We start from the raw sequence: 62762 nt of genomic DNA on the forward strand, positions 1-62762 counted from the left end.
TGTAAAATATAGTGTGTGTGTGTGTGTGTGTGTGTGTGTGTGTGTGTGTGTGTGTATGTGTGTGTGTGTATCGCTCACAACAAAATACTATGGCTGAATGGCTTCTTTTAAAATGTTACGAAAAATATTAATTTTAATATTATTTATGTAAATATTAGTACATTATATTATTATTTCTATTTCACTTTATTTGCCTTCTTGCCCATAATGTGTATTATACAGTTTCTCTCTCTCGAAAAAAAAACTTTTTACGGACTCACGTACAATAAACGTTTGCGAAAAACGACTAAGACGTAGGTGATGGGCAGCTTAGATAAAACGCCTTAGCAACACGTGTATTTTGTATTTCATGGCAGACTAGCAGCTGCACGGTAGACATCTGTAATAATATGCACAGCGGTTTCAATTAAGACGTCCGGTCGGACTTTTGACATGACGCAATTTTCACCGGTCGTGCGGGGGCGTTATGTACAATTTACCAAAGCTGCTACTAATAACATTATTTTATGTGTACAGCATGACGCGCACTCGTAACATTAAACCACTACTATTCTACTACAAGAATGTACAAGAATGTACAAGAATATTAAAAATATCGGGTGTTTGTGATCCAAACGCATACAGCTCATGGACCGCCAAGCATTTTTCCTTCCCTGCCACCCACATTGTAATTCTGGGCAATACCATTTAGACATACTTTGTTTGACACCGTATACATTCTCGGAGTATTACACTTCTCCACGTTCATCTACATCGAATCGATGTTTTGTGTCGCACTTCAGCAGTCATTTGAATAGCTAAACTCATTTGTATCTAAATGAGCACGCGATCAGAGAAATAATTTTTTTACGCCAGATTGTACTAACTTTCGGGATCGTCACACGGTTCTCTCCCAATGGAACAGTTGCGAATGAACAAAACGTGTTAATCACCGATGAAAAACTGTAAGATTATTATATTACCAACGTTTTCATTGTTGTGCGCGCGGGCCACTTAGAAAACCAACACCTTGTGTCACTCGTGGAAGGACAAAAAAAAGTTAGAGCACCTTGATTTCCGGTTGAACACACTCGGATCTATTTCATTCCCATACGTGGTGTAATTCTATAAACCGTATACCAATCTCAACGTAATGTTCGAAAAATCGAAATAGTAAATCTTTTATCGTTTATACGATATGTTATTCAATGACGTAATGCTGGGTATTATTTCAGTCCCACACTGTTACACTGATGCGACATGCATTAATTGGCAATATTTTGTAACATAGTTTACACCATGGGCTCATAATGCGATTAACATGCGATTAATCCGCATTGCAGACATTTTCGAAATCAATTTATGGCCATAAAATATCTTGAAAAATATCGTGATAACATAAAAACAAATATTAAATATTCGAAAACGGCACAAATGTTCACCGTCGAAAATTAAAACGTTACGACATCGTGACGCGATTTACGTGAAGAAAAACGTACTACGTATTTTGTTATGTTCGTCCGACATGATCGCGAGTCGAAGAAAAGCACCGTTTACCGACAAAACGGATCAGTACACCGCACGGGAAAACAATATTTCTACTAGAAAACTTGAGCTCTGTGCAATGGGATTTTCCGACGAGAAGATATTGCGAAACAGCGTTGCGTGGCAATCTGCGAGAGGAGAACAGTGAGAAAAAAAAATTGCGCACCCCTAGAACTTCAGCGCGCGACGTCAGAAACACCTTGTATGTAGATACGCGTCCGTTAGGTACGTGATCCGTTCTAATGAATTTATCGCGGAGTCACTATTCCTATGACGGCCATTAGCATAATGATATGGTAGGTTCTTACCAAGTAGAAATATCTGCTCAGAAATTTCAATGACTGGTGAATACACAAAAATCGACAAATCGACCACTGATCAGCGATATTGGGAAAATAATAATCTGATGAATTAAAATCGCTTAAACTTAAAACTTAAAAGTATTAATGAAACTTATGATGGCTTCAGGAAAAATTAGAAGAAAATTGCATGTGTTTACTTACAACTCCGTTGTTGATGTGACAAATAATTCATACGAACTTATGTTAATTGAAAAATTAAATTTTAAAACGTCATAGCAACGAGTTATGGTTAATAGCCAATAAAAGTTATAATAAGAACCATATGAAAGTGTTTGGGATAATATTGATACCTTGTAGGTTATAAATGTGTGTAAATAGAAGTTGTTACAAAATGTCAACATAAATTATGTAATTCGCTCAGTGTAATACCCAGGAATTTTCAATGAAGGATTAGGGATGTTAAAAGTAATTAAGAGAATGAGATATGAAGCCAAAAATATTATAGGGAAACTTTAATGGTTAAGCCATTCAAATTGCTTTTAACTCATAAAATGACTATTTAAAAAATTTTTGATAAACCATTATTATTAATAAAATTTAAAAAAAAAACAATTGATTCTTATCCTTTAACCTCCCCTTCCTCTGAACACAAAACTGTCACCTCTTATATCAAATATGCGACTAAGTTTAAAATATGATTGATTTAAACTCATTTTCAAAATTAAAAAAATTTTCATCGGTTCACTTGGGCACCCCACATTCAAGCCAAAAAACTCTCATTAAACACACGTATCCGTATGCTCAAGACACTCATTTCTAATAATAAATACACAAAACTTCAAATTTATAAATCCTTAATCAAGCTTATGTGGACCTACGGCCTTCAACTTTGAAGCAATGCAAAAAAAAACTAATTTAAATAAAATTCAAACTATTCAAAATAAAAGCCTACGTAAAGTTACTGATACACCGTACATTTATAATCAAACTCTTCATTCAGATCTAAAAATCAAAACCATTAAACAAAAAGCCATAATTTACTTCAAAAAATACCATTCCAGACATTACTCACATCCTCACTCTCGTAAAAGAAAGTAGTTATAGCTATAACTAAAAATTATCCTGCGCACGCCTAAGCCCAACGTATTAATGATCGCTATGTATTAGCGATGCCCACTACGCAGATCACACTAAAACTACATCTACGTTCGAATATTCAATATTATTAAATAGAGTAAATAAAGTAAAAAAAAAGGTTTTTTTTAATCGATAAGTTATTGCATATATCATATATTTTACATAAATTAATTTTTATTTATCTAATCTTATTATTCTTGTCGATTTTATCATTTCTACTTTTATTGAATTTAATATTATTATAAATATACTATTTTAATAAATTTAATAACTTTTATGAACTATTAACTGTTTTTTATATCATAATATTTAACTATTAAATAATAATTAATTTATAATTTTTTATGTTTTTTAATTTATTAATAATGTACGTGGCCAGCAGTGGCGTAGCTATCATAGGGCAAAGCGGGGCAGTGCCCCAGGGCGCCTTGGACATTTCTGAAACTATACTTCCCTAAAATAATTGATAATGTGTCATGGTGTTTAATAATAACTTTTCAAAGTTATTATATTGGTGGTTCCAGTAACAATCAGTATTGAAGTAGAATAATAATTTACGCAATATCCTTTTGTTTTTTAAAATAAGTATTCATATTAAAAAAAAAAAAAAACAATAATATAGTCATAATATGAGGTGTACACCTTGACTTTTCATGTAAAGATAATATTAGTTAGGGTGCCTAGTTTACTTACTGCACCGGAGCCCTTTCCTGTGTAGTTACACCACTGGCGGCCAGCAAGTAATTTTCAAAGTTATAATTTGGTCCTTTCTAAAATCTTAGTGAAGTCCACTACTATAGGTATTGTACGTTACATGCATGAATAAAAATGTATTCAAAAAGTTACGCATAAAGAAATGCAACGAGTACATATTGGTAAGTTTTAGTTAAAATAACCGACCGTTTGCAATGCCCTTAGGTTAACTATTAAACTATGAAACAGCTGTTACAAAAACATCAGAAAAACGCTTGTCAACAAATGTCTCAATCGCGATTACTTCGATTTTCTTTCTCTTGGATCAAAAACGTTCAACGCTCATATTTATTCGAATCAATTTTGGGAATAGATAATGCAAAATTTATCTAGATAAAAATGAAAACTAATATATCCAAATTCATCTAAATAAAGATAATATAAAAAAAAATAATTTCAAAAAATGTTATTTTTTGGTCAATATTTCATATTCTAATATCTATGAAGACTTAATTATAATCATTATAATCAATAGGTACCTAGGTGTTTAATGTTTATTATAGTAATGAAGTGTACCATTAAGCAGTATTTATATACAATGTACAATATTTAATGACTAAAATGTTACACAAAAAAAAAAAAAAAAATGAAAATTGCTCTGTACGTATCAAGATGAATACAGAATACAAAAAAAATTATTTTAAGTTAACAATATTGTTTTCCATATAGGTAATATTAATTTGATGATTTTCATTATTCTATAAGTAGTTACGACTTTACGGGTTCCAAGAATGAAGTAATAACTATTCAGCATATGAGTTACATGTGTATACTAAAATCAAATACTTACTATATTTGGAACTTCCATGGAAAAATAAGAAATTAAGTTTAAAAATACCAAAAATATTTTCCCGACATAAAAATACAAACAAAATGTCATACCAAGAAATAATAATTACTTATTTATAATACACGAATTATGATTATGAATACAAAATCTATATGTGTAAAAAAAGTCAGGTTAGTTACAGAATTTATAATGCAAGAACGGCTGGACCGATTTTGATGATCTCTGATTTTTAGATTCGTCTCTGTACAAAAATAAAAATAATTCAAATCTTAACAAAAATACAGACAATCATCTAGATAAGTAAAAATTTTATCTTAGATAAGTAATTAGATAACTTAGCGTTATTTATCTAGATAAGATAAAAGATAACAAAAAATCTATCTAGAAAAGCCCAACATTAATTTGCATTAGCTGTAAGACTATAAGTGACGTCCCCACAAGAACAATAAAATTCAAAATTGCCATAATATAAACATTATACATCACAATAATGTGCGTATATACCATTATAAGTGTAATATTAGATTTATAATCAACTGAAATATGGGTGAGATTATTTTTTTTCTTCAAAAACATTGGTTGTTATCAATGCAAACATTATGTTTTAAAACATACATAACATTTAAATAGGTTTTTAATCGGACAATGTTGCGAGAATCATTTTAACGAATAATAATTTCTGTGTGTCGAGTATATGATTAAAATATTCGACTGATGAATCATTTATGTATCGGAAGTATATCCAGAATTACTGTACCTGTTCACGTTCACGCATAGCTGTATAATGTACGAAATTATAATGACGTAACAATAAAATTGATAACGTTTCCCAAATATTTACCTCGAAATTGTTCAACCACTAATATACTAATAAATTATCGGACATAGTTTGACAAGTTTTGTAATAATATGATATTACTAATGCATGTTACTTTGCTACAAATGAAATTCGCCTGCTCCCATGTTATAACGTATGTAATTCTGTAGCATGATTTTTCGTTTCTACGTCAATATTGATAATAATTTATTCATCCGTTCAACAGTACACTTATAAACCTACATTAGAATAACAAAGTGAAAGGGGATGCGTCATTTGTGTTGAATCCGATGTTATAATATCATTGTTTATTATACATCGACATTTCTATATATTAGACGTAAAACATATAATAATACGTACATTTAAACAATTGTTAGTGATTTAATTAGAAAAATTATATGCTACACAGTTGCGGTACTGATTATCTTAAACTCTCAAATCTCTGCCCTTATTTATTATATTAAGAATCATAGATTAATGAAATCAATAGAAAAAAATGTTTTCAGTCATAGACATAAAGTATTTATAAAATACCGCAAGACTTACAGAGAATATTTGCGTTAATCGTATCACAGCGGATAAATCAAAAGAAATCAAAGTTTTCAAAGTACAATCTGCTAACCAAAATTGAATTTTTTTTTTTTTTTTTAAATAAACACTGTATAGAAATTACTATAAATATTTTCACTATTGCCAAAAATCGGTTAAAAACGAAACGTTGTAAGACCAGTAATTACAATAAATCACTCACTTCCAAAATCTAAATAAGTAATTATTAATTTAAAAGGCTGACCTGGGCAACTCATATAAAAACAAAATGAAAATCTTTAAATCTCCGACTGCACAATCTAAGGTAACTACTCCGATCAAAAATTTCACTGGAAAACAAAATGTTAAATTACAAACAATTAACACGCTCTGCAATGACGTATGGCATTCAATTATGAGGCTCTACAAAAATCTCCAACCTAAAAATATTTCAAACGTTCCAATCAATAAACCTTCGTCTCCTCACTAATGTTCCATGGTAAGTAACTAACAGATCCCTACATCATGATCTTAACGTTCCAACGTTATCTACACTGGCGTTGTATAATTATAATAAATTTCACAAAAATGTCCTAAATCACCCTAATCCTCTAATCGCCAAGCTAGCATCTAACACTCTACCAGACAATACTCCACGTCGTCTCAAATGAAAATGGCCACGTGATCTTATAATTAATTAATTTTAAATTTATATAATATAATAATTAATTTTATTATGTAGGTTAGAAATTAAATATAGTTCATATTGGAAGTAGTGTCAATGGACTCTCCCTTCCTTCAAACCGTCCAGTCTGGTTAAAAGTTATCACAATTACTTATAGTATTTATGCTATACAGATTGTAATTTTTTTTCTATTTTAATAAAAAACAAAAAAAAAATTATTAATTAACTTCAATATCAATCGACAACCGTTGTAACAATCGTTTACCATGACCTTTTATTACTACGATAATATGTCACGTAAAAAATAATGTTATAATTATTTCGAACTAAGATAATTTATTTCCAGATAATTATTAATGTCTGATTTTCACCGAATGACCCCGGATCGCCAAGGATGTGAAAAATTGATGATTGTGACTTCACGGCGGTAGAACACATAATCGGCTGAGTTTTATTTATTTGAATTAACTGAAAATTAAGTAGACGTCAAGCGACTGCGGTGGGATGGAACGTTAAAACGTTAAACTCCTAGCCAATGTAACATATTGATGTCTCTCGGAATCACGCATCGGTTGAACTATGTAAGCCTCTTAAATAGAGTGAAATAAAAGTTATATTCTTCTAATATCTTTTGGCATTATGCATCGTTTTATTATATATTTATGTGTATGTAAATTAGTTTCTTAGAAAAACTTGAAATATATTTGTAATCAAATTATTAAATGCTATTTAAATACGAACAATTAACTATACTGTCTATTGAACTATTTATCAGTAATTTCTTTTTTTATTTTAAACTAAACAATTATCTACATAAAATGTCCTTAAATCGATTAAAATTCGATCACATCATCCCTGAGCTATGACCACAAGGTCAGTTGTGTAAATGCTATGTAGAATATACTATAATCGAGCTATTTATATAGACGTATGTGATGCAATATAACTAATTCGATTTTATCTACATATAAATGAAACGTAAAAACCAACTATCTTAAATAATCACTATCCTCATACATAATTACACTCTAATAAATAAAACCAACATAACAATTAAGAACCATTTGACATTTATTACTATGTTATTAATTCTAAGAATAGAAAATAAATTAAAATATTTTTGAATTCTTTCTAATGTTAAAATATACTTGTGCGTAAAATATCTGAAAATTATAATTATATGCAGTTTGTGTTTAAACAATTTGTAATGATTCTGTGCAAAACTAAATTAATGTAAAATTACATAATTTAAAAAAAAAAATAATACTTCATTTATGATTTTAATGCATTATAATTGATGTCAATAGCCATTTTTTAGGTCGTTGATATATGTATATAAAATTCAAATACTACTCACTACAAATCGTTTCATACAGTGGGGTAAACTGAGGATCACACAATGTCGTACTTGCAACTAATTACAGGGTTGCAAGAGTATATTTTTATGATCCTAAAATACCATGTGTACAGTTTTCAAAAAATAAAAATTTATTAAATTAAAAATTTAAAAATTATGCCCAACTGCAATATCGATAATATAACAATAAAATAATTTACATTTTAAGAACAAATGTTATTAAAAATTAGGCATAAACATAATTAATAAAATCGTGACTAAATATGAAAAAATAAAGAAAGAATTAAATTGAGAAAAATTAATAGTTTTATATAGAGATAATTTATTTTAATAGGAGGGACTACTTAAATTGGGTTCTTATAAGACATATACGAGTATAATTTAAGCAATATAAATACTTTCCGTTATTATTTATTATTATTTAAAATTTATTGATATAAAATATTTTTAAAATCGATTTGTTTATTTAAATTATTATTTTTCTTTATTTTATTCTGTACGTGTACTTTTCTAAGACTGAATCAATGTAAATTTTATTTTGAGTATTTAATATTTCTAAGTCTGTATTAATATCAAAATGTATATTATAATTATTTTCTAAGACAAAATGTTTTAAAAACAACTAAACGAAATTTGAGTTAAGGACAGTTTTTTTTTATTTGATTTCAGAAATGTGTTCTTAATATCTTATTTTAAAATTTCTTTTTATCTTATATATAGATATATATAAATATATATAATTTATTAAAAATGTCTAACTTAATTAATTAACTTAAATGTAATTGTAATACAATTTATTCCAAGTTAAAATATAATAAATTAGTGAAAAATTAGGAATGTGTGGAGGATAAAACCCCACAAATTGTTTTCCCCTACAAACTATCCACAACCCTTAAAACTTTGGCTATTTTATGCCGCAGGTTACAACTTGAAAACAATCAAACGTGTAAACTTGAAATCGGAAATAGATAATGCTCAAGATGTACAATAAGAAGAGATTTTAAAAAAAATTGTGTCTTAGCCGATTTTGCGATTATACGGATCTCGCAATCAATATGTAATTTTTTAAATGACCGACTTTGGACTTGATTTATTCTTTTCAACTACAATATCGTATTTTATTATTTTTCGACGTCACGCACGCTATCAAATTATCATGTTCAATCAGGCCGATCGCATTATATATCCACGTGAACTCGTATTCAAGTACAACAATAATAATATGGGGAATACTTGCGTTGACCGTAATTCGACTTTAATTTGACAAAAATAAATGCCAGTACAGAATGTAGAATATGAATTTATTAAAATTGTTCCATTTTCTACTTGAAACCTTTTTTGATCGATATCGTAGTTGTGTGTGTGTATATCTTCACATCGTCTTAACTTTTTAACTAACAATATTTTATTATTTTTATTGCGGTATCCCCGTGAAAGCTTAATCAACTATAGTATGAGGAACTTGAGTAAACTATAACTCCCAAATATTTCCAAAGTAGTCCTCAAACATAGGTGTTCGTATACCTTTGTGGTAGAATGGGCCAATCCAATTTCGAATTTGGGTAAAAATACATAGGAGAGCACCCTTACAAAAACATAACAAAATAATAATAATTAAATCGTGCACCACAATCGACGCGTTACAAATTCAAATAATAACTACAAATATTAATCGCGGCGGCGCAATTCAAAATATAATAAATAGCATAGTATTAATAATGAACACAACCACTCTTAGGAATAATAATTACATTACGATGAACGTATGAATATAATAGTTAAAATCAAGGCGCTGCATATCACTCAATGCGAGCGGTTATATAGTTTTATAATCTCTAGTTCGTTTGGTTTTACTCACGCGACCATGACAAAACACGTGCGACGAACGTTGAGATTCAGTGGAAATAGACGCCGGGATTCAGTAGAGTTCTTTTTTGAAGAGATGACTACAATTACTATTCAATACAGAATCAGCAAGTATTATTAAAAAATTTAACTGTGAGTGCTGAAAGATTGTATCAGTAGGCAAATTAGTGAAATGGGGATGCGACAGCATAGCTGATTAGAAACCCTTCCCTCCCAAATTTAAGCTCTAGTTACGCCTGTGGGCATAATTCAGAAAGAAGAATTCAGAAGAAAGTTTACGAGAGTATTTCTTGCTGCTAAGATTTACTATTGACACTAATCATCATTAATATGTAGTTAATTAATTAATTAAATTATAGCGATATGTTTGTAAAAAAAAATGTATTTCTAATGAATATTTAGTTTTGATTCTATTAAAAATATAACTTTATGTATTATTAAGCCTGAAATAACGCCAAAAATTCTGATATCCTCACCGCTTATCATTATACTTAATCATATGATCTAACTACTACTAATTTATACTGTCAGTGACGGATCTTCGAAACTTGACAAAAAATTCAGAGCCCTCACGTAAGTGGAAGAGTACGGAGTATGTTCATGACTTTTTTAATTTTCAAAAACTCAAGAATGCCCTTATACAAACAGCGCCTGAGGCAAATACATTTAATACCCTACCTAGATTGAGCACTGATAACTACACTACATTTAATTACTGCTAAATAATTCTTAACTAAATTAATTGATACTAATTAAAACTTATACTAATTTACTAGGTAATAATAGTTAATTTAATTTAATATGCTTATCATAAAACCTAATTCTAAGATTAAACGTCTACTTACTAAAATTAACTATGATTAACTATTGTTAAATTATTCTAATTAATATTAATTATAATTAACTACAATCAATTACTGCTAAAATATTCCAACTATAGTTAATATTATAAAATGTAATATGCTTATCATAAAACCTAATTCTAAGATTAAACGTCTACTTACTAAAATTAATTACGATTGACTATTGTTAAATAATTTTAATTAATATTAACTACAATTAACTATTTTTAAATTATTCTAATTAATATTAACTACAATTAACTATTGTTAGATTATACTAATTAATTTTAATTACAATTAACTACAGTAAACTATTGCTAAAATATTTCAACTATAGTTAATTATTATTAAATAAATCTTACACTAGTTTACTAAATTTTACTTAGCTGTCATCTATAACTTATAATTATAACCAGAGCTCGGAAATTCTAGCAAATGCATATTTTTCTTGATTCATTCTAGAACATACAAAGTAAGATACAAATATGTTTCACACTACTCGGATATCATACACAAAATTTAATTTTGCTATTTTTGGCATATTTACGGGTTTTATTGCTATTTTGCTAATTTAGGTTTTATATTGATATTTTCGGGTATATTTTTACATAATACAGGAAATAATCATATTTTGTTGATAAAAATTGTATTTACTTGGTTATATTTTTAAAAATATTTGAATTATTGAAAATAAATAGACTTCATCAAATATTATTTTATGTTTACATCGATAATTTTACGTATAATAGTGACGTCATTGTTATTCCCTTATTATATCATTGCATTAGAATATCAAATATTTCAATAATGCGAGATAGTTTCCAAGTTAAATATAATAAATAATTTAATAGTAAGTACATTTTTACAAATATATTAAAGTAATTTAACATTATTGTTAGCAGTTTATTATTCAACCCGTCCAGACAGTGTATATGAGCTCAAAAATTTGTAAAATTACATTTTGATTCTAATAAATTTATAATTTTTTCAACTCAAATGCATATTTTTTTGATTATTCGTGCTATTGATAGCGCATATTTTAAAATTTTTAAGTGTATATTTAAGAGCTAAAAAAATAACATTTTTAGTGCTACAACTTAGAACTATAACTAAAAAAAATGTTAGTATACGACCGTAATATAATTCGATCATAATTTCTTCATCATAGCTCGTCCGTCTATTTTTAATTCGTTCATCACAGGATTGTATTCAATCATCATCTGGTCTTGAAGATTAAATAGGTAGAAAAAGATTCTAAAAGGTACAAAAAAAATTCACTGACTTCAATACTTTTAAAACCTTGAACAAAATTTAAACAACATACTAGCGTATGTACCGTCTAAAACATAATAAACTAATTTCATATTGTTGATTTTACAACAATCAATTTAATTTCAGCCAGCATATATTTTACTATACTATTAATAGCCAATCTGCTATAGTCAACATCAATAATTGTAATTTTCTGTAAGCTTACACTGGTATGATTGTCCAAAATTTAATCAACAAAAAATACAAAAATACACACAACCATAAACGAAATTCAACACTGCGGTTTTTGCAATAATTTTTACCCAGTCTTATTTTTTTTTCATGCGAATATGAATAATTTAGCTATTTATAAAATATTTATATATGTTTTAATCATAATAATCATGTTTGGAATTGAATTTAAATATCGATAATACTATGATAAATGGTAGTTTGATGATTAATCTGTTAGTATATCAAGCCTTCCTGTTTTAAGACTGAATTCACCACAAAGTATGATGAACAAATAAGTCAATACAAGATAAGATACTATTATGTAATCGATTTGCTGTAATGTGGGAACAAAGGCAAATTAAAAAAAAAAAAAAAAAAGAAAAAGATAACATACAGATTTCAAGTATAAATTATTCATCGTATATATTTATATTACAATTAAAACCATTGTCAATCATCACATGGTCGAATTAACTTCACAACCACAAAATTGGGTGATATACATAATGGTATATACACATATTTCTTTATATCGAATAAAACTTCTAAAATATTTGCATATCTTCGGATTTAGAAAACAGCAAGCTTCCGATACAATATACTACTTACTACTCCAAAGTTTGATAGAATAATATAAATAAAAAAAAACGAATCATAATTACAAAATGATTACACTCAATAAATTTCACATAATTGATTTGTAGAACATAATACTGTACAACAAAATATGCATCGCAAACCGGGCGTTATTTTTAGGCAATATCGCAGCATAACTGCACATAATATACCAGGCGTGCCCAACCTTTTTCAACTTGCGGGCCACGTTCGAAATTTATATTTATATTCCTGGCCGTATATACTTCACAGTCTTTTTTTTTTTTTTTAATTTCAATAAAATATACATTAGGTATATCTATTGTACATTTTATCGGATATAATATTATATTTGTTCACTTATCGAATTTATGACTAAAACTATTTTCAAGCTTATTAGTGATGTAAAATCGTTTGAAATAAAATTACAACTTTTTAAAAACAAAATTTTAAAGCAATATTTTTACATTTTAAAACGTGGCAAAAAATTAAACAAAACTCTTTTATTCACGTTCCGACAAATCATTTTGTGAAAATGTTGAAAAAATTATCAATAGAATTTGAAAACCATTTTCAAGATTTCAAATCACATATGATTTAATTTCGGATGATTGAAAATCTATTTCTGTCTGATGAAAATTATATTCAAGAAACTGTTCAACTTGAACTTATTGATTTAAAAATAAATAATCATTTGAAAGATTTATATAAATAAATCACAGATTAAAACACAGATTTCATACATTTTTATAAGACCCTTACTGATAATTTTCCAAAAATAAAAGAATTATCAATGTGTATATTTACATTATGTAGTTCTACTTATATTGGCGAACAAACGTTTTCACACATGAATTACGCAAAATGTTCAGAAAGATCGCGATTGACTGATGAACAATTACACACTTCTTATTAAGAATTGGCGTTACATATTGAATATTGAAAGATTAGTTAAAGAAATACAAGCTCAAATTTTACACTAATTCATTTCTATTAATATTCTAAAATCCAATAAATTTTTTTTTTTTTTTTACATTAAAATTAAAAATTATAAGATATTTTGTAATTCTTAAAAGCATAATAAAATAATTAAAATAATTTTTAAATAATAATTTTTTTTTACACCTATACAAATTTTTAATTTTTATAAAATTGTCACGGGCCGGATAGTATCATATCATGTATAACGTCTTGGGCAAAACTCTATAACCGTAACCATATTTGTTTACAAATTGAATTACGTTTAGATTATACGAAAATACTTGTGCCTACTTTTTTTTCTTAGTTATTTTTTATGCTTTAAATTTTATTGTCAAAGATAGTAGACAAACCAACATTTCTCTCTAATCGCTTATTTGATGAAGTTCTTATTGACACCTAAAATATTTCTCCTTTGCTATGGAAGAGAAGTGAATAGATTTCACGTTTTTCTTAAACAAAATTTAATCATAATATATTTACGTTACAAATCAATAACTAACCGTATGCATACACTATCCTAGATGAATTAATTTAAATAACCTAACATTTTTCTGGATTGGTCCTTTATCTGAAGCAGACAAAGTAGACTGCTACACACTCATATAGGTACGTCAAATATAAAATTAGCTTTCCATTTATGACTTTTAAGACATAATAACGTCACACATTAACACTAGTAAATATTAAGTGAAGTTTAATGGCTTCGAAAAAAAATGTAATCTCCTAAAACGTCAACAAATTCAAACAGCACCACATGAATAATCACAGCTGTTCGCATCAAAATTCAGATTAGAAAAATATCGATTTTTTTTTTCAATTCATCGCAATAAAAACATCGATGTAGGGTTTCGATATATCGGACGAAAACATCAATGTTTTTAAAAAATCGATGTATTTTGCCCATCTCTACTACATAGTGCTATAGAGATTTCCACTTTCCCTACTCCCCCACAAAATTAAAATAGTATATTTACCCTGAAATGAAACAAAATTCATATTAATTATATTTAATTCAATTTCTGCATCTATCAATGATCTTGAAGTTTTAATGGTGCGTCCCTTCATGTGTAATTTTATATGCTTAATTAAATTGCATTTTTTACTAAATTGACGATTACAATATGGGCATTCGAACATATTTTAATAAATCAACTCACAAAAAAAATTAAAAATTTCAAATTGAAAAAACGTTTTGTGATTTAAAACTTTTTAACGATTATAATATTATAATAATTGATAAGAAATACGATATGATAATTGATAAGATATTTGCTCTTGTCTAAACGCTGTGTTCTGCGCATGATGTAGATTATGCGCATCATGGTTCTGATCATGAACATGCTCATAGTTCTGTCACGGTTAGGTAACCGAAGTCCCGTGATAAAATCCTCGTGGATTTCTATAATGTGATAACGATTTCCAGTGATAAAAATGTTCCTAACGTTTGAAATTGCAAATGTTGCGATTATCGAGTGTACGAATATTTGAATTTATTTATTTTTATAACGAACGCTGTAGAATAAGTAAGTTTTTAACCATACCATATAGTCAAATGTAATTTGAGTTATAATTTTACGTGACGAATAATGTCTATTTGATTTTATTAGTTGAAAAATGAAAACCAAATCGTCTGTAAAAACAAGCTCGAATCAGCGATTTGTTTTCAAATCAAGGAAAGCAGAACGTAAGGCCATGCGTCAAATGAAAAAAAAAAACAAAAGACCCTTGCAACAAGTAGCTAAAGAAGTTGATGCACAAAAAGTGGTAACAACAAAAAAAAAGTCACCTAAAACTTCCAACACAATTGATTGGCGAGTTATGGATAGGAATAAAGAAAAAGTTGAAGAAATGAAATTACAAAAACAGTTTGAAAAAAGTCGTCGTGAACAAATGATACAGGCTAATGAAGATGAAGACAAGGAAATCAAAAAATTGGCGAAACATTTAAAATTGGATAAAAGGAAAACTGTTGGGAAGTCTTTTGTTGATGATGGACTCGATTGTATCCTTTCTAATAATATTACTGTTTCATGTTTTAGTTTTTAATTTTCATTTACAATATTTTTTAATTTTTTTGAAATACAATGATCCTTAATTAAATGTAATTAGATTTATTGGATGTGTGTGATCCAGAGACTCGTCAGAACTGTGCAACTTTAAAAGAAAGTTTGATGGATATTGATTCAAATTTTGATGATGACTACAACACTGTTAATGGTTTGAAAATTAAAAAGAATAAGAAAGAACTCAAGATAAAATCAAAAAAAAAAGTTACATTTGATTGTGTTGATAAAAATGGAACTGATGAAGAAACTTTTGATTATGAACATGATGATGTATCTGATGAAGAAATGTCTGATGAGGACGTTGAAGATGAAAATGTTTCTGATGGTGAAGCTTTCGAGGAATGTGAGAATGAAGATATGTCTGATGAAGAGTGTAATGACCGTGAAGAATCTTTTGATTATGATGATAATGATGAAAAACAATCATCAGGAACAGAATATTCTGATAATGAATCAAATAATTTATTAGAAACTAATGAGAATAACAAAAAAAAATCTAAAAGTTTGAAAGAGGATATTTATGGTAGAATACGAAAACCTGATGGTACTATAGTAGTAAGTTGCTTATTTTACTATTTACGTAATATATATTGTTCTAATCAATCAATCTGTTCCAATAAAAGAAACAATCTTCAGCTTACATACCTCCACATTTAAGGAAAAAAGAAAATGAAGAATCTGAACAACTTAAACGCCTCCGACAGCAAGTCAAAGGACTCTTAAATAGATTAGCTGAAACTAATATGCATAGCATTAGTAGACAGGTAAAGTTTTTGAGTATTTTTTTTTTATTTTTTTTTTTACAACATTTGTTGATGTGATTGTTTATCCATATTTACAGATAGAAGACCTATACCAAGTTAATAGCCGAAATGATATGAATGAAACATTATACAAGTGTATAACGGATGCTATTATTCATTCAGAATGTATTACACCTTACAGAATAGTTGTAGAAAGTGGCACACTAATAACCATCTTACACACTAATGTCGGAAGTGAAATAGGTAACTATAATAATCAAATATTTGTTATTTGTTTATAAATAACTTTTACTTAAGAGATTATGTTAAATATAAAACAATCCAGTAATAAATGTGTAGTACTAATTTGTACCATCAAGTACTAAGATCTAACTTAATGATCCTAATTATTTTAATGTATAATTAAGTAACTATATAAACTCACTAATCTATGTAGAATAATTAAATACCACATTGTATATATGATTAATTTATTAACAATATATTTAAAATTATTTTTGCTCTTAACGACTAAGGAATGATTTTTTTATATTTTACCAGATTTTTTTTACTGTTAATAGGAATATTTTTTATAACTTGTGCATTGATTAGAATCATTTTTTCCAACAGCCTATTTTATACAGAATTAAATAATTTTTTTATGAAAAATGTATTTATTTATTTAATTATTTATTTATCTATTTAAAAATGCATTTTTAAATTTCATAATCACTTATTTTAAAATGATTTTTCATTTAATTATTAGTAACATTTATTATAAATACACTAATATTTATAATACATTTTAGTACTATAAAAACAAAGTATTGAATTGAAAATATTTTGATTTTATTTTAAAACTATCTGTTGAATACTATATTTTAAATAACATTAAATAAATCTTTAATAGATGTTATTAAAGTTGGCCATTTTAATATTTCACTTTTAGTTACACATTGCAAGTTATAATATATAACTTACATCATTTTTTAAAATTCTAAATGTTTTTGTCTTAAAATTTAAATTTCAAAATATTTTAAATTGGTGATGTATTTAAATGTAATGACTGTTTTTTTTTTTATTATTGTAGGTATTTTTTTTATTAAGTATCATTTTAACTGATGATAACTCAATAATTATTATATAGTTTATCATAGATAACTGAAAATACATTGTAAGACCAGGATATATGATAACCTGATTTTTTTATTGCTGGAATATTAAATTTTTTGAGTGATAAAAAGTTTATTCCAGCAATTTATATGTCTCTGTAAAATATTATTAAAATCATACTATTCATTTTTAATCTTTAAATTAGTATATTCAATGTACACAACTATTATCAAATTTATATATTTTTGTAGGTGCATTTTTTTTACAAAATTTAGCAACCAAGTTGAATTCACTTATTGAAAATAAGAATATAAGAGTTGAAGATAAAGAATCAGATAATATTATGCTGTTATTATGTTGTCTATATACATTTAAAGTAAGTACATAGATCATTTTTATAATATTGAGTATATTTTTCTTTTTATTATAATCAATAAGACAAAACTTTAAATTAATAAATGTGTTACCTGTGGATTTACTATTTAAAAAAATTGCCATTTTATGGGTTGGTAAAAACATAGATAGTTGGATAACTAAAAATAATGGAAAATCAAAAAGGGAAAATCTAGCATACGATGTTAAAGTGATATATTTTAAAAAATCTTTTGGTCAAAAATTCGTTGACTACCTGGGTCCTACTTATTTTAATTCCATGCCAAATATTATTAAGAAGAATATAATAAATAAACATAAAAATGTCAAAAAAAACTGTTAATGACTGGCTAATATTGTCAATGGGGTAGTTATACAATATGTTTTACTCTATTTTAAGTATTATTCTTTTGTTTGTATTTATATTATTTAATTACTATCTGTAAGTAATTTATCACTCTCTACTTTCAACACAAGCATTGCTTTTAGAAGGTAGATAATCTAAAAGTTTATTATGTAATTTTTATATTTATGTAATAAATAGATTCTATTTAATAAAAAAATAAATAAATAAATAAATAATTTCAAATGATTCATTATTTATTATTTTCTAAAATATTTTATATTTAGTATTAATTACTAACCATACTAAGTATTACCATTTTATTACGAATCAATGTAAATTATTAAACTCGTTTTTGTTGTATCTTTCATTGCGTTTCGATATATAAATTAATAAATATAACATGTTATAATACAATACATTAAAGTATGTACAACTCATTTTTGAAAAATAACTTGGGGCACATGTTTAATTAATACCCCTTGCTCTGAATTTATTCATACTATGTCAACAACTCTGATACTTTCAGGCTTCAACCATGATTGTAATTGCTATTATTTTTTCATAGACAAATATATAGTAGAAGTATCTAGATATTTGTAAAATTTAAATTTAATCTTGGTATTTTATCTTTTCTTTATTTTTAAATTAAATTTTGTTTTATTATGTTTAAGGTGTTTCATAACGGTTTCATTTTTGAGATTTTGGATAAATTATTAATTCAATTTCAAGAAAAGCATATTGACATAATTTTAAGTATTTTAAGAACTATCGGGTTTAATTTAAGAAAAGATAATCCTTCATTAATCAAAAAATTATTATTAGATATACAAAAAAAAAGTTCAGATTTGTATGAATCAACCATAAGGTAAAAACAAAAGAGATTTTTTTGAATAATACATTTTTTCAAAAAAACATTTGTAAATTATAATTTGTGTTATTAGTTCTAGAGTGAAATTTATGTTGGAAATTTTGTCAGCTATAAAAAATAACAATATAAATAAAATACCAACTAGTTCAGAACAATGTTACTCAACATACATTGAACATGTGCAAAAAATGATACGTACGTACTACAAATATAATAAAACGCCTGCAGAATTAGCTATATCCTATGAAGATTTACTTAATGGTTGGTATAACTTACAAAAGTTTTTTTTTTTATTTATTTCTTAACATTGTTTTAACTATAAACTATTAATAATAATATCATGTGATTTGACTAAATAATATATGTGTTTTTTTTTTATTAATTTTTAGCTGATAATAAAGGTCGTTGGTGGATTGTTGGTTCAGCGTGGAAAGGTGATGAACAGAAAAATACAAATATGGTACAAAAAAAAGACCTGTATGATAAAAAACTATTGGAAATGGCAAAAAAATATCGTATGAATACTGATACCAGGAAAAATATTTTTTGTATTCTATTTACCGCTGAAGTAAATATTATAAAAGTATTTATTTTATTTAAAGAAAATTCTAATAAAATTTTATTTGTTTATAGGATTATTTAGATGCATTCAACAAACTTGTCCGGTTGGGTTTGAAAGGCCCGCAACAAGAAGAAATAGTCAGTGTAATAATTCATTGTTTATTAGTTTATAAAGTTTATAATCCATTTTTTGCTTATATTTCACAACAACTATGTCAATCTGACAGAAAATACCAGGTATTTAATAAATAATTGTACTCTTAATTAATGATATTAATTAAAAAGTAATTAATAATTTTTAGGCTTTTTTCAAAAAATCAATCAATGTACGTTTAGAAGAAATTAGAGATTTGAAAAAAAATCAAATACCAATTCTTGCATCATTTTTAGCACAGTTGTTACGCAATAATTCACTCCCTATCACAATTTTAAAGGTAATTTATTTCTTATTTTTTTTTTTTTTTTTATATATATATAAATGTGTTCATTGTATTTTTAATTATTCATTAGAATGTTGACTGGGGAAGTTTGAATAAACTGATGGTTAGCTTTGTCCGTCAAACTTTAATCAAAGTGTTACAAGATATAAGTGAGGAAGAAACAACAAATATATTTTTAAAAGCATCAAAAAATCCAAGTTTGCAATTTTTCCGTGAAGGACTATCATTATTTTTAAGTCATTTTCTCATTAAAAATGCATCAAAAGATATTAGTGATGATAAATTGAAATTGTTAACTAATAGAGTAAAAGCAGCACAAGCTGCACTAAACCATAGTTAGAGTCAGTGTGTACGCTACATGCATCTAGAAGCCCTGATTTGGTCTAATTGGATTTCAGCATACTAATGACATTAAACATAATGTTCATTATTCACTTTATCCTCAACTTTTGTGAACGAAACATTTCATTATTTTATACTATAAAATAATAATTATAAATAATGCCTCCTAAAGATCCTGAATTAATTGCTCTTAGAAAAGAACTGGAAGATTTAATTGCTAAATGTCAGGTAATTACACATTTATATTGAGTTGTATATTTGTTGTTATGTTAATTTAAGGTTTTTTTTTTTTAGAAAATAAATGAAAATTATTTTTTTATAATCAGTTCTTTTTGATTTATTAATGTTTCCTATTTTGTTATTTATAATTTTATCTTTTTCTTTATGTGCATATAATTTTTTATAGTAAATAACTTTGTTATGAAAAAAATATCTAGAATATATTATAGAACTACTAAACTAACTTATAATAAAAATTATAAAATAAAAATATTAATTTATATGTTTAAAACAATTATTTAAGTTTAAAAATAAGGACATTTTGTGTTTTGTTTGAACTGCACTTTTAAAAATGTCCATATTTTTATTTAATTAACTTCAATTACTACTATTAATTAATATTGATATTAATTTGAAGAAAATATAAAATTGTAAAATAATATTTTTACTCAACACTTTAATAAATATCCTCTAAAACTTTATATTAATACTAAAAATAAAGCAAAATCATAGTTTTGTATTTATGTTAAAAGTACTTACTATGGTTTCATATTATATTTTAAGAAGGTTACTATTGATTTTTAAAGACAACAACGTAGACATATTTTTAGTCATATGGATTAGATGTTTATTTGTATGATTTCTAAATTGTAAGAGTAGTTTCAATTGATTTTAAAAATACATCAAATAGGTGTTCACTATTCACTTAGTATAAAACAATTAAAAATTGTTGTTTTTATTATTTTGTTACAATTGATTAACTATTTATTAATTTTGTTTTAATTATTCTTACTAATCATATTTAAGTTTTATCGTTATTATTATTTATTTTTTATTTTTCAAGACAATTCCAATTTAAATGTATCATTATAATCAAAAGATATTGTCTTAATAAAACACTACAAATAAGAAATAAACATTCTAAATTACTGATTTCTTTATAACAAAAATGAGATATGCCGGTAGTTGCTAATTTACTGAGTGAAATTACAGATAAGATAATTTTTTAATTTATGTTGGGTAAAAATAAATGTATATTGGTTTTAAATTATTAACAATATGAGGAAAATATTTTCAACACAGTAACAAAAATTGTACTAAACCATGTCTAGTATTCATGGGTCTAAACCAATATTTGACCTAATTTATACAATATAAATTATTAAAAGGCTACTTAATCATGTACCAACCAAAAAAAATTTTTAAAATATTTTTTATATTTTTGTATTTTCATTATGATTAAATTAATAAAAACTAGAAACATATAAAAGGTCAATGATCAATAAATTAAAGGACTAAATAAATGAGACAGATTGACAGAACCATAAATGAAAATTATTGGACAACCCCAACACAAAATTTAACATGATTCATTTACAAACTGTTTTATCAATGGAAATCTGTACTATTGATACTTATTTAACTACCTTAATAATTCCAGTAAGCCATTAACTTTATTTCTAATACTCAAAATCCATCTATAATAAACTGTAAGTTAACAGAAGATTGCAGGTGTAATGTAATAAAATAACTGATTTATATTAAATTATGATTTTTTTAATTCAATATTTAATTTTTTTATTTAACATCACATCACAGGGAACTGTATTCAGTCAGATTCGAGTTTGACGAAAGTGGTTGGTAAACCGGTCCCATTCCCAGGACCTCGGAGAATGAGTTGAAATTTTTGAATGTTTATTCCCATAGAAGAGCATATTTCACCTTACCATTTTTATAATGAATGGTGAAATAATTGTTCGTTTATTTATTCCTCCAATTTTATAAACTATAAAATACTTAATTGATTGATCAACAAATACATAAGCTACTTGTTAATTGACACTATATAATTTGTAGCTACATAAAATATTAATAATGGTTATTTTTCAAAGGGTACGTTATTATTCTTAAATAATCGTTATCTTTGTTTCCAAAAAATTTTATTTAGTATTACGTGCATGGTCGAAAACTTTCGAAAGCTAATTAGAACCTCTCGATATCTAACACCAGCTCTGTGCAATTTTATTTATCATTTACCTGCCCATACTGATGAATTATTAAAATTGAATCCTGATTGATCAATATATTGTTGTTTATTGAAGTCCATTGAAAAAAAAAAATGTATTGTTTTACTCAAACTACTGATTTCTTCAGTGGAATAATAAATAAAATTACAATTTTGAAATAAATTCTTCGATTCAGCATCTTGTGGCTAATATGTTTTAATAAAAATCAATTCCACTTTTTTTTTTTTTACTTTTACGAGAATAAAAATTAATTTTTCAACTTTAAATATATTTCAAGGGAACAAAAAAAAGTTCAGTTTATCGAAAATTCATTAGAACATAAATCAACAAGATTCGTTTTAACGAGATTTAAAAAAAAATTCAAAATTCAGACCGATATACATCAAATGTGTACTTATATTCAATAAATAACACATATTTACAGGGATAAATATAAATATCGTATACATATATAAGTTAAATATAGATATAGATATTAAAAATTAATACGTAGTATTGACAATTTGAGAAAAAATAGACTAAGATACTTTGGTCATGTGATGAGGCGAGAAGGAACAAAATCAGTAAGATTGGTTATGAAAACGAACGTTGAAGGAAAACGAGGAAAATGAAGACCAAAAAAGAGATGTTTCGATACGATTGAAAATGGTACGAGGGATGTTAGTGTGTGCGTAGGGGATTCAGGAAATGCAGACAAGTGGAAGTTTAAGACTATAGTGGTCGGCCTCAAATAGTTGGAAAAAAAGAAGAAATAAAAATTAGTACGTACATACATGAGCCATTATTTAATTGTGTGTTAATTTTTTTTTAAAAAAATCAGTAATTTTTTTCGTGCGTAGACGTTGCGTTTACCGGGTCAATAGCGTTTTCCAAATTTAAAATATTACAAAACACACTATCGTTGATGTCATGTCTCTGAAGATAATTTAAGATGGCGCGAAGGCCTGATTATGCTCCTTTTGGAAGTTACAATAACGTTGTAGAGTCATTTATCGACTTGATAATTATCTTATCCCATGATAATCACCGAAATTTTTGTTTTATAATTTATATTTTTCATAATAATTATACACCAGCAAACTGGTATCATAAATTATTAAAAATCAATGATTCGTAACATCAAGCTCCAAAATTATAAAAATTTGTTACATAGCGAAAGCTTTGGTCAAAAAAATTTTATTATAACTGGGGGACAAAACTACATTTAATTTTTTGTTACATCACAAGATTTCAAGGTAACGACAGTTTCATTCATTTATCGAGATTTTCGTTCTATCGAGTTGAGTTATTCGTTATCTCGAATTGAATGCACTTTTTTTTTATGTATATTGTTACGGAATCTAAATATTTTTTCATCATTAAAATCGATCAAAATAATATCTGAAGTACATTCTGAGCATATTTTAAATCTTTGATTAAAATGGTTGGAGTTCTTTATGCCATAAGTCAACAGTTTTTTTGAAATAAAGATCACATATTCTTTTGATTTTCAAACAATGAGTTTATGTGCAGAAGGTCTACTCATTTTATAAATCCTATGTATCGTCCAATAAAAATGACACTTTTTATCAATTTTTACACTGACATTTTCTGATCCTTGCATTATTACAAAAACCATTAACAAATTTAGCCTTATAACTTTTTATGACATGGGTTTGTTTTTGTTTTTATTTTTGCAAATTCAGTTTTTTTGGCCTGTTTTATCCTACTGGTAAGTCTTAATAATATAATATGTATACAAAATATTTATTTTTTTTATCATAACTTTATACTTATAAAAAAAAATATATATAAATAATTTTAATTGTGTACCTTTGATGTTAATTACCTATATATTTCTCGAGGAAATTATAAAAATGACTTAATTGTAGATCTGATTTACTTCTAAATATTTTGGAATATATTTTATGATATGTGAATTTCAACGTTACCCTGTGTAAATTGTTTTAGCAAGACCAAAAAAGCAAACAAGACAAGACCATTGAAGAAATATCTAATGAAATGGCTGACGTTCCAAGATGTAAATTGGTTACCAAAAAACTGCTCAAAGGACACATTAATAAAGTAAATTCTGTCCACTATAGCGGTGACAATAGGTAATAATTTTACTCGTAATATATATAGACGAATAATAACAATATCACCGTTTTGTTGGTCTAATGATAAAAACACACACAAAATGAAAATTACAGACACGCAGTTTCCGGTTCATTGGACGGCAAACTGATCATATGGGACACGTGGACTGGTAATAAAGTACAAGTCATACCATTGCGCTCAGCCTGGGTCATGTCTGTGGCCTTTGCACCAACCGGAAATTATGTGGGTTAGTATATAAACTCGTGTACTATAAAATTAAATATATCTGTATGAGTGTATGTGGAGAGATAACGTTGAAAAAATATACATAAATATTATTCAAAAAATATATATTATGATATTGGTATAACATTGAGTAATTGAATAAACGATCACAACGTCTAGATGTTTAGATTCTTAAAAACTATTTTTCAGAAAGCTATTTTCTAAATTTGAAAAATCAACTTTGAAAAGAAAAAACAATTTTTTGCAAAACCAAATTTCATTTACGATTTATAAATTTTAAAAACTTTTAAAGAAATCGTAATTTTGATTACAATTAAAATTTTAGAAATTTCGAAACCGTTTAGTTCAGCAACCATCATCGCGTGTAAACTGGATTTATCTTTCACTTCTCAAATGTTGGAAAAAAAATTAAAAATCACCTTAAATTATAATATAAAATAATGAATAAACAAAAAAACAAACATTTAAAAAAAAACGCAAGTCATTAACATCCGAGTTCTAAATTGGTTACTATACATACTATTTTTAAGAAAACTATTAAAACGGGAAAATGTTTTCGTTTTTATATTAACCCCGCAACTATTATTATAGCCTGCGGTGGAATGGATAATATGTGTACAGTTTACGACTTAAACAACCGCGATTCCAACGGAGCAGCGAAAATGGTTCGTGAACTTTTGGGCTACGAAGGCTTCTTGTCTTCATGTCGATTTGTCGATGATAAAACGTTAATCACTGGATCGGGAGACATGAAAATGTAATTATTTTTGAAATTATTTAGTATTGTGTGAAACATAACGATGTAACACGTAAACAGTAGTAAGTATATAAACGAATATTTTATGTTTGATAACTTATTACTTTGAAAAAACTTAGTAGCAAAAACATTAATTGTTTCGTTCTTTTACATATAGTTGCATGTGGGACTTGGAAGCCGGTAAAAAAACAAATGAAGTAGAAAGCGCTCATTGCGGAGATGTCGTCTCATTGTCTCTGGCACCAGACCAAAGTACATTCGTGACAGGCAGTGTCGACAAAACATGTAAAATATGGGATCTCAGGGAATTAAAAAGCAAACAAATGTTTTTCGGACACGAGGCCGACGTTAATTCCGTTTGCGTACGTTCTCCTACAGTTATAAATGCTATAGTATTAAAAATAATTATCTATTATAAGTTCACCTTAAGTTGAAAATCTAGTATAAACCGAATAAGATCGCTGAGTGTTGACCAAATACTTTTACTATGTATTATTTATTGTTACCTAATTAGTGTGTCAATGAAAACTGTAAAAAAATTAAATCACATGAACCCAATAAATATTCTATTTTATACCAGTTTCCGGCTTATCACTTATCAGCTTAGCAAACGGAAGTATATTCGTATATTATATTATTTTCTGACTAACTATAACCAAATCTTCATTTTTGACAGGTTCTGATATTATTGATTAATTCCGTCTCAAAAAGGTTTCACTGCACATGCTTATACTCGTATAAATAGTATCCTAGGATATCTATATGACTACATGGGGTTTAAATTACCAATGTTGACACACATTCAGTATACCTAGCAGGACCAATAAAACAAAGTCTATAATTATGTGCAGTGGCGTACATTCAATCTTTCTCTGAGGGGGGGGGCTTAATAAAAATAATCGTTATCTTTTTTTTTTCGTTGCACAGATAAATAAGATAAATAACTGCTATAAATAGATATTATTTTATACAACTTTTTTACCAATTTACAGTTTACTTTTACATTACAGTAAATTAATAGCTATTGGAATATAAAAACAGCATAGTTAACAAAAATTTTCAAACACCTATCGATATAATTGTTTAATTATCACAATATTTGTATAGTTATATATTTTAATCTCAAAGCGTAATAATGAAACTACCTATGAATATAATACATGTCATCAATAATAAAACAATTTTCTTTTTCTTTTTCTTTAGCCCTTGGGGAAGGGTTTGAACCCGGAAATCCCGTATGTATACCACTGATTGTGTGCACTATGACACATTTCTTAGTGTTGTGCAAAATGTAAAGTGCGTAAAATAGAAAATGTGTTATAAAATCTCATTAATTTGAGCTGGAAAAACATTTTCTTAAACAAAAATATAATTTTAGAATTGGCTTACACATCATTTATATGATACTTTTAAATAAATTAGCGGAAGATATAAGCTCATATTTTGAGTGCAAAGTACTTTCCAAACTATAGACATTTATTCAAAATATAGTGTGAAGTACAAACTATTAAAAATTGTATAAATTTTTCTAATGATTTAAACAATAAAATTTACGACTTTCTTTGCCGATAATTGTATGATTGATTAATTTAGTGTCATCAGCTTAATATAGTGAAAATAATAATTTAGTTACATAGTACTATACATAACTACATCAAATATGTGGGAAAAATAATATCTAAAAATAAACAAGTATGTAAATTATACATGAATCTTGGTATATATATATATATTATATATATCTAGTATTTCTCGACCTGTAGGCCTTAACACATTTGGAATAGGCTATTATATATATATATATATGTATATTGAAATTATAATCATTGTTCTAATTTTAGAAATATTTGAGTTGAAAACTTTAATTTCATACAAATAGCTTATTACAGAGCGTTTTAAAATATTTATATTTAAAGAAAAAACTAACTGTAATGTTATCATAAGTGACTAGAATTAATTAAATTATTATAGTTAATATTGCAGTGAAAATTAACTAACATTTTGTGAAGGGCATTTACCTGATAATTGATTTGATTTGATCTATTTTAAAAATAATTAAAAAAAAATTAAAAGTCAATAGTTTGTACTTGAATACTGTTACCCCCAAGCACCCCTAACTTAATTTAAATTCCTTGTCGTTGTAAATTAAAAATATCGATAACTATAGTTAATTACATTGTTTCAGATGAAATATTATACTCATTTGCTAATACCGACAGAAGATTATATTTGACACTTTAAATTTTAATATAGTAAAAAAAATTGTTAAATTTTTTCTTATAATAGTATTGTGAATATAATAATGATATAATAAAAAATATTGATTTTATGTAGGTTTATAATGTAGCACTCCAATATTTAAGCTCTATTTGCGCTACTGTGTTACAGTTCCACAACAGTGGCTATGGATTTGCAACAGCTTCGGAAGACAAATCTGCTCGTCTGTACGACATTAGATCTGATCAGCAAATCGCCATGTACAAGCCACCGAATACCACTTCGGGTTTCACATCATGCGGCTTATCATCATCCGGTAGATTTCTGTTGGCCGGTAGCGACGACAATTCAGTGCATGTTTGGGACACAATGAAAGTTCAGCACAATGGTAATTCCGCAGTATATTATTGATACTCCATATAAGTATCTATTATACTTGATCAGTGATATTTTGGGATATGCGTGCTAAAGCGTAAAATAAAATTTGACGCCAACAGAGATAAGAGTTAAGCAAAAATCGAATTTATAATATCCATAGAATCGAAAATTAAAATTATTTTTTTTTTTAAATGAAGGTAAAATATAAATTTACAATCGCTTATTACTTGTTATCGTACCTTCATAAGGTATAGGAGATTGAAGATTTCGTCCAACAGTATAAGGTAATCAAATCACACATTCACAAGTATTATAACCAGAGGTGTTCCCATTAATTTTTTTGAGACTATACTAAATCATCAAATACAAAAATATATACATTTAATACAATAAAAATATTTTTTTATGATTTATTAGAGTAAAGCCGGTTAGGAATGTGTCAATAATATGGAAAAAATTTTAAATCAGATTTTTTAAACATCCTCTTTATATTACATCGTCAATTTACACAAATATTAAAAAAATTAATAAAATACAATGGTAAAAAACATTTTCTGCCACTTATTTTGATCGTTTGATTCTTTTCGTTCCTTACCTCGTAGATCTGAAACTGCTGAACGGTGATCTTTCAACCAAATCTTCACATAAGGTCGTGGATTGAAATCTACAACTGAAGGGCCATTGATAGATATGAACATCAAATTTAGTACCTTCATGAAACTAGAAAAAGCATTTATTGAATAGAAATCAAGTACACTTTCAAATTCGGATAAACCTAATTTCCGCGATACTCTTTTAACTTCATTTTCTCCCTTGACATCATTAGTTGCTATTTTGAACACATCATCAATCACCTAAAATACTTAATTTAAATGACAATTATACTGTTTAAATAATTGTTAAATTTAAATTTTGTATTTTTATTATTTCTAATTTTTATTACCTGAAGGTATTCTAGCATTTTACTATTTTTTGAGTCATCAAATAAGTACTGCCGCATTCTGTCAACTAGATTCTACAAAAATTGCAGCCTATTGATTCCTCATAATTTTTTTATTGTAATATTGATACCTTTATGAATTCCTTTCTGAATAGCTTCTACAATTTCCTTTTCTTTTTTCCCTGGTTTCAACTTTCACACTGTATGATTTGGGTACAAGCAGTATACTTATAATTTTGTAAAAACATCTTAAGAGTTAAAATCGCAAATCGATTGAGATTTGAGAGTTTACGCAGTATAGGTACCTATAATATTGAAAAAAAATATTGAGAATATACAGCCTATATCTAATATTACCCTATGGGAACACCCCTGATCATAACTTATGAATAATTTTCCTTTTAAATTTTAAGCAAAGCAAGGAACTTATTTATTTTACAATTATGTTTTATTTTATTTTCGGTTAAACGTTTATATAAGTTATATACTTTCAGGCAGTAAACCAACGTGAAAATACTAGTAAAGAGTAGGTATTCTATTATCATCATATTTGATTAAAATAACGTAATTTTTAATTGTCTTCGATTTTTTTTTTTTACATTTTAACTAGGATAATTTCATACCAATAAAATCTAAGTATAATATATCTAAAGATATATGATCTTAATTTCACGTGAAATCAATACATATTTCGCATCGCATCTTAAAGTATTATTCGCCCTAGCTGACCGTAGGTACATGTCCTATAGAACAATTGCTAAAACATCGCTGTGTGTACATTAATTAGTTCATTCATTAATATCTTACAAAATTAAAAAATTTAAAAAAAATATAGCGCGAAAATATTTCAACACCTAATATTAGATTTTATAATCATTATAAAACGAGCGTATCATTATTTGTACAGGTACTTTGAACGGACACGAGAACAGGGTGACTTCATTGAGTGTATCGCCAAGTGGAATGTCCGTGGTCACCAGTTCTTGGGACATGAACGTACGCGTTTGGGTTTAAAATGTGAAATCTTTACAATATTTTAGTGAAATTACATGATTACCTAATACATCTATTATAATCACTAACTCGAATAGACGCAGTCATTAATACATAGGCACTATGCATGGTTGTGCCTATTTTTATTCGTTTACAATATAATTCAAATCCAATATTAAATGATACCAGGTAAAATATCGCCAAACTAATAGTATGCTTCAATGGCAATGGCCATATATTTCATCATTATTTGTCACGCTTTCCATCATCACCTCCTACTCTATGATTATTGTGGTTGCAAAAAAAAAATAATAGTTCGTTCTACCACTGTTATTTTTATTAATCATCAGTTTAGTGTATAATTAAAGTCTTGCTGCTACACAGTGTTCTTTACATTTTTACAAGTGATTTGCTGTAACAATATTATGATTTTAAGTAACGTTAGTTTTCGTTTATTTATATTCATTTTCGTCCGTGTAATTCTGTTCGGTCAGTATAATGTAATTAATTATAAATTATATTACATTTAGAATATAATTTATACAATATTATGTATTTTATTTAGTAGATTTCTAAGCCTAAATTATTCTTAAAAGTAATATTTTCGATTTGAAATATAATTAATTCCATTAATTATTTATAGGTAAATTATTTATTTTAAAATAAAACAGCGGTTATTATAAAAAAAAAAAAGTTTAATGGTATTTTTATAAAATATTGCAATAATAGTTCATAGCTAATGCAATTTTATGTTTTTTATTTTTTGTAACAAAGTGATTGAAAGTTGAAGTGATGAAACGACATTATGTTCTTCATAATGAGACGTACTTACGTAGAATCTCCGTATAAAATACATATAGGTATATATAAAGTTCAAATACTATTCAGTCATGGACGTCACTAAAGTCCAAATTTTGGGGTAGCAAAGTTTATTTTCAGAAAGTTAAAAAATGAATTTTTAAATGAATTTTTAAAGATTTAACATGATAACTGGTCAACTCTTCTTCGTAAATCTTGGTATGACGTATAGTGTTTTATTGTCCGTATTGGAATTATCACAAAATATAATTATTTTGGATACTATCACAATGTTTGTACACACTTGAATAATGAACTTCGAATATATTTTTAAAATCTATAACTTTTTTGCAGTAGCAAAAAGATACCCTTGCTACTTTACAAACATTTCTGGGGTAGCAAAGATACCTCTCGATACCCCTTAGTGACGCCTATGCACTCAGTCACTTACTCGCTCACTGAGCACTACAATACATCTCAAAAATGACCAAATATATGAACCTGATATTAAAAACAGTAATTTATCTTATTCTCTAGATGTGCATTAAAAGTTTTATGTTTAAGCAGATTTATTTTGCGTTAATTTCACGGCCAATTCGTATTATTCGGTGCAACGAATTTATAACCAAATACAATTATAACCAAAAATAATACCTTAAAGTTATTCAAAAAAATTTTTTTTAACGGTCATGGTTTTGTAGAACAATTCATTTTGTCTAACATTTTTTAAATTAATCTTTTTTAAAAAAATCTATCTGAAAATACTGAATTTTATGTTAAAATAGCCGGTATATTGATTTTCAAAGGATGTGCCTATTACCAACATCGAGAACATTTTTTTAGAAATACGATGTCTTTATCTAAAACATTTAAAGTAATCTACGCAATGAAAGATATTACAATACACTACATTTTAAAATTTAGTTCTAAAATCATTAATTTGTAAATATTGCATTGTGTTATTAATTATAAATTATTTATGAATTATAATAGGTTTTTAGGCCGTTTGTATTAGTCCGAATTCTCGTTTTTCCGATTTGTTAACGGTAAGCGTGTTTGAATTTATTTTGTTAAAGTTTGACGAAATTTAATGAAAACTCGGACAAAATATTGCTAATTATGCATATTTTTGTGTACAATTATTTGGTTTTAGATAAACAGTTAACACTTCTGCAACATAGTATTTTGTTTTTTATTCTTTAAAAATTGCAATGATAATTATAATTAACAAATCAAACTATAAATGGGACACATGTTTTGTTGGTAGCGCGTATGGTTATTTTTGGTCGGATAAAATAAAAATAACGCACCATCCGGAGTCCGATTAGGTCATAGGTCTTATGTGTATCATCTACATCCGTGAACTGTAATTCTATATTCCCTGTACTATTGTGGCCCTCACATTATTAGGAACGTTTCTGTCTTACCGGTTACAGTTGACTTTTACAATTATTGTTTTATATTTTTGTTTACAAAACTTTTAAAGTTTCAAAAACGATTAAAATATATCTTCTACTCTACCTATGTTTTATGAAAAATACATTCTCTTCACTGAATACTCTATTTTTGTCATTCAAAATGTTTGTCATGTAATATTGTCACAACAATGGTAAGAGGTGGATTTATCTTTTTTACGACTATAGGCACCAACAATTTGCCGCCCCTATATAGGCGAAGAAGTTATAGTACCCCTTCCGAAACACCTAATCTAAATATTAAATATACAAACGTATGAACATTCGTTTGAATTTTTAGACTATTTTTTTCGCTTTAATTAATTAGTCTACTTTGAAAAAATGCCATTGGATGTTCCCCAAATTTTAATAAAAACAGATTTTCATAATAACAGCATAGGATTATTAACATACATTCGAATTAGTAGTATAGTGTGGCAGTGGGGATATTTATTTTTCCCCGAAATTCTGACGATAACATATTAACAAAATGCACCCATTATTATACAATTATTTTTCGTAAATATAAAGTAAATAATTTTCCAATTTTTTTGGCATACGTTAAATGTTTTCTAATAAAACATTACAGAATTAGCCGCCCCTAAACTTTGCCGCCCTAGGCAGATGCCTACAGTGCCTAATGGGAAATCCGCCTCTGACAATGGTCTTCGACCGATGGATCGCGATAAGTTTTCTGTTTAAAATTTAAAAAATTCATATTTATATATATATTATATAATGTATGTCATATGATATTGCATAAAAATTTTTTCGAATTAACCCAAAATCGTACTACTTTATAGTATTTTAAATTTGTAGAAGATTAGAATGAATACTTTTTTCTCAAACACTCATACTTAATTAGAAAAAATCCTCAAACCAACATGTAACACATACCACTAATCATTAACTGTCGAACACATAGTGGAGGAGTGTACACAATTTACCTCAATACGCACCGACCTGAACATGCCATCCAACATAGTAAAAGTACTTAGCGAAAAACAAACTCTGAAAATAGTCACATTATTAAATATCACAAATATTTTATTAGTAAATCTTAATTTACATCTAACTTCACCTATATAATATTTCATAATATGATATAATTATATAATACATATTATGTAATATTGTAATTTTAAACAGTGCTCGACTTGTGGGGGGACGCAGGGGGACGAAGTACCCCAACTAATTTTCAGAAATTTTAGCGTCCCCCTACTATTATTACGCTATAATCATAATGCTCAGCCTGTTTTGGGGACGTTCTTTTTTTTAAAGCAAATAGAGTCCCCTTCTTTAATTTTGCCTAGTCGACCACTGATTTTAAATCTAACACCTAACACATCAAATATGTAACATCTAATAGCTAATAATATTTGCTGTTGAAGCCTCAATTTTCAAATAAAAGAAAAAAAAAATGAACAATCAAATGAAGTGATAGCTCGACTTAATTTATAAATCTCATTTACATTTCATATATCTATAAACTGCATTGTGTTAAATTGAGCTGACATGGAGGTATTTCGTGTGAAAACAATCCGGGACAAATATCGCTCTCATTTCTTCTGCGTGTCAAAAAATATACATTTTTCGGTATCATTACATGCATTTTTTTTTTTTTTTGTATAATTACTTATATTAAAAATTAAATATTTCCTACATACCTAAAAAATATAAATTTTGATTTATTCAGTTATAAAAGCACTTCTGAATGGCATGCATTAAACAATTTTAACTTTTTTATTTGGTTTTAACGGCGAACGAAATTTACATGGGTCGCGAAAAATGTTTGGTAAGAAAAGTGGGTCGCAGGTCGAAAAAGGTTGAAGACCACTAGTCTAATATGTGTCACACTATATCTATATATACGTCACTATACCTCGACACCTACAGTTTCGGTTGGGTTAGTGATTTCTATTGACCCTAATACCTCGCTTCGCAGGATGTTCACTAATTCATGATACACTGTTCAAGGCCGTGGCGTATTTACAAACAATTTTTTTTTTGGGGGGATGTCATCATAATTTTTTTTTTATAAATCAGTATTAAATGGTCAAAATTAAATTTGTATCTGTTTTATTATCTTATTTAAAAACGGAATTTCATTAATTATGAACTATATGATAAACTCTAGCTTCCTTCCTTTATTTGCCAATGTCTCAATAACTTCATCGATAGTAATATTTAAATCTGGATGAATCGATAACATGGCTTGATCATTAAGTCTTTTCTGAAACAAAATACAATCTTCATCCAACTATTTCCATAATTAGTAGACAATAATTTTCAGTGAACTACAGGCTACAGCAATAGACATTAGCCTGTGAAGTGCATGTGACTTGCACAGTCAAAAACACCAATATTATCGTATTCGAGTTTTGTAAAATGAATACAGTTTATAAATTTGAAAATGTTTTCTTTATTCGAATTTGCAAAATTAACAAACTTCATATTGATCGAAATTTAAAAATTTAAGTCCTGAAAATTATCGTGAGAGGGGGGAGGTATACGCCACTGCTTTAAGGAACTCGTAAAACTACACGAGCTTACGTGATTTTACCGATTTTGGACGACTATGAACCAATGATCGGTTGGAATTCGGAAATATCGTGTCCGTTGTAGAGAAGTCCTCGTTTAACCTAAGATTTGTCGCACACGCCGGTAGATGGCGCAGGGACTCTGTTGTTTACACACGTCGCGCATGCTCCACCGTCAGAAGATCACTTACTAATGAATGATGTTCAGTCGTCTCGTGACTTCTCGACACTCGTTAGTTGTCCGTTCAATGCTTTCCGTTATTCGCCCGTGTCGTTCATTCAATTAACGTCAATTCAAGTGTTCCGAGTCCGATGCAAATCGTTTAACAAACATGCATTCCGACTGTTGATTGAATACAGTCGTGTTTTGTAAATTTTGCATGAAAATGGTGACGAGAACCTTGACCGTTTTCCGATGCGCCGTCGGTGTCTTCTGCGCGCTTTTGGTAGCATCGTCGTGCGCCGAGAAGGACGTGAGCGTCAAAAACGATCTCAGTAAGTGCTGTTTCAATTATTAATTATCGAATTATTATCTGCACCGTTATACTTCAGTGGACTGTCGCTCTGGTTATAGATAAAACTAATAGAAAAATAAACTCTCCGTTGGTCGCGGTTAGTGACGCTAGAGTCGATGTAGATATTTACCACTAACTTGTCTATGATCTTAACGCACGTGTTCGGCGTGAAAAAATACTACATTATTATGTCACTGAGAACGTTTATAGAACACGCGTACTATGTACTCATTTCATCCTTGGACTTGAGATTAAATAGCAATATGCTTACGCATCAATTGCCAGGATTTAGATTTAAAAGAATTTTTTATTAAAAATCGGTGTATAACACACATTTCGCTCCCTCAAGATATTAACCAAAATAGAGATAATATATTTACTGTGAAACAATAAGAACAAAGAAGTATATAAAACAATGTGCAAGAATTATGTAAATTTTTGATTAAATATTTACGACAATGTATAGTAAATGTTAATCATATATATAATATATAGGCAATCAGTTGTTAAATTATAAATCCATTATACTTATGCCATTGAGGCAAAGAGCTGCATTGCTATTATTGGTTGTTCCATAGACATATAAATTGATTATAAACCTATATAAACTATAAACTTAGTTAATAAGTCTATGAGTTGATTGAGACATGTACAGTATAAATGCACATGCTTACAATGGTTTGAATGAATAAACTATAAAATAAATAGAATTTATAAATAAGTAAATTTATCATGAAAGAATTCTATTGCTTTGCAGAATTTTCTGCATTGATCCATATACTACAGTAGTATAAAAATTCACTACTTCATATAATTATACTAAACTAATAACCTATTTTTTACTTTATTTCGGCTTAAAATCATGTTTAAATACTTAATACAAATCTTCTATGGCTACACTTGTATGATTTTTCAATAAAACACATATTGATCATAAGTAGTAACATTGTAATGATAATAAGTATGTTTACAATTTTATTGCATTAATTAAACAGAGAATATAGTTAATGAATAATGACTGCTACTTGTATGGCTGTGCCCATCTGCCTACCAAATATTGCTTTATCTTATGAACATAATAATTCTGGTTTACATTACCAGTCAAACAATAATTTGCTTTTAATAATATTCTATTATTGTTGATTGTCTATCTTGTCAAAACATTCTGTTCAATTTTTGACTTGGGTTCTAATAAAATTTTAAAAAAACATAGTTCACTATAATTTGCATTTAAATTACTCATGTATACAACCTATATTAAAGTATAATAAAACTTAATTCTAAAATGTTATTTCCTATTAGAATAATAAATGTATTTTACTCTTTTTAATGGTGATATTTCTATTCTCCATAAGTATTCATTAAAAATTAATTTTTTTAATTGAAAACATTCTTCTTTAAAAAATTCTTGAATTATAAAATGTCATCATTATGATTAATATGAATAATTAATAAGAGAGTGGTTGGAAAATTTACTAAAACCTTCAAAGTAAAAAATTAGATTGACCTATTAATTTGCTAAAAATCTTAAAAACATTCTTTATTTTATAATTTAGGCTTTGTATCTAACCTTGTATAAAATTATTGAAAATATCAACATGGTACATGTGTTAATTAACATTTTATGCATATATCAAATATATTTAACCTGAGATTAAACTTATCTTAATCGATAATTTAATCTATTTATTTATATTTCTTAGAAGTGAAAAAAGTTATCTAATTTACATAATACAATGCACCAAACATTTAATATTATTGTTATAAGGCCATTTAATTAAAATATATTTATTAATTATTTTTGGTTATCTCTATTTTTAATAATTTTTCTATGTTTCCTGTTAACATTTTATCATTACTTTTTCTAGAGTCTTTCGGAAGTGTTATTTTCTATCTTTCATTACTTGTATTAGTATAATTTTTTTGATAATTTTACTTATAAATTTCTTATCTAATCATAATATTTAATTTTATATAAACTATACTATATGGTTATAAAATATTAATAAAATTATTAATATTAATGAAATATTTAATAACTATTGTCTATCAATTACATAATTCTTAGCTTCTGTGTATACTGTTTATGCTAATGGTATTCAAATTTTTTTAAACTTAGTTCACTGTACTCCTTACGGCAAATATTTTATCCAAAAATAATATATGAAAACCTTTTCTTTTTTTAAATATTGCGTTACAGTTTCCAAATTGAAAACCACTGGCTTACACAATGCATAGTACAAAATAGATTGGACACATATTTTGTACTATGGATTGTACCTGTTATGTAATTAAATAAATAATATCTGATGATTCAATTAGTACATACTTACTGTGGTATACTAATATTATTTGCAAAATTATTACTTATGAATCTAAAAAAAGTTGAAATTCAAGTAAATAGCTCTTCAAAAATGCTGGATCTTAAATATTGCTTTCATATAAGTACCTTATATTATTTATAATATGTAGGAACATTTATTTTTTCTCTGCAGTATCCATCAAAAATATTCTTTTGTATCTAATTATTTTCTTTTATGCTTAATTATAATATAATATGAATTTTAATGTATAATATCTATTTTATATGACATCAAAATAACTTTTTTTTTTTCATAAACAATAAAACAATAAATTAAAAAGCAAGTAATAATGCTGTCAAAATGTACAATTAATTCTTTAATACTGGTATAGTATTAATTAAGATCTATCAGTGTAACTAAGGATACTTAGCATACTTCAATATGTTTCTGGGCCTATCTTGAAAATTATACCAAATTCTTAAAAAATAGAATTAAATATTTGAATATTTTAAATGGTTTATGTTAAACTATTCCGGAGCTGAGACTAGTATATAATAATCTAATTATTTAATTTTAATTAGGTACATTCATGGTTTTAATTTAATAATACTGAATTTGACAAAGGTTAGGTTAATATATATGTGTATTGTGTTAACTTATTAATAACTTAATTATAATATTGATTTGTATTTGAATTTTGTAAGTACTAATTTATTGTATGAATCTTGTCATAACTAGTAATTATTAATTATATGAAATTCTTATAACTTAACCCCTATAAAATGCTGAAGTTGAAAATGAATTGTTTTTTTAATTTTTAGACTTGCTCGTGCTCACAGTTGCTTCTGAAAAAACTGATGGTTATAAAAGATTCATCGAGTCTGCTAACTTAAATGGCCTTAAAACTAAAGTAAATATTCATAAGCTATTTTGAAATTATTCTCAGTAGGTATTTAATTTATATGTTTTTTTTTTAGGTACTTGGCTTAGACAAACCATGGAAAGGAGGAAATATGAAAAGCGTTGGTGGTGGTTACAAATTGAATTTGTACCTTAATGCACTAGAACCTTACAAAAATAATGATAATTTAGCAGTATTACTCACTGATGCGTAATAAAACATTAATGGTAATATAATTTATTTTCTAATTTATTAATTATTGGATTACATTTTCAGATATGATGTAGTATTATTAGCTAATAGCAGTACAATTTTAAAAAAATTCACTGCATTTGATGCTCAAATAGTGATTTCAACTGAAAGAAGCTGTTGGCCTGACAAAAAATTAGCTGATCATTATCCTACTGTTGAATTAGATGGCTATAGATTTTTAAATTCAGGAGGTTAGTTTATTAGGTTGCTAAACAATTAATACAACAGACATTTATTATAATGTATAATTAACTGTAAAAATGATTTTAACAGGTGTCATTGGATATGCTAGCCAATTGTATAAGTTGCTTTCAGAAAAGCCAATAAAAGATCTTGATGATGATCAATTGCATTTGACAAATTTGTTCCTAAATACTGATGTCCGAAAAAAGCTTAATATCAAGTTGGATAATTATGCAAGCTTGTTTCAAAATCTATATTTGTCTGAAGGTCAGTTATAATTAAGTTTTAATTTAAGATTATGAATAATTGGTTTCATATATACTTTTCATGTTCAATAATAGTTGATTATAAATTATATTACAGTTTTTAAGTTCACATTCATGTTTAATACATAAAAAAGGAACTCTTTCATTTTCATGTTTATTTTGTTTAAAGTGAAAACGTTCATGTTCTATTACAGTAGAACTCTGATTATCCGGACTAATTAATCTCAAATATAATCCAGACAAAGAAATATCTATTTGATTGATATATGACATTAAAAGTTATACGATTGTATGAATATATTGTATGGATGTATTTATTATTTATGTGTAATATTATTTGAAATTTGTAACAATAAATAAATATTTTATTATAATATTTAATTGAAAAAGAATAAGCTATAAATACAATAATATATTTAAAAAAAAAAAAAAAAAAAAAGATGATTTGGCACATTCTTTATTTTATTTTGAAAAATTATGATATTTTTGTTTGCTTCATAGTTGGCTTTCTCCTTAGAACAGTTATGTCTCCCAATCTCCTCAACTACAACTATTAAATAATGTTAAATTTTTCTTGCCTCTCAAACCTTTAAAAGCCAAATCTAATTGCATCAAAAGTTTCAGAATAATAATATATAATATATATAAATATATAATAATCCATTTTCACCTTGTACACATTTCCATGCTTCGACTAGCATGAAGCAGCAATCCGAATTATGAGTTATTAAAAGACCAAACATTTTTTTTCTGTTCGGTTAATTGGACATCCAGTTGATTGACATTCAAATAGTTGGAGTTCTACTGTATTTTTAAAATGGTAAATAAATTTTAACGCCCTAAAAATTGTTCTAACTCATTAAAAATATAAACATTATTCACATTCTATTTAGAAAAAAAAGGATGACATTTTTGTGTTATTCACAAAATATGAATGTGCGTTCAAGAACGACATTCTTTCTAAACACTGAATTTGGTTCTATAAGTATAGAAAAGTTTTTATACAGGTTATCGAAAATTGAAGCTTTTATACCCCAAACTCTTGTCGACTTATAAAAGTTTTTAGAGGTGTAGAGTATTTATAGTTATTTGATGGTCACAGTTTCTTTACTTAGGATGGTAATCATGTCTGGTAAGTAAAACCACCAGTAGACACAACACTTTTAAACTATATTATGTTTGTGTTTTTTAATTTTTATTTTGTTATTCTTTAAAGTTGAAAAAAAGGTTATTGAATTTTAAAATATAATAAGTATAATACGTGTTTTGATTAAAAAAAGTATTCTTAAACTCCAAACATTTTTATTTGTGTTTCCAGACGATGTAAAAATGAGACTAATAAATAAATCATATGTATTAGAAAATACCCATTTTAATTCTCATCCAGCTATACTTCATGGAAATGGAATATCTAAACTATCATTAAATAGTTATACAAATTATATACCAAACCAGTGGTCTCCTGAAAGTGGATGTAGTAAATGCAAAGACAACACTATTGATCTTTCAATGCTCAAGGTTCTTTTATCTATTAATTGTTTATACGAATTAAGTAAAATTTTTAATTTGTCAATGTTTATGTTTTAGAATGAAAATTATCCAATTGTACTATTATCAATATTTATTGATAGAGCAACTCCATTCTTTGATGAGTTTTTAGAAAAAATTAAAAATATTGACTATCCAAAGAGTAGATTATTATTGTCTTTTACTACACTGGTAAATATTTCATATTATTAAGTTATAATAAATAATATTTTAATTTTTATTACTCAAAAATTTTATCTGTTGATTTTTAATTCTTAGGTGGAATATCATAAAGAAAAAGTGGATAAATTTATAACTGAAGTAGGTAATCAATACAATGCATCATTTGTATTTCATAAAACTCCTAAGGAAAACATACATGCCCGGCATTTTGTATTGCAAGTGTTTTATTTAATATTGATATATATTTTACAATATTATTAATTATTTGATTTTACAGCTCCTTGTGTACTAGCAAATCTTGTGACTATTTATTTTATATAGAGAATGAAGTACATTTAGATAATCCACAAACTTTGAAAATACTAATTGAAAACAATAAGTAAGTATTTTAATGACTAATGTGTTATAAATTGAATGATGAATAATATTTTATTTAGGAAAATTATTGCCCCAATGCTTACACGACCATTTAAAGCATGGTCTAATTTTTGGGGTGCCTTATCTAAAGACGGATTCTACGCTCGATCATTTGACTACATGGATATCGTTAATTATAATAAAACGTAAGTATTAATCAATAAGTTGTATTTTTATTTTTAAATTTTTTTTTATTTATGATTCAAATGCTATGCTGAAGTCTGTCTTGAAACTTCTTCTATCTATACTGTATTTGTTGTCAGCTGAACACTCATAAACACCTGCATCCATTTGTGTTCCTGGATCAATTTCCAGCTTAGATTTAATGCTATCATGACCAATATTCCATTCATGAACCTTAAATAAAACGAACAAGTTATAGTTCTATGATAGATGATGAGTACTCCTTAACATTTGCATTTCTATTTGTTACAAAACTTAAGCTATTCTTAAAGTCTGAAGTATTCAATTATTCCTAATACTTTTAGTATGCACTTCATGCATTATATTTTATAATATCTCAAAAATTAGTTACAATATATACCATTAATATATATATTTAGAAATATAGTTTTAAATTTTTTAACTTACATGGTGATTATAATGGTAATACAATTCAGTTCCATCTTTAAACCAAGTGATCTGAGGTCTTGGGTTTCCTCTGGCTACGCAAACAAACACTATTTTATGTCCAAGTACATATTCATAATCAAAATGTGATGCCATCAGTATTTTAGCTCCCTAAAATAATACAAATTGTTTATACTTGAGTTATTCCTAATAAAAAAAAACCATTCATTTTATTTAATTTTTTATTTATTAACATTGAAGAGTTACATCATTATGGTTGTAGTATTGATCAGATTCTGGATCTCTGTATTTGCCTGTTATTGGCAATCCGATTTGCACTCTGCTTTTTGATCTACTTCTCCCTCTACCACGTTTACCATGGACATCACTAATAATTGTAAAAAGCAATGTTATTACAAACACCCCTATTACTATATTCTTTAGCCCCATCGTACATTCAACCTAAAATCATCAAATAGTCTCATTCATAATATAATTATTATAAGATAAATATTGAGTCAATAAAAGTAAAAAATAATAAAAAATATTATTACTTTAGTCATTTTTTCTTTTGATTTTGATATGTATCCAAATTCAATGAGACTGGATGTCTCTTTTGTATGGAGTGTATTTTTTGCACAACTTTACTATGCTAAATACAATAGAAAACTAACTACGTGCACATCATATTGCCTTACTGGATGCAATTCTGACCCTATCCTGGTTTACAATCAATTAAAGGGAACTTCCTCTTAAAATTTAAATTGCTAATTCTATTAAATTCCCCTGTTGCATTTTATAATACCAATTTTGTTGAAAAAAATAAAATCAGAACAAAGAATTTTATTAATTTATATTTGTTAATATTATAGAGGTATCTGGAATGTACCTTATATAGGTAGTTGTTACCTAATGAAAGGTTCAATTTTAGAGAATAAAAATACTAGACCATCGTATAAAGAAGATAATCTGGATTATGATATGGCATTTAGCAAATCATTAAGAGAAAAGGTATTTTGGCATATTTATATAAAATGTATACCATTTCAATTAATATGTATCTAATTATTTTAGCAAGTGTTTATGTATATTGACAATCAATATAATTTTGGTCATTTGATTGATTCGGAAACTTTTGATACTACTCTTAAGAATCCTGAAGTATATCAATTACTTGAAAACAGATATGATTGGGAACTACGTTACATCCATCCAGATTACATTGAGAATTTCAATCCTGAAAAAAAACCAGCTGAGGTTACTATTTAATTGGGTTAAAACTAAATGTTTTCATGAGTTATTCTCTAAAGTTTGTTATTATTTTATTTCAATAGCCTTGTCCTGATGTATTTTGGTTCCCAATTGTAACTGAACGGTTTTGTCAAGAATTCATTGAAATTATGGAAAATTTCGGACAATGGTCCGATGGAACAAATAATGTAAGTAACTTATCAGCAAACAATATTATTGAAATAATGAAATCTGACAGGCAAATGAAATAAATTGAAGGACACGCGCCTTCGAACTGGTTATGAAGCTGTTCCTACCAGAGACATACACATGAATCAAGTTGGACTTGAGAAGCATTGGCTTGAGTTTCTTCACTCTTATGTTCAGCCTTTACAAAAGAATATCTTTATCGGTTATAATCATGACGTATGTGGGAATGAAAATCAAACAATATCAAAACAATATTACAGCATGTGTGTGTTCTCTGCTTGCCTTTAAATAATTAACTTATATCATGTGTATATATTTTTGTGACATGTAAGAATAATATATTAACAGTAGCGCATGATAACCTAAAACCGTAGGACCCCAGATTGGATACTGGATATGAAGCCGTGCCAACCAGAGATATTCATATGAAACAAGTGGGCTTACACAAAGTGTGGCTAAAGTTTTTAGAATTATTTGTTTCGCGATTACAGGAGCATGTGTATCTTGGCTATTACTCAGATGGCGTAAGCTGCTTTTTACTTTTAACTATTTTATATTAATATCATTTTATTAATTTGAATGTTTTATTGAACTTGAGCTTGCTTCAACTAATACAATAATAATTTTCAAGCATATCAACTTATTACAAAATCTGAAAAAATGATAAAATACACTCAGATAAATAAGAATATGCACAATAAAATAAGTTTTATCCTTTTATCTCGTTTGGTATCAGCTTAGTTTTAAATAAAATGTGTAGCCATCCCATGGTTTCATTTGTTTCTTTCAAAATCTGTAATATCTATTAATAAGAATACAATTAAAAATATAAATTCAAATAATAAATTATTACAGTAGAATAAATGAAGTATGAATGATTTTTTGAGCTTTATGAAATTTTGATTTATGTGTTATTTTTTGTATACATTATATTATGCTATATAACCCTTATTATTATTTAATTAAAAATTATTATTTAATCTTTGTTTTTTTGCTATGTAATAATTATTTATAGTATGTTAAGTGCTAATATTTAATTTAAATCACTATAAAAAATAAAAATAAAACATTAACATTAACATATTAATGTAATATATTTATAATCAAAAGAAATATTCATTAATTTTCCATATTCTTTTATATTCATTTTATAGCCTCCTCGTTCTTTGATGAACTTTGTTGTAAAATACAACCCATTCGGTCAGGCTTCGTTGAGGCCTCACCATGATTCTTCTACTTACACTATCAACATAGCCTTAAACTCTCCTGGAAAAGATTACCAGGTAATGTTTTAATACCACGAACATATTATCTAAAACATTTACATTAATAACTAATCAATTGTATTTTTTCTCACAGGGAGGTGGATGCCACTTTTTGAGATATAAATGTAAAGTTACAGAAATGAAAGTGGGTTGGATGCTAATGCACCCAGGCAGACTGACACATTACCATGAGGGACTTGAAGTTACCAATGGCACAAGATACATTATGATATCATTTGTTGACCCGTAAAGACCTAATCATTTTCTCACATACCTACTTAAATAATTAAAACAATATTTTCTTTATTGGACATTTTAATTTTATAGTTTAGCATGTTTTTTTTTTTTTTTTTTTACCTGATATATTAAATATTTATTTAGTCATTAGTTTGTACAAAATGTCTATGTTTTCAATATTTTTTTACAATATATTTCTGACCATTATTAAATACATAAATGCAGTTTAATATATTTACTAGGTAAATTCCTATGAATAAAAATATATTGAGTTTGACAATTAATAACTTACTATATTTATGTGAAAATTCTAACAAGTCTATTACTTTTTAACTGTTAGCCATTTGGTTATCTAAAAATGTATATAACTTTAAATATTTCAAACACTTGTATAATGGAGTTGTTGTTATGATCTTTATCAAAGATTTTAATTTTATATTTATATAAAATTTTAAAATGTGTTGATCTGAAGTGAATATAGAAATGAAATTATGTCTATTACAAATGTGTAACTCAAAACCCCAAAAAGAGTTTGAAGTTATATAAAATATAAACATATCAAAGCATCAACAATATGTTATTGTTTATTAATTTATTATTACACTATTTATACTATAATACCTATAAAACATAGTATTGAAGTTAAATATTAAAATACCATACACGTTTTCACACGACAGAGGGCACTTGTTATTTGATTTTAAAAACAAAAATATAGACTTACAAATTATTAAACCTCATGGAAGGTGTGGAGCCCTTAAAACCTACCCTTCCACGGGCACTGCCTGTCAAATGTGTGTCCACCAAAGTGGAAAAAATAGTTCAATTAACAGGTGTCTACCGTGTGCAGTAATCACACAATGTACCCACACATATGCACGTGTTGTACAAACACTAGGGGGAAACCCACAAACTACAGACTTTTTATCGCCCGATAGTCAGTGGTGACGTTAGGGACGAACTAGATAGAGCCATATATCCAATGTACATAATATAATAATTTATCATAAGCAGAATTATTTTTAAGAAGTCTTGTCATAGGGTTGTATCATGAAAAATTTTAGAATAAGTAAAATTAGCTCATATTAATTATTATTATGTATTTTTTTTCTGCTGAAATTTAATTTTCTTTGGCCCTACTTTATACCTAATTGTTTGCCCTCCTTAAAATAATATCCTGGCACCGCCACTGCCGATAGTTTGGTCGGATTGAGCCGCTAGCGCGCACACCGGATCAACTAAGCAGTCTGATTGACGGCGACTACGCGGACCAGCCAACGTCGGCCGATTGCTTTCGACAATTGTTTCAAGTCGGTACGTTTCGACACGTAACATCGCCTTACATACTTCCCCTGTCAAATCAAATCCATAGGCCGTCTAATGAATCGACATCTGAAGCAGTCGGCTAATAGTCCGCCGACCGTTAAATTTAAAAACAATCGTGAAGCCCATTCAGGGCTGTAGCAAATGTGGCGAGAGGAGCCTACGCCCCGGGCGCAAAGATAAAAAATTTACATTTCATGTTAAAAATTGTAACGGTCAATGTTCTACATTTTGTAAACAAAAACTTCAACATCTTTTATATGTATTAATTTAAGCAATTTTTTAAATTAATATCTCTAAAAATTACGATTATTTTTAATTAAAAATACACAAGGAGATTTTTAGTTTCGTCCGGGATGCAATACTTGGTTGTTACGGTATTGAAACTCGTAACGGAAGTAAACAACTGCCCCCTTTAAAAATATAATGGGGTAAGCCTCCCTAGATATTACCAGAAACGATAAAATTAATATTATTCCCGCGTTTAAAAATATAACACAGCGGATATACGTTTACGATATTAATATAATTTTTTTTTTTACTTTATAATAATACTCGCGGGACTGCTGCGAGTTTGATGTAATACAGTAGAAAACCTGCCGGAGAAAGAACTATAAATAATTATTTTATAAGGGCTGGCACACCAAACGTCTATACACGTTGTCGGTTTAAAAATAAACAAAATACTACGTGTACAGCTGAAAGTTCTTCACTCGCGCCTCGACCATTGGTTTATAATTTCATTTTTTAATTTTATTTCATACATTACCAACCGGAAGCCAATCACAATAAACCACAGAAAACTATTTTTCGTAATTTAATATTTAGGTAACCTGTTTTTAAAAGGCCAGAATCTACGACACTGTTTAATTTTCAAATCTAATTCACTACAAATTAAAAATTAAAAAAAAAGTCACTGATCGCATTATTTTAATTGTACTTGCCCAAATTCAAAGTATACGAATTTCAATACATTCAATACAATTTTTCTTATAAATAAACATTGCAAAAAAATAATGATAAAACTTTAAATAATTTCACTTACATGAATTAACCACCTGTAATTGTATGTATATTTTTATTTTTGTTTAAGGTTAATCCAGGGTTTTCTTAAATAAACGAGTAGCTATTTTAATTAGCATTAGTCTTGACTACTATTAGAGAATAAGAAATTATAAAAAAACATAAAGTAGCTGAAAATCAAAGCATTCTTACATCAAAGCAATTAGAACACGGTTAACATTAATTATGGCACTATCAATGATTAAAAAATTTCAAATATTAACAAATTAAATTAATCAAATTTTGTAATCATGATTTCATAGTTCATCAATAGTTTTGATTTAACTACTAAAGTTTTAATAGGTATTATAATTGCGAAATGTTAATAATATATTATAATTTCACAAATCCTATTTAAGGTTTAATGTAATATAATAAGTGGAGTAGTTAAGGGGGGGTCCACCCCACCAGATTGTTTTTTAATGATCTTTAATTATTATTTATTAATATTTACATATAATAGTAAAGTGATATTTTCATTTTACTATGATTAGGTGTATATTAAAAATTGAGTAACAAAATAATTTTCATTAAATAAGGGACATAATAATATTTTAAATGAAATATTATTATATAGGGCCTCGTATTAAAATATACTAATATTATAAATTGACTCTTAAACACCCCCCCTCTCCAGAAAAAAATTATACACCACTGAATATAATGTGCGATAGTAATGAATGAGTGGAATCTTTGTGTTATGTATATTCCGCTCTTTTAACCCTTGTTAAAAATAATTTATTCTGCAACCTCTAAAACTTCTAAATTTTATTTTTTAAGATACTTATTTAAAAGTTTTGTTGCTAATTGTTTTTTTATCTTCATATCTATGTTTATAATTTATATAATTTTGTATCATTGTTTTATGATAACAGTATAATACATTATACATCCTAATATTTTAATTATTATGTAAAAAAAATAGTAAAATAGTAATTTTTCAAATAAAATAATTTATTCATTAAGGACAAAAATATGGGTAACTTATTCCTATGAGTATAATGATAATTCATTTGTATTCATAATAATTATTATCTCATGCAATTGTATGTTTATATAATTAAAATTATATTTTTAAAAAAGAATACATAACGAAGCTGCCTTTAACTAATTATTGTGCATATAAATATACTTTAAGTACTACATCATACATAAAGGTATAAACATGAAAATAATTTTTAAACACAATATACATACAATATTAGGAAATATAATCTTTAAATAAAAGTTTAACTTGTAGTTTTTCATAAGAAAATTTTATTTTTTATTTTTCATTTTAGAAGACTCAACAACTTTATCATCAGTTTTTACAAAAAAAAATAGCACCAGCACAAGGCCTTTTCTAACTGAAAAATAACAGTCTAAATAGAAAAATTTAACTTAATACTCAAATATAAAATTTTTTATTTTATTTCATATTGTAAATTGTAATACTATAATTTAATTGACTCATTGTAATAAGTCAATTTTTTTTTTTTTTTATTAAAAATATTGAATTTTGCCTACATATTATCAAAGGTATTTTAAATTAAAAATAAATCCTTGAAAAGATTTATTTAGCTTTAAAGAACTCAAAATTATGACATTTTTATTTGTAAATAAAAAATGATGTACACCAATATATGGATAAAAAAAAAAAATAAGGAACTATAAATTATCGTTTAAAACCACTTGATTTAACTATCACTAAGACCATAATTTTTATTTTTATTCTTGAATAATGTAAAATGGATTTTCATAATAATTTAAAATAATTAAATTTACTAAAATACAAATGATATTTTAGAACTTACTTTTGGGGGATTTAAAATATGCCCCAGTAATATAAGCAAAACCATACTAGTTGAAAATAAAATAAGAATTCAATGTTGTATAATAGATAATAAAAATAAAATACATTATATTCTTCAACAATATTTTGAAAATTATCCAAGAAATTACAATGATTATTTTAAAATGACAAATCAATACAATACCAAGTGCTTTTGAAAAACAAACATTTTTGGTGGTGAAATAATCTCTAGTTTTTATTATTTTAAAAATATGAATATGATGATATAAATGAGATATAACTTCCATTTTGACACATTAGTTACACAAATATTTAATTTATAATAATATTTATAATATTAATTATACTTTCACTAAAAATTGTAATAAAGATTTTTTTTTTTTTTTTTTATATGTACATTGATTCAATTATTTAAAAATTATATTTTGTTATTAAATACATTTTTTTTTTCAGTTGTTGGTATTAACATGTTTTAAAAACTATATACAACTACTACAATATGTATATATACTTTAAAACAAAATGATTTAATACAACTAAACATTACTATGCATTTCTTCAATAAGATGTCAAATATTTTATTTCACCTTCACTTGGTCCATTAACATAGTACTTAATATGTATATATTTTTATAGCAATAATTTAAATAATAAGAGTAAAAGAAAAAACCAATGAATAAGAATTTTATGTTAATACATATAGGATTATAATATATTATTAAAAATTAAATACATTCAGTTGAAACTGACAGATAAAACACAGTTTTAGAAAAAAAAGATAATACATTTGGTTGGTATATAATATTAGTCATTAGAAAAGATAGAAAGAGATTTTAATTATGATCTAATATAATAAGTTATTGACAGATGTTTACCAGATTCAAAAATGCATAAAAATAATTAAAGATAATAACTTTAAGAAGAAAAAATAATAATCAAATAACCTTCAACTAATCACCTGAACCATAAACGGGCTTTTAAGCTAATTTATCTGTGCATAAAGAAAGGTTTTTATTTATGTATTCCCAAATTAATATGCGCATAAATATGAATAGGATAATATTAATCATAGATGGCAACTTAATTTAATATATATATATATATATATATATATTATTTTTTTAAAGAACTAAACAGATAGGACTATGCACAAATAATTTGCGTTCAAAATTGAAAATACAATATTTTGCTTTTTGCTTTATAAATTAATATTATGTATTTATTATCAAAATTTAAATGTTTTTTTTTTTCCAATGTAAAATTAAATTATGTAACTAAAATATATATTTTCCAGCTATAATACCCAACAAGGCAACAACTATCGCCAGACCAACCATTAAGGTTATATTGGCATTTCTGTTTTGCATATCCAAATGCTGACTACCACCAACAGAACGTTTTTGATATTGCTGGTTATTATACTCATTTTGCAACTGTAATAGTTCTTCCTATAATTTTTTAATTAAATTAAATATTAAAAAACGTTATCATTTAAAATTAAATAAAATTAAAAATAACTCACTTTCAATTTAATATTTTCTTGTCTTAGAGCGATTTCTTCTTCTCGTAATTCTTTTACTTCGGTGGCTGCTTTTTGTAATTCCGTTTCAGGATTTGCTTCAAATACAGCAGTCTGTTCAAATACAAAAATATGTAATATTTGAAAAGTTAATTTTAGAACCAAATAATACTGAACCAAATACTTACACTATCTTCATGAATATTTTTAGATTCTAATAACTGTTCGACTGAAGGCATTTCAAATGAACATTTCAATTTAGAATCCATTATTCTACTTTCGTCAATATCTCTCCACTAAAATAAAATAAAATAATTTATAAATTTAACTTTTAATTATAAACATATAACTAAAATTTAAAAGAAACATAAAATATTTTCAAATATAAAAATTAAATACAACCAATAACATCTAATTTATAATATAAATTCATACAATAGTTAAAAATAAATAATTATGACATTTAATTAACCTGAAAAGTTTTGCCATCTTCTCCATAATCAGCAACAGGATCAATGACAACTGTCTGTACTAAAAATTTGTGTTTATTTCTTTCATTGGCATCATAGTCGAATGGTTGCAATATTACTGAATTCATAACGCACACCAACAAAACACTAGTTAGTACAATTATTTTCGAGGAAACAATCATTTTAAGGTTCATTAAAATATTAGAAAATGGAAAATAAGTTTAGTAATATTCTAATCCAAATTAAGCAAACAAAATATAAAAAATTCATAAAATATTTGTCAACTTAAAATTTTGATGCAAATTAATAAAATCTTATTTAAGATATCTACCTGAAATTTCAGCTTTCTCTTTGGGAACAAGTTCACCACTATTTGGTCTGACACAATAACGTTTAGGTGCAGTAGTTTTTATTTTAAAAGCTACTTTTCTATCAATTGGATTTTTTAGTGTCATTACAGTATGAACTGGTTCAGTAAATGGACCTAGAACATACAGAAAATTGTAATAGGTAATTATGTAGCTTTTACCGAGGTTATACTTGGTAGACAAGTATGATATTTAAATACTAACTAGAGAATATGCAATTACACATGTAAGAATAGCATTTTTTTATAAAATAAAATATGGTTTCAACAATAAAAAATTCTTGTTATGGTGAATATTTTATTGTAAGTATAATTAATTGTTCATTAATATTCTAATAAATCGTACAGGTAACTAAAAAATTTCAAATTATACTTTCATGTATATTTTCATATTATTTTAAAATAAAGTGTAATTTAAAAACTATTTTTATTAACATTTAATCTGGTTAATCTTTTAAAATTTCTCAACACAACTTCGGAAAAAAAAAATATAAAACAATTTATCTATTATCAAATTAAAAAGAAAAAAACAATCTTTAATAATGAGCATGGTATTTTTTTAATTTTAAAGCCCTTATTTTACTCTTAAATATAGCCTAAGACTTAATAATAAAAATACCAAACATACTACTCAATAAACCTTAAAAGTTTAACTTCAATAAATGTACATATTTATATAGTATTATTAGTTTGTATCTCAAATTTATTATGATCTACAGTCTAAGTTAAGGAAAACCAACATTTAAAATATTTATAAAAATTATTAATTAATAAAATTAACATTATATTAGAAAATATATAAAATATTTAGTAAAACACCATTTAAATTATTATGTAATTTAAGGCATTTTAGTAACATACATATATGAATAATGAAATAATTGATTACTAAAAAAAAAATGTACACAAAGTAGGATAAGCTAAATTGTTTATTGACCTTACAACAATAACTAATACAAAAATTGGAACTTCAAAATAGTAAAGAATAAAATTATATTTAATATGTGAATGCTGTGTGTGAAGACATTACCTATACACCTATATGAACATTTCACAATAGCAAATAATTTCATTACTTATGGCAGTTAAAAAATGAAACATAATAGAATCATCAAAACACATTTTTGAAGATATTTCATCAACTGAAATATAACTGACTACCTGTACAACTATTTGACAAATATAAATCGGTATTAAAAATAACATATGCTCCGATAGGAAGGGTAATACTCCAAAAGTCTAAGGGATCTTTCAGAATGTAACAGTTACACTATGGGTTGTGTGAAACACGACAATTCTACCAATAATGGTAATAGAGGCAAATGCCGACATATTTCAAAAGCGAATAATCCGGGCACGCGGGTAATTGGAGGTGGTCGAAGTTCATCAAAAAAAAAAAAAGGCCAGCCCTTCCTTGGTCCCCCGGAAACCAGACAAAATACAGTACACTCGCATAGCGATGGTAGTAGTGATAGTTAACGCTAACCTTTGAATTTGAGCTCGTGCGGCGGATCGATGACCAACAACTGTTCGCCTTTCAACATCATAACTTCGTTAATGCAATCGGCAGTACGGAGAGCTGACCAGTAGTGGTGGATTAGCTCGCGCGAAAACGCAAACGGTGACCGTTTGACGAGTACCCTAAACAATCGTTTGACAGCGGCTGTCAATGATAGTGCGAGTTTCGCTGCTTCCACTGCTCCTACTACTACTACTGCTACTACTGCTGCTCAACTGCTACGTAGCGATAAGTAATCGGTAGGCACGGACACACACTCGCGCGCCTTGTACACACAGCGTACACGCACACCAACACGAAAACACGCACACACGCACACGCACACACTCGCACCGCAAACAGGCGCAGCAGACACAAGGGTGACGTAAGACGACGGGACGGATACCAGACGGGACCGCTGTAGTCGGTCGAACGCGGTCGTAGAGAATGGCGACGACCGTGAAAAAAACGAAACGGGCTGGTGAACGAAAAGAAAAAAAAAGTACTATACGAAATTAAAGCGCTTCGGCCGACCCGTGCGCATGAGTAGTAGCGGCGACAAAAAAATTGATAATTAAAAGAGGAAAAATAAAACACAACAAAACGATCGCCTGTTCCGAGTGGAAAACCAGCTGTTCAGCTGCAACTGTTGTTGACTGTACTACCCGCAGTAGTTGTACTATGAGGTTATGAAACGAAACATCTACTACAACCGCGGTCGCGAAAAGGTAACTACCGCACTGCTCTAGGTCCGCCTACCGGCCGCCAGTAATGGAATTGGCGCGCTCGACCCAAGGCTTAGAGATATAATCATTGATTATAGAATAATTTTAAAAAAATAAATACTAATGAAATTAATTATTTTATATTTTGTTTAAAGAATATTTGTTCTATAATCAATGACATTATTCATAAACCTTGAGCTCGACGACAGTAACAAGCCGGCACGTTAATAATGATATTATCAGTTATTATTGTTATTATTATTATTACCTATTATTGTTACATGTATACGAATAGATGTGTAAGCGTTTAGGTAATAAAATTAGTTAATATTTTATAAAGGATTAATTAATCCAAAGAAAAAGACGATTTGATACTTTTTTAAAAACTTAATCATCAAATTTGTCACTTTAGGTCCTTAAGTTATTCTAAAGTTTCGGATAGTACATTTTAAATTCATAACGCAATCAAATTGGACAATTATTGGATTAATTCTCTATATTGTAATTATAATAATAAAATATTATCCAGGTTTTTAAAACGTAACCTGTTGTTAATAATTGCGCATATTTACTGTTATAATATGATTTTATACAATAATACTCAAGAAAAGAACTTACAAAATTTATATTTTATTTATATATAATAATAATTCTTTATTACTATTTTATGAGTGTTAAATCATTTTATTTTAATGTTTAGTAATTATTGAAAAAATTCGTAATAGTATAGACTGAATTTTATTCGTTGAGTTAAAAATGTTATTTATTATATATTCCGTGGTGTGAAAATTCAGATACTTAGAAAGGTTATCTCTTAACAACGGTAGTTCGTAACATATCTTATATTCTCATTACCTCATGAAGAATCATCAGGAAAATTTAAGAATTTATTTTTTTTTTTTAAATATTATCATTAATACAAATCTAATACAAGTTTATAAAAAGTCCTTAATACCAACAAAATATTAGATTAAGTGATATTTTGGTTAAAATTATGTTGAAATCAGTTTCTCGTCTGAAGTAAACTGCAATATCAAATGTTATAATTGACACTACTGTTGATATATGGTTCAATTTTTATTCAAGTTTAACAAACATAACATTTAAGGGGATAACCCGAACCACTTTCCTCGTAAGTACCTCACTATCGTCCGTCCCCACTTGTAGCTATATTTACAAGCGTTTTTCTTCAAGACATCGGTAAACGTTGTGTAAGTTATGTTGGTAAACTTAACATGGACTTTTAATTACGTTAATTATCGATTTACAAATGTGAATTAGCTTTAGTATTAAAAAATACGATATACCATTCGTTGTTTGTCTTGGTTATTGTAGATATATTTACATAATTACGTTATTACACTCTACATCAGTACATGAATTATTAAAACCTTAATGTATAAACACATAAATGTATTAGCATTCATTAATCGATGATTGCATAATAATAATTTACATGTAGGTATCTTAAAATCCATGTACATTCAATATATATTATACGATTAATTATCTATAAATTCTTTACTTTTACAGTTTATATATAATATATTATTGTTGGATATACAGAGTGCTGGAACATATTTTTTACTTAGTATCTGTCACGCTGTCTTCTCGTTAGCTACTATAGCCATAATGTATTAGATATATAATTGTACAAAAAGATCAGTAACAATAAATAATATAGAATTCAAAAGGCAATTCCAATTGGAAATGAAGATCATGCACAACTGGTACAACTGTACACAGTAATTAAACAAATTTACTTAAATAACTTAATAACCTAATAATGATTGCGTGTGTAATTATATATTTTTATGTTAATTAAGAATAAAAAAAAACAAGAAACGTATAAATTCAAACATACAAAGCATGCTGATAAAGACGTGCTCTATCATATTTCATTGAGCTCAGTGATATATATTTATGGTTATACACAGGTGAGTTATAATATCATTGCCAATAGTTTTTAATTTTTTTTTCATAACTCAATATTCATAATTAAATAAGAAAATAAATTAAAAAACGATATCTGCTAATTTTATAAAACTTGAGATTCAAATTTTAACTAAACTGAATTAATATTTAAGAATAGAATGAAGCAGGGATTTTTTTTTTAATGATTTTTTCTGACTGCAAAAATGTATTCCCACTCCTAGATTGTAATAGGGAATTAAAGTACACACACATATTGCCCATGAATTACCAAATAAATTAGTTATTTATAGATTATTAATGCAATATTATTATTAGTAAATTATTTTTTTTTTTTTTATAAATATAAGTAAACGATATAATAATATAATTAGTGATATGTTTATTTTAAATTAAATTAAAAAAATTAACTAGGTAACTTCTTTTTTTTTATTTAAATAATTTTTGTTTTACACTTTTACTTAAAATAATAGTATGTATAGTAAAGACCAGGGCTCGGGACTTATAGCATTTAAAATCATTAAAATAAGCGCTTAAAAACATAATTATAAGCACTAAAATAAGCATTTAAAAAATTTTAAATTAAGTAAAAATATTTATTAAAAAAAAAAAAAAAAAAAAAAAAACTATAAAATTCTAACTAAAAAATCAAAAAATCAAACAAAATAAAAATAAATCTTCACTTTCAAAACTTTAAGGATTTTATGAATTTTCTAAGGGATTTTTCTGAAAAATAAAATGTAAACTGTTCTCTAAGTTCTTGATCATTCTGACGTTTGACACTCAGTTCTATTTCAAGCGTTGGAATATCTTTGTTAACTCTATAACTCTATTGCCTTGAACGGCGACAAACTACGTGACAACGTAGATAATATAAAAATTATTTTTAATTTTAACTCTATCAAAAACGACTTTGCAGGAGAAAACTATAAAAACGTAAAAAAAACTGATCAAATAATCAAAAATAATCAGAAAAGCTGGAAATAAGCATTTTTTTTAAAAATTGCTGAAAAAAGCAAAAAAAAAAAAGGCACTTTCAAATTTCATAATTGTACGTATTATACCTTGACATACACTTCTATAGCACTTTGCTACATTTTAAGTCAATCCATAAAAATAAACAAATGTTTTAACTCCCGAGCCCTGGTAAAGACTAAGTCTTAATTATTTCAGATCATTTTTAATATTAAAATATAATATGTCGGTTTAAAACTATTTTTTATATTTTTTGTTACTGTATATTATACGCATACTAGTACATACATTTTATCACACTAATTACTATAATTATAAATATTGATAATACAGATGAAGTACTTTTCATCTTATCGAGACGAGGGATTTATTGTATATCACATTTAACTTACGATTATCTTTGTTTATTTTGAAACCGGGAACTTATTATTATAATTAATAGTATTTATTTTTTTGGAACTTGGTTTGTAATTTGAACTGTATATTAGTATCTCCATAGATACAGCATAGCCGTATAGCTACTTAATATTCATAACACTGTTTATAATTTAATTAGAAACACGAGTAATAATGTTTGTAATACATACCTAATATGTACAAATATTCACAACACAGAAATTCAACAATATTCTATGAATATTAATATATTTAGTTATGTTATAGGGTTATTACCTATATATTTTATAATGTTATTATATTTATGACATTTATTACATATTAGTTATTAATAGTAAGAGGCAGAAGTGACTAATTCCTACCGTCTTTGTTGTACCGTGTGACTAATTTAGTTACCACGTAGTGCAATTGGTCATTTCACTAATATTTTATTGGACCAATTTTTATTCAACTCGTTTGTATTATTCGATCAATTTTTATTCGATTATTCACTAACTGAATGTATCTTTTTTTTTACTCATTTTGGTAATAACAAATATTGTAATTTATTTTAGCATGAACTTTATTAAAAATATAAAATATATTAAATATAAATTATTCAATAGAACTGTTTTTAACACGGTTAGATTAAGACAGTTGAATGATAACTCAGGAACTTATTTTGAGTATTAAATATTTATTTTTATAAAATCTATGTAAAGTACTAGAAGATAAATCTGCCGTCTTATCATTTCTTAGAATAACTTATTTATATATATTCATAGGCGCACATAGGGGGGTGCTCGGGGGGTGCTTAGCACCCCCTCATTTAAAATTAGCACCCCCAGTTTCCTAGAATATTTATTTCAGTATTTCATCAATAAATTGTAAATTATTGTGGTTTATTGGGTTGGACATTTTTTTTCCACTATAGACAATAATATATATATATAGTTAACGAATAAACGATTAAAACAGTATAATTGAATAATTGCACGTTTTACTGTTTCAGTATTTTGTCAAACTATTAAACTATAAACAGCGATCAAAATATTGTAGAAAATCATATTGTCTTACTTTATATTATCTACGGTTTACGGTTGGGTACGAAATTATGTTCCATTTATAACTTAGATTATTACTTGGTTTTTAGTAATATTTAACCAGTGGGCTACGCAGAATTGTATGCGAAATGACAAATATTATTACCAATCATACAAACGATATGATTCATTACTATTTACATTTTATATTCTAGTTCATATTTTTGATACATCAGGTTATTTTGAATATATCGACAGTTAATTTATCTGCAGAAATGCTGGTCTTAAAGAATAGTCTACCAGCTAACTTTGAATTTAAAGATTTGAAAAATCAATGTAATAAAAGTTTGTTTCCAAATGTTTATAAACTAGTTCAAATGGTAATGACAATTCCAATTTCTTCTTTAACGTGTGAACGCTCCTTTTCAGCTATGCGTAAATTTAAAAATTGGTTACGCACTAGTATAGGCCAAGAAAGATTTATTAAGCTATTTACGCTTAGCATTGAGAGAGATCTTACCAATAAAATAGATGGGAAAATTATATTGGAAAAATTTGCATCATCAAACAGGAAATTAATTCTTGTTTAATATATTATTAATAATAACATATTATTATAACTTATAGTATAATTATTTTTAAATATTCATTAATAAAAATTAAAAATTATGGCAACGCAGTTGATTATAGTATTAGGGGTGTGGGGGGGGAGGCAAAGCCCCCACGGACCTGTATATTTTAAATTATTCCAGCACCCCCTGAATTCACACACAATGTGGGCCTATGTATATATTATATACAGATTAAGACTAACACATAGTTGCTTCTTACTCTTTCTTACTATAGTAAGAATAAGTATATCCTACTACACGATTTGATATCTTTTGTAGTTAACTTATATTTTTATATACCTGTATAATATTTTAAAATAAATACAATCGTATTTACTAAAATTAAAAATCATTAATGGTCGTTATCGACGTCTCAATTGCTTTATTGATGATTGTATTGGTATTGGTATACACATTATAATTTATAAATATAGATACTAGGAGAAGTATTGGGAAACTAGTTCCAACTTTGCTGTCGACTCAAAACGAAAAAAATATAGGTTATGACAGAAGTCAATATTATAATATTATATAATAAAACTGATTTGCAATAAAGGTATCGGTCAAGCACATAATCAGGATTACTGTTTGGGAGGGGGGGGGTCCAAAATAAATCTATCACCAACTACCAATAATGTTGGGAAAAAAAAAGTTCAAATCATAACAAATAGAAGTACTCACATTCAGGGGCGGATTGGCAATTATTTTCGGCCCAGGAAATATGAAACAAACCGGCCCATGAACCGCAAATTGAACTATTTTACCCCTCCCCCTCCCAAAAAATGCTTCATTTTGCATCAATTTCAAAATTTGTTTAGTTTTATCCCTAAATTAGTAAAATCTACAGTAACTTTACTATAATTATAGCCATCATAGTTTTGGATAAGTCACATGATTAATCAGTTCCAACTTGAAGTTTGATTTTAATGCATCTTTAAATATATATTTATTTGTTTAATGATTTTTATTTATTTTATAAAATAATGCTTTTTTTTGGTTATTATATAATAATATAGAGCGGCCCAAACAAGGACCGGCCCATCGGAAAGATTCCCGATTTCCCGGTAGGCCAATCCGCCCCTGCTCACATCTTAAACTGCCGGTAATAATAGTTGAACTACCCGATGAATCAGCAATTAAGTTTTCTCCGATGCCTGCGTGCTCAGTTTCTGGTTCCACATTAGTGACACACTTTTTAGAAGTTGTTTATTAAATAATTGTCAAGCACACTTCTCTTCATGACAAAAAGTTTTAAAAAACAACAAAAAATAAAACTCAACTCAAAACGTACCTGTCTGCGTATAAGTGTATGTTTCTTTGTATCAAATCAATAACACTAAACATTAAAAGACATAACTGAATGTTCTTACTTCTCGGCAACTGTCTTAGTGAATAGTTCAACACAGTAGCATAGCCAGATTTTTTTTCAGGAGGAGGGGGTGATCAATTTTTACACAGTTGTGGTTTAAATAGGTCCTTCCATAAGTTTAACATCTGGATGCCAAAGTTATATTTTAGATTTTGGTTCCTATAACCCTTAACATTTGTTGATTTAATAATACTCTTGTATACTTTAAATACTTTGGATATTGTATTTTATAGTAATATAAAATAAATTATTTTACACGTATTACTTATTAAAAAAAATAAAAATAAAAATAGTAATGAATTTTTTTTAATAGTACATAACTCGAAATATAGTATAATAGACGAACAGTTTATATAATAAAATAAACACCTACTTAATAAACATGAATATAATATGATGAATAAATATAATTAGCAATACCTATTTAATTACTTTTTAACATTTTTAACTAATTTTATTATTAAATGATAAAAAATTTAAGTGAAAATTTTTACCTTTAAACCTTTCCACTGTTTACAAATGTATTAAATATTCCAGCTTCTGAAATTTTAATGTCACTATAAATAGATAATAATGCAAGTCCGACAAGTCTTGACTTTGAAGTTAAACTCATGATTTGCGACCGATGCACAATATTATATGCATTAAATACCTACTACCACAGATAGATAGATGTAAAGTGTTAATACTAAAATTTTTAAATATATTTACTTTTACTCTTTTAGCGATTTTTAAAGACCATTAATATTAGTTTCTTAATATTTCGGGGGGGGGGGGGGCTGAAGCCCCTTCAGCCCCCACCCTTGGCTACGCCACCGGTTGAACAATAATTAATACCAGTGAAAAATATAATTTTAAAACTATTTTTAGTTAGGTAGGTATACAAAGAAAATCAAAATGTTATCTTTACTTGATGCCTCCCACAGATAAATATATATATTTATTATTATCTAATTATTTATATCTGTGATGCCTTCAGACAATCAACGGGACAAACGCCGATTACGAATTATATATATAATATGATATTCCATAAATTCTTGGAATATCAATGGAATCATTGATGTTTTACGAATTAAATTGAATATAACTCATATTGTACAAATATTGTCGGTATCAAATTTTTATTAATGTAGAATAATGTAATTCTCAATTTTAATAAAGCAAACCGATCTCAAATAAATGAAAAAAATATAAAAATACGAGTGTGTACAATGTACTTCGTAATTTATTTGGTTCTAGGTCACTTTGTACGGTCAGACATTAAAAATGCGAAACGCGGACACTTTGTACTATTATATACATGAAGTATATATTATAAATATAAGATTTATACCTAAGTAGTAACTAATAATTATTTACACATTTTTACATGTGAATCGCTAACTGCAGAAACGGGACAAGTCCATTTTTATCAAATTTGATTTTATTATCATTTTTGTTAAGTACGCGTAAATACATCGTTTACTGTAGAAAGGAGTCAAATCCGACTATCCAAACGCTAAATATAGCGTTTGGAAATTTCACTTTACTGCAGAAAGAGAACATATCATGCTCAGTTTTTCATCATTCCTGAAAAATTAGGAAAAATGGACTTGTCCCGTTTCTGCAGTTAGCTATTTATGTAGTTTGATGATAGAATGATATTATTGATTATTTGTTTATTTAGATTATTATTATTATTATAATACAATCAATGTTGATGTTAATTTAAATGTGATTATGTTTGTGTAATTTTTGTTGTTGTTATCATTTTCGTGCGATGTGTAGCGGTGCGTTGCGTATCCGTAGCCATCGTCGGCGGTGGTGATAAGCCTCCGTGTGCGACCGGCCGGGTACGTAATCGCGCTGTTATCGTCGCGCGTAAATGCCCGTTATTTCCACGTTTTCAAAGGTTTTCGGTTATGTTTTTGTAAAAGTAAAAGTCATGTTCTCAGTGCCACAAAGTTTCATAAGTTCTCGTGTTTTTTTGGTTTAGTGTGGTGGCACTGAGACATTTATCTTCATTTTGTGGTGTCCGGCGGCCCTAGCCTTCGTGGAAAATGTCGCTGGCACCGTCTCGCTCTCTTTTCGTGTTCGTCGTGGTGTGCACACCAATTCTTTCTGCTGCTGTTTCGGGCGTTGGTCTACAGCCATCTTCTTCAAACCACGTTTTTCTGTGTTTTTGTTTTGTATAGTGTCGGCTGTTTGGTAAGTGTCGTTCAGCGCAATTTTTATTGCCTTCATTAATTGTCCCATATTCTAGGGTGGTCACTTGCCAACAGCCATTGTGCAAAACGTGGTTTCATCGTGTTTGTTCTTTGTCAGCGCTGTAGACTTCGTTGGTGATTGTGAGTATTGGTCGACCATATTTGTTTCGTTTACTTGTGTAAAGGCCGACGGGCCTAACCGTCGTAGGCAAATTATTATTATAGTATTGTTATTATTTAGTGTGAGCCGTGTGGGCCACATATTTTGAATTATTTATATATTTATTGTA

At 26.9% G+C, this 62762-nt stretch overlaps 5 protein-coding genes across 7 annotated transcripts; 3 read left to right on the top strand and 2 right to left on the bottom strand.

Moving 5' to 3' along the window:
- Positions 1-15058: 15058 nt before the first annotated feature.
- Positions 15059-20650, top strand: LOC112686406 (nucleolar MIF4G domain-containing protein 1). The gene is made up of 12 exons (XM_025558655.1): positions 15059-15187; positions 15272-15666; positions 15774-16285; positions 16354-16494; positions 16572-16737; positions 17838-17962; positions 18976-19169; positions 19246-19433; positions 19562-19740; positions 19806-19970; positions 20036-20167; positions 20244-20650. The coding sequence occupies exons 2-12, from the start codon at positions 15279-15281 to the stop codon at positions 20511-20513; spliced, it is 2460 nt and encodes an 819-aa protein (XP_025414440.1). The 5' UTR covers positions 15059-15187; positions 15272-15278; the 3' UTR covers positions 20514-20650.
- Positions 20651-20657: 7 nt separating this feature from the next.
- LOC112686407 (guanine nucleotide-binding protein subunit beta-2) lies at positions 20658-30858 on the top strand. The gene is made up of 7 exons (XM_025558656.1): positions 20658-20743; positions 24712-24857; positions 24954-25087; positions 25678-25843; positions 26001-26205; positions 28232-28448; positions 30286-30858. Exons 1-7 carry the CDS (start codon positions 20675-20677, stop codon positions 30390-30392), a joined length of 1044 nt encoding a protein of 347 aa, XP_025414441.1. The 5' UTR covers positions 20658-20674; the 3' UTR covers positions 30393-30858.
- A 4497-nt stretch (positions 30859-35355) lies between these two features.
- Positions 35356-45442, top strand: LOC112686403 (procollagen-lysine,2-oxoglutarate 5-dioxygenase 1). 3 transcript variants are annotated; one of them, XM_025558650.1, is made up of 16 exons: positions 35357-35658; positions 38803-38891; positions 38959-39092; positions 39159-39325; positions 39408-39584; positions 40902-41101; positions 41171-41302; positions 41390-41508; positions 41571-41672; positions 41731-41856; positions 43153-43291; positions 43355-43537; positions 43615-43719; positions 44095-44244; positions 44875-45003; positions 45080-45442. In XM_025558650.1, the coding sequence occupies exons 1-16, from the start codon at positions 35544-35546 to the stop codon at positions 45233-45235; spliced, it is 2223 nt and encodes a 740-aa protein (XP_025414435.1). In that variant the 5' UTR covers positions 35357-35543; the 3' UTR covers positions 45236-45442. The 3 variants fall into 3 exon arrangements, with proteins under 3 accessions (XP_025414437.1, XP_025414435.1, XP_025414436.1); XM_025558651.1 differs by lacking the exon at positions 44095-44244 and adding an exon at positions 43790-43936 and having other exon boundaries at positions 35358-35658; XM_025558652.1 differs by lacking the exons at positions 44875-45003; positions 45080-45442 and adding an exon at positions 43790-43983 and having other exon boundaries at positions 35356-35658; positions 44095-44238.
- LOC112686404 (immunoglobulin domain-containing protein oig-4-like) lies at positions 41864-43080 on the bottom strand. Its single transcript, XM_025558654.1, has 4 exons — positions 42835-43080; positions 42548-42742; positions 42302-42451; positions 41864-42067 (listed from the first exon to the last, which is right to left on the bottom strand). Exons 1-4 carry the CDS (start codon positions 42841-42843, stop codon positions 41906-41908), a joined length of 516 nt encoding a protein of 171 aa, XP_025414439.1. The 5' UTR covers positions 42844-43080; the 3' UTR covers positions 41864-41905.
- Positions 45443-50299: 4857 nt separating the features above from the next.
- Positions 50300-53908, bottom strand: LOC112686367 (vesicle-associated membrane protein-associated protein A). The gene is made up of 6 exons (XM_025558599.1): positions 53242-53908; positions 51720-51872; positions 51391-51506; positions 51107-51214; positions 50922-51032; positions 50300-50847 (listed from the first exon to the last, which is right to left on the bottom strand). Exons 1-6 carry the CDS (start codon positions 53300-53302, stop codon positions 50674-50676), a joined length of 723 nt encoding a protein of 240 aa, XP_025414384.1. The 5' UTR covers positions 53303-53908; the 3' UTR covers positions 50300-50673.
- Positions 53909-62762: the final 8854 nt, after the last annotated feature.

The sequence above is a fragment of the Sipha flava genome, unplaced genomic scaffold (genome assembly GCF_003268045.1).
Source record: "Sipha flava isolate LNK unplaced genomic scaffold, YSA_version1 307_pilon_pilon, whole genome shotgun sequence".
NCBI lineage: Eukaryota > Metazoa > Arthropoda > Insecta > Hemiptera > Aphididae > Sipha > Sipha flava.

What these genes read in the sequence shown, in the direction of transcription:
- LOC112686407 (XM_025558656.1), top strand. Translation starts at nt 20,675, where the DNA reads ATGCCTCCTAAAGATCCTGAATTAATTGCTCTTAGAAAAGAACTGGAA. An exon ending in CACTATAGCGGTGACAATAG is followed by an intron (nt 24,858 to 24,953) that starts GTAATAATTTTA and finishes TGAAAATTACAG; the next exon opens with ACACGCAGTTTCCGGTTCAT. An exon ending in ACCAACCGGAAATTATGTGG is followed by an intron (nt 25,088 to 25,677) that starts GTTAGTATATAA and finishes CTATTATTATAG; the next exon opens with CCTGCGGTGGAATGGATAAT.
- LOC112686404 (XM_025558654.1), bottom strand. An exon ending in AATACTACAACCATAATGAT is followed by an intron (nt 42,452 to 42,547) that starts GTAACTCTTCAA and finishes GTATTATTTTAG; the next exon opens with GGAGCTAAAATACTGATGGC. An exon ending in ATTACCATTATAATCACCAT is followed by an intron (nt 42,068 to 42,301) that starts GTAAGTTAAAAA and finishes GTTTTATTTAAG; the next exon opens with GTTCATGAATGGAATATTGG.
- LOC112686403 (XM_025558650.1), top strand. Translation starts at nt 35,544, where the DNA reads ATGAAAATGGTGACGAGAACCTTGACCGTTTTCCGATGCGCCGTCGGT. An exon ending in ATACTAATTGAAAACAATAA is followed by an intron (nt 41,673 to 41,730) that starts GTAAGTATTTTA and finishes TATTTTATTTAG; the next exon opens with GAAAATTATTGCCCCAATGC. An exon ending in GGTCCGATGGAACAAATAAT is followed by an intron (nt 43,720 to 44,094) that starts GTAAGTAACTTA and finishes CTAAAACCGTAG; the next exon opens with GACCCCAGATTGGATACTGG.
- LOC112686406 (XM_025558655.1), top strand. Translation starts at nt 15,279, where the DNA reads ATGAAAACCAAATCGTCTGTAAAAACAAGCTCGAATCAGCGATTTGTT. An exon ending in TGCATAGCATTAGTAGACAG is followed by an intron (nt 16,495 to 16,571) that starts GTAAAGTTTTTG and finishes CCATATTTACAG; the next exon opens with ATAGAAGACCTATACCAAGT. An exon ending in CTATGAAGATTTACTTAATG is followed by an intron (nt 19,434 to 19,561) that starts GTTGGTATAACT and finishes ATTAATTTTTAG; the next exon opens with CTGATAATAAAGGTCGTTGG.
- LOC112686367 (XM_025558599.1), bottom strand. Translation starts at nt 53,302, where the DNA reads ATGATGTTGAAAGGCGAACAGTTGTTGGTCATCGATCCGCCGCACGAG. An exon ending in AAAATATTCATGAAGATAGT is followed by an intron (nt 51,033 to 51,106) that starts GTAAGTATTTGG and finishes GTATTTGAACAG; the next exon opens with ACTGCTGTATTTGAAGCAAA. An exon ending in AAGAAAATATTAAATTGAAA is followed by an intron (nt 50,848 to 50,921) that starts GTGAGTTATTTT and finishes AAAAAATTATAG; the next exon opens with GAAGAACTATTACAGTTGCA.